General features: G+C 39.2%; 8 protein-coding genes, 2 non-coding genes and 1 pseudogene across 10 annotated transcripts; 7 read left to right on the top strand and 4 right to left on the bottom strand.

Annotated features, from left to right (window-relative positions):
• Positions 1 to 7093: 7093 nt before the first annotated feature.
• LOC116249185 (repetitive proline-rich cell wall protein 2) lies at positions 7094 to 10053 on the top strand. Its single transcript, XM_031622365.2, has 2 exons — positions 7094 to 7366; positions 8631 to 10053. Exons 1-2 carry the CDS (start codon positions 7213 to 7215, stop codon positions 9794 to 9796), a joined length of 1320 nt encoding a protein of 439 aa, XP_031478225.1. The 5' UTR covers positions 7094 to 7212; the 3' UTR covers positions 9797 to 10053.
• A 5060-nt stretch (positions 10054 to 15113) lies between these two features.
• LOC116248788 (uncharacterized) lies at positions 15114 to 28141 on the bottom strand. Its single transcript, XM_050075967.1, has 13 exons — positions 27916 to 28141; positions 25763 to 25850; positions 25476 to 25662; positions 25262 to 25352; positions 24022 to 24057; positions 23822 to 23920; positions 21383 to 21513; positions 21127 to 21175; positions 19875 to 19964; positions 19743 to 19796; positions 16965 to 17030; positions 15584 to 15681; positions 15114 to 15501 (listed from the first exon to the last, which is right to left on the bottom strand). The coding sequence occupies exons 1-13, from the start codon at positions 28018 to 28020 to the stop codon at positions 15435 to 15437; spliced, it is 1161 nt and encodes a 386-aa protein (XP_049931924.1). The 5' UTR covers positions 28021 to 28141; the 3' UTR covers positions 15114 to 15434.
• Positions 28142 to 29152: 1011 nt separating this feature from the next.
• Positions 29153 to 32262, top strand: LOC116248787 (pentatricopeptide repeat-containing protein At2g13420, mitochondrial-like). Its single transcript, XM_031621761.2, has 2 exons — positions 29153 to 31320; positions 31534 to 32262. The coding sequence occupies exon 1, from the start codon at positions 29247 to 29249 to the stop codon at positions 30996 to 30998; it is 1752 nt and encodes a 583-aa protein (XP_031477621.1). The 5' UTR covers positions 29153 to 29246; the 3' UTR covers positions 30999 to 31320; positions 31534 to 32262.
• Positions 32263 to 36392: 4130 nt separating this feature from the next.
• Positions 36393 to 37254, bottom strand: LOC116248789 (peptidyl-prolyl cis-trans isomerase). Its single transcript, XM_031621763.2, has one exon. The coding sequence runs from the start codon at positions 37187 to 37189 to the stop codon at positions 36671 to 36673; it is 519 nt and encodes a 172-aa protein (XP_031477623.1). The 5' UTR covers positions 37190 to 37254; the 3' UTR covers positions 36393 to 36670.
• A 7634-nt stretch (positions 37255 to 44888) lies between these two features.
• On the top strand, positions 44889 to 48156 carry LOC116248266 (eukaryotic translation initiation factor 4B3). Its single transcript, XM_031620955.2, has 2 exons — positions 44889 to 46127; positions 47838 to 48156. Exons 1-2 carry the CDS (start codon positions 44956 to 44958, stop codon positions 47905 to 47907), a joined length of 1242 nt encoding a protein of 413 aa, XP_031476815.1. The 5' UTR covers positions 44889 to 44955; the 3' UTR covers positions 47908 to 48156.
• Positions 48157 to 52235: 4079 nt separating this feature from the next.
• Positions 52236 to 53303, bottom strand: LOC116248267 (uncharacterized). The gene has a single exon (XM_031620956.1). It carries the CDS (start codon positions 53274 to 53276, stop codon positions 52398 to 52400), a length of 879 nt encoding a protein of 292 aa, XP_031476816.1. The 5' UTR covers positions 53277 to 53303; the 3' UTR covers positions 52236 to 52397.
• A 2275-nt stretch (positions 53304 to 55578) lies between these two features.
• Positions 55579 to 57730, bottom strand: LOC116248339 (uncharacterized). Its single transcript, XM_031621078.2, has 3 exons — positions 57459 to 57730; positions 56925 to 57291; positions 55579 to 56154 (listed from the first exon to the last, which is right to left on the bottom strand). The coding sequence occupies exons 1-3, from the start codon at positions 57607 to 57609 to the stop codon at positions 55803 to 55805; spliced, it is 870 nt and encodes a 289-aa protein (XP_031476938.1). The 5' UTR covers positions 57610 to 57730; the 3' UTR covers positions 55579 to 55802.
• A 4284-nt stretch (positions 57731 to 62014) lies between these two features.
• Positions 62015 to 62133, top strand: LOC116249411 (U2 spliceosomal RNA; annotated as a pseudogene).
• Positions 62134 to 62772: 639 nt separating this feature from the next.
• On the top strand, positions 62773 to 62890 carry LOC116249414 (U5 spliceosomal RNA). The gene has a single exon (XR_004171180.1). It is a non-coding gene; the product is annotated as a U5 spliceosomal RNA (small nuclear RNA).
• Positions 62891 to 65259: 2369 nt separating this feature from the next.
• On the top strand, positions 65260 to 65460 carry LOC116249407 (U2 spliceosomal RNA). Its single transcript, XR_004171176.1, has one exon. It is a non-coding gene; the product is annotated as a U2 spliceosomal RNA (small nuclear RNA).
• A 758-nt stretch (positions 65461 to 66218) lies between these two features.
• Positions 66219 to 69746, top strand: LOC116247566 (monocopper oxidase-like protein SKS1). Its single transcript, XM_031619740.2, has 8 exons — positions 66219 to 66270; positions 66400 to 66585; positions 66705 to 66814; positions 67087 to 67360; positions 67428 to 67533; positions 67997 to 68348; positions 68681 to 69046; positions 69445 to 69746. Exons 2-8 carry the CDS (start codon positions 66442 to 66444, stop codon positions 69737 to 69739), a joined length of 1647 nt encoding a protein of 548 aa, XP_031475600.1. The 5' UTR covers positions 66219 to 66270; positions 66400 to 66441; the 3' UTR covers positions 69740 to 69746.
• Positions 69747 to 70152: the final 406 nt, after the last annotated feature.

Below are 70152 nucleotides of genomic sequence, written 5' to 3'. Positions count from 1 at the left end.
TGTGCATGTAGAATTGTAGGTCCAGTGTTTTATTATTTTGTGTTTTAACTGCAACAACTTGACTCATTTTCGAGCTGATTTTGGATTCTCACTTTGATCAGAGACAAAGCCAAAAAATTTTGATGAAAAAAGCTGAATTAAAGTTTTTAAACTGATTTGAATCAAAATATTATTTTTTAAAATTTTTATATATGACAAGTAAATTTTTTTTAAAATTTTATATGTAATTTTTTTTGTTGACGAATCCCAACCCAACCCTAATAACTTTAGTAATGACCGAAAAAATTAGATAACCTATCTCTCAACATACCTATTATTAAAACCCATGTATTAGTTCATAAGATCCAATTATGAAAACAAGAATTGTGTATTCATTTTGAAGAATAGATTTAACTGTAACCCGAGTAAAGCATTTTTAAGATTTTGCAGGCATTATGATCGAGCTGTGACATGAACTTGCCCTCCTTTACTGAAAATTTTAAAAATATAAAGCCTTTTATGAATACAACCATAGACAAACATTATGAACAGCGGAGCTCCATGTGCATGTGCAGCGTTCAAGTCTCGTTTTTAAATGCCTTCTGACACAGAAGTGACAATACACAACCATATTCTACGAACCGGATCCTATAATATATAGGAATAGTTTTTCTTTCATGGGCCACATTTTTTTTTATATATCTTTTACTTTTTTTTTTTAATAAGGCCGGACTTTTTGTATAACTCGAAGTAAACTTCCATTAAGCGGAACAGATGAAAAAGTAATTTAAATTTAGAAATATTGAAATGAAATTGCAGTTAAGGTTTCTTTCTTTTCAAGTTATATATCGACAGTTCGCTCCAGGTTTTTATTTGACTCCTATTAAAATTGACGGCAAATGATTTTTTTTAAATGAAGTTACAGGCAAAACCTAGGCCTGAAATTGAAAATTTTCCTCATATATATCTATTGAAAGAGTCATGTTGCTTTTTCAATTTTTTCTCTCAATATGGATCAAAATTTGCAACCAAACACTTGAAAAATTCTTTAGAGCGAGAGAGAGAGAGAGAGAGAGATACTAAAACACACTGATAAGCGATAAAAACCATAACAATTAAAAATAAATTTTTAAACTGTTTTTTTTTAATCCAACTTTATGGATATGATCTGAAGGATGATTTTTTGAAGAACATATATTAATCATTTTTACTTTAATAATGCTTATTTAATGATAAAAAAGATGAATGGCTCTTTTAGCATCAAAATTGTGATAGTAGAAAAATAAAAAATTTTTACAATAATTTGAACTAAGGATGGTTTATATGAAATAGGTGTTTATGAACACAATAGGATGTTTATATTTTATTTAAAATAACTTTCAAAACAAATTTAAATGTTTTGGTTTTTGTGTCTTACCCAAGCGGTCTATATAGTGACTTTAGTTATTATAAATATTTTTGTCATATAATATTAGTTTATATCTTTTTATCTTTGTTTTTTTGTCAACCATTTATCACAATAGCTCCAACAGTCTTTTTGTTGAGTATATATATATATATATATATATATATATATATATATATATATATATATATATATATATATATATATATATATATATATATATATATATATATATATATATATATATATATATATATATATATATATATATATATATATATATATATATATATATAGACATTTACATTTTGGTAAAGAAGGAGAGAAAGACATTTTGGTAATTTGTTAAAAAAAAGTCTTTTATAGTTTTTTTACTTTTTTTTTTAAATATGAACTAAAAATATTTTAATGGTTAACTATATTGATGCACGAAAATTAGTGCTTAAGCTTGCCCCTAGCAACCCTGAAGGTAGCCAAATCTAGAACACACCACTTGTGTTCAATCCCTTGCAACACAACACATTGTCCTTTCAAATTCATATTATTTTACAGTTTTGCCTTTGAAGAGGGTGCTTTTTCTTTTCCTTCTAGGGTCATTAAAGTAATTTCAAACACCCAAACATTGACTAAGCTTCCATATAGACTTGAGCCATGTTGCATTTGAGTGGGACAGATAACCAAGCTGGTTATATGAGCAGTGGCGATGGAATGACCAGATTACCCTGAAAAGTGAAAAAGATGGAATTCCTTTTTTTTTTTTTTTAAATGGCTAAAATGGATACCATTTCTCGTTGGTGGCAGGAGGAGATACCTCAAAAGGCCGAAGCCATGCATGAACTTTCTATCTAAATTGAAAGCAGAGTTTACTACCATTTGCAGACCAGACGAGTAGCACCCATGAAAATTGAATCGATGAATTAACTTCCGCTGGCCCATCAGCTTGACTAGCTATACTAAGTCGGTCGGGGTTCCTATTTCTGTGTTGAAAGTCCCAATGTCACAAAAAACTTTAACAAAAGGTCAGTCAAAGAAAACAGGAAAACGCAAAAAAAACACACACACAAAACCATTTTTTTAGTTCTATTCACATTTTAATTATCAGATTTTATTTCCATATTTGTCACTTTAGGATCTTTCTTTTTTAAACTTTTTCAAAACTTACCAGATTTTCTAAAGAAAATTAACTCTATCGTATCATATCCTAAAAAAACCTCACCCTTTAATACCCAAAAAGGATATTTATAACAATGGTGGCGACTGTAGATCTTTTTCAAGACATGTACACCATCTTTTAGAGAGAGAAAAAGAGATCGGAGAGTTAATGTCTGCAAGTTCGGTTGTAACATGATAGCCATTATTTCTGTGTGGCAGGAAGAAGATGCAGTGAGGCTGTAAGAGGGACCCCAAGTCCTTGGGAGGAGGTGGAACGTACACACATGAGTCTGTGTAAAGCTCCCCCTCAACTATCTGTCTGCAATAACTGAGGGAGAAAGGCAGCGCCCTCCTACCGCCATTGCCTTAATATCAGTAGAGGTGGGTAGCTAGCAACACCACCCAATCTCTCTGCCTTTTAAACCCAACACCCCCTCAAGATCTTTCCATCTCACATTTCTGTCCTCTCTCTCTCTCTCTATATATATATATATATATATATATATATATAGAGAGAGAGAGAGAGAAAGAGAGATGACAGAAATGTGACTCTAGCTATCCATTGTCACTCAGCCATTCAATCAGAGCCATCAATGTAAAGCAGATGGATGAGTGAGAAAAGAAACACGGAAAAAAAGTGTAGACTAATACTAGATGATGAAAACCGTCCATGATAGTTGATCGCATGTTTTTGGTTAAATGACTAGGTGACTCTAACTTATGAAAATTGAATAGTGAGTAATATATTTCAAAGTCATATAACTATCTAACCAGGATTGTCCGATCAATCATGATGAACATATATAGTTGTTGGATAGTTAAAACTTCAAAATTTGATACTAAAAAACTATACATCACCACTAAAGTTACCATAAACCTTGCTAGTAAGCTCATAAGCTGTTGCTAATGCCAATGTCTATAATTTGAAAGTTTGATACTAAAAAACAATCAACCGTCACTAAAGCCACGATAAACCAATGCTAGCTAGATCATAAACTGTCGCTAATAGTAACAGTTCTTTAGTACCAAATCTTTAAATTTAGTTTTCTAACCGTGTATGTATATATATATATATATATATATATATATATATATATATATATATATATATAACTAAATCTTTTAGGGAAATGAAAAAAACTAAGAAGAAGTTTCTCACCTTGGTTCTTCTGCAACGCATGAAGACAACAAGTGGCAGAAAGTGGACGGCTTGTGGGTTGCAAAGTAGACCAAATCTGCAGCTCTTTGGCGCACAGCTCCGGTCATTTATTAGTTTATTTATGATAACAACTGCATTGACGGCTTTTTATCATCCTCCAACTGAGCATCCTATTGACAAAAAATAGGACCGCAAGTGGAACGTTTGTGACCTCACATTGGAGTCCTCCACTTTGAGGGCACTATAATTTTATCTCATTTATTCATCACCATTATTGGGACATATACCTTCAGCGAATGAACTTGCATGCTTGTTAAATTTTCATACGTATATGTATGTATCCGTAGTGTGTATATATATATATATATATATATAATGAAATTCATCTGCTATCTTGAGATTTCCTTCCATGCGCCGTGGAGTGAGATATGATACTCCTTTGTGGGTACCCAGACAAGTACTGATGTTTTTATGATTGATATGGAATAACGGAGGAGCAGTGTTGCACCTATTGAATGAACTTGGTGTGAATGTGAGAATACAATGACTATTTATTTCCCAGCTATTTCTCTGCAGCAGTTTTCATGGAAGTCCATTTTTTCAGAATTTGTTTTTTGTTGAATAAATCTGGAGTGTTCAAAAACAAGAAAATTATATTAAGAAACAATATGGTTTCAGTAAAGTAAATTAATCATACATATATTATAAACATATATAGCAGTCTTGTAAAGAATATCTTGATATATCTGGATTTTTTTTAAGGTTGGGGATATTGGTAGCTGTGTTTTCAAATGAATCTACCCAAAGTTTAAAACAAATTCATAAAAATATACCAAAACTAAGTGTCTATGAATCTTTCTCAATTTTTAGGGCAGATTCATGGAGCACTTAAGGTCTGTAGAGACTTTAAACATTTTCGAAAATAATCATGGATCCAATATTTTTTCAGCAATGAAATCAAAATCTTGAAAAACTTCCATTAACTTCTAAAAATCCACATGAAAAGGTGCTTTCTAACCAACCATGTCATTTATATTTTAACAGTTATTCCAGGTACCCAGATCCAAGGCCATTTGGATCTTGAGACTCTGAGCAGTCAGCCTGTTAATGGATGCCAACTCTCAAGGGTTGGTACCCAACAGCACAAGCTTCTAGAATTGGACTTTTCTTGAAGAGTAACAGGCACTCCATAAATTTGAGGAAATGGGTGTTCCCTCTATAAAGAGGATCCAAAATCCAGTGCCTCTTAAGAGGACAAGAGACCTAAATTTGGGGGTGGCATTAAGTGCTAGCTTGTGACTGTCCCTGTTGGACAGTCTTAGTGTTGGTCCCACCCAAAAGGCAAAATTAAGGGCAATCACAGACCCAATATCTTCTTTGTCTCTCTTTTACTACTTCATTATTATTATTATTATTATTATTATTATTATTATTATTATTATTTATTATTACTGTTGTTGCTGTTATTGTTCATTGACACTATTGCTTTTTTGACTTTTTTTTTTTTTGGTCTTGTGGCCTTGGATCTGAGATCCAAGGTCATGTAAGATCATTGAGAATTTTAAATCCTTTTTAAGGTCGGAGAAAAAAAAATCCAAACTCAAATATGAGGTTTTGTTCATAAATTGAGGATCTCAAATCATTTTTTTCATGTATTAGTAAAATTAGGTGTTTGCTTACATTGTGAGTTTTACATAACAGAGATCTTTCATCAGCATCTGAGATGTGAAACTATCAAATGTACAATAGATTTGCATCATGTGGTATGAGAGCAAGGGAGCAGATTAAAGGGACTGATCCTATTATATTGCTTATATCAAACTCATAATAGAAATTCAAGAATTATATATATATATATATATATATATATATATATATATATATATATATATATATATATATATATATAGAGAGAGAGAGAGAGAGAGAGAGAGAGAGAGAGAATTAATAGCTAAGGACAAGACCCCATTTCCAACCGGAATAGCTAGGTAAGATATAAATTATAATATATCTAATCATTCAATCAAGAAACTTGGGGTTGCCTCTGTAAATTATTATTTTTTAGATAATAAATGGAAATTTATGTGTGGCAGGTGAGCTTGAAGATTGGAGGCAGAGAGGCACGAAAAGATAAGTGAGTGGCTCTTGTTGAGGGGCATTTAATGAAGGCAAGTTTATGAAGCAAAGCAATGGAATTGCAAGATTAATCTACCAAGGAGAAACTGCATGAGGATACAAAATTACCAAAATAACCTAACTTGACCGGAGCTACGAGATATATAACCCATTTCTAGTGCAATCTGGACTACTATTTCTTTTTTACCTCGTTAAATTAAAAGTATTTATCGGCACTAAATAACAGGTATACATAAATAAATACATCTAACTTTCAAAATCGACAAATAAAACACAGGTGTATGTTTCTTTGTTTGTGTGTGTGTGTGTGTTTTAAGCTTGGCATGAGCTCAGGATCCTATGGTTATAGTGCATGGTGTTCGCGTGTTCGGGGGTTGAAGAATCTGCATTTGTTCGACTCCATGGCGAGGCATCGAGTTACCTTTTCCCATTTTGTCCTCATATGGGGTTCCTTTTTTAATATTTTAAAGGTATTTATGTCATTTTGGTAGCCCGAACAGATGGTTGAAACATTCGCTAACAAATAAACACGTCGAACTTTCAAAGTCGACGAAAGGGTACCACAATATTTCTGTTTTGTCTGTGTGTGTGCGAGAAGCTTGGCCCAACTTGAGCCCAGAACTTGATCAACCAATGCATGAAACAGACCAAACCAACGTGGTTATGGTGCATGGTAGGCGGGTTCTGGGGTCGAACACTCTGCACTTGTTCGATCCGACTGAGGCGAAACATCACCTTGCCGCAAGAAAGTTACATGAGTCGGGCGCACCATGCACAGTAAAGGAGAGAAGCATAGTTTAGTAATTTATTGAAAAGAAATGTTCACCACAGTTTTTTTTACTTTTTTTCATTTCCAATTTGGTTTTTACAAAAAAGTTTTTTTAAGTATAAATTAAAAGTATTTTAATCATTAACCATATTGATACACTAAAAATAGTGTACCAATATCTTTTTTTCTCTTTTTTATGATAGGCTTCTTTTTATAAGGGCATTTTTGTCATTTTGATAGCCCGAACACGCAGGGGTCAAACACGTAACTAGCTTATGGTTGGAGTCATGGAGGTGTTAGGTGAGACTGGGAGAGAAGTTTTGGGGAGGTTTTAGTAAGAGGTAAGCTCAGAGATGAGTAATACTCGGTTGGGAGATCAAAGAATGCCGGTGGGTGATGAAAGGAAGGCATTATCTTTTGGGGAAATGGACCCCAACCGATGCATGTGATTGCCATAAGATTGGTGTCGGCACAGCCAAAGCCCAACCCCTTTCCTCCTCTTTAAATCTCTTCCTATCAACGCCACGCCAATCCATGTACAGGAGGGCAAGCTCTTAGTCCCTCTTCCTCCTCCTGCTTCTCCTCTCCCCTTCTTGTTCTTGCTCGTCTGCCATGAGAGTAGGACCATTTCTACTAGGATGGCTGCTCGCCATCCTAGTGAGTTCGGCCCATTGTTCTCAACAAGTCGCGCCCGCGATCGTCGTCGGGCTCGCCGAGTGCTCAGACTGCTTGGAGAACAAGATACAGCCGGCTCATGCATTCACAGGTTGTGCATGCTTCCCTTGAACTAATGGAGTCTTGTAGAACATCTCCCTTCTTGTTAGTTTTTCTCGTGTTGGTACTCTCGTTTGGGTGTTAGAGAGTAAAATGTGACCAAGTTCATGAACTCTAGTAGCAAGATATGTTGGAGTTCATGAACTTGCTCTTCCTACTTCATGAGTACTCTTCTTCTACCAGCTTCCAAGATGGGCTTCAATTGTTAATGCCTAGTGGACGACGGCTCTTCAATTCTTGCTGGTCCCATTGGGTACATTTTGATGCAGAATGAACTACAGTGGAAACTTGAGCGTACTGAGACTGAGATTTACTACAGGACTGGACCACCGTGAACTCAGTCGCGTCTCTGTGGCTCATGAGCCTATGGTTCCATCTTTTATTGTTTTGTCAGGGATGTCCAATTGCTAACAGTCTGGTTCTGTATTGAGTTTCTGTTTGCATCTTAATTTCAGCTACTACATCTTTTTCATACGTAAAGTATTTTTTCATGAAGAGGTCATTTTTCACATCATTATGATTTATGAAGTACTTTTCTGAAATTCAAGTTCAAATGTACAATGCACCATGTAATGGGTAGCTGCATTTCTTGATTTTGGTTTCACTTCCTCATGTTGAGTTTCCAGTTTTTCTCTTTTTTGGATTTTTTAAGCTTCGAGTTCGTGCAGTCTACGATGCGTGGGCGTGCACACACGTACACGCACATTTTTCGGCCATGATGTGAGTTTTAAAAAGCGTTTTTTGTCATTTTTAGTATGTTTTATCACTGTTACTGATCTAGATCTCCGGATGGTTGGTGGGTGGTTGCTGACAAGTGATAATGAAGGATTTGGTAGACAATCATATGCATGTTTGTCTTTTCTAATTCCATGAAAAAATGAAGTATCGCCTGGTTGAACTTCACTATATCTGATTGGCTGAGGTATGCTGAACCAGATAAATGACGTTCATCATGGAAATGAGCGGCCCAGATTTGAGGAAAGTGATGAAGAAGGGACGAACTGAAAACAAGACGCACCCGGATTTTTTTGAAAGTTTTCAACTACAGAAGATTAACTTTTCGAAATCTCTCACAATTGGTTAATAGAATTGCATTTCCAAGGATCTTTTCATATTTTTGTTTTTAAGGGCAGATCTACCTAGAAGAACTTCACTTAACAATCTGTGCTTCTGCTGCCATGGAGTTTCTTCATGTTCTCTAAGCAGCAACATCATTTACAGAGATTTTCACGGCAACTGATCCTTTTCTCTAACAGGTCTTACCGTGAACATCGACTGTAAGAACGAGAAGGGAGAGCTAAGCACCAGAGCGCAGGGCCACTTCGACAAGGACGGCAAGTTCACCGTCGACCTCCCAAAGGAGCTCCTGAAGCCAAAAGGCTCAAGCCTGAACCAGGAGTGCTTCGCTCGCATCCAGGGCGCTGACAACAAGCCATGCCCTTCAGCAGCCAGCCCAGAGTCCCACAAGCTCATCTACAAGGCGCTTGAGAATGGCAAGCACACCTTCATCACTAAGGGCAACCTTGCCTTCTCCCCACTCATCTGCACATCTGCCACCTTCTGGTGCATGCACCCTTGGTTCAAGAACCACCCATGGTGCCAATCCCCCTGGTTCAACAAGCCCCCATTGCCTCAGTTCCCACCCTTCCCCACCTTCCCTCCCAAAACCTACTTCCCTTTTCCTCCTAAGGTCTACTACCCTCCACCAACTGAAACTCCTCCTACCCCTCCTGTCTATGAGACTCCCCCAACTCCAACTCCTGTCTACACGCCCCCAACTCCAACTCCTGTCTACAAGCCCCCAACTCCTGTCTACAAGCCTCCAACTCCAGTATACAAGCCCCCAACTCCTGTTTACAAGCCTCCCACTCCAGTATACAAGCCCCCAACTCCAGTATACAAGCCCCCAACTCCTGTTTACAAACCTCCCACTCCAGTATACAAGCCCCCAACTCCAGTATACAAGCCCCCAACACCTGTTTACAAGCCCCCAACTCCTGTTTACAAGCCTCCTACTCCAGTATATAAGCCCCCAACTCCTGTTTACAAGCCTCCTACTCCTGTCTACAAGCCTCCTACTCCTGTCTACAAGCCTCCTGTTTACAAGCCTCCTGTTCACAAGCCTCCTGTTTACAAGCCCCCAACTCCTGTTTACAAGCCTCCCACTCCAGTGTACAAGCCACCTGTGTATGTGAAGCCCCCTACTCCAGTTTACAAGCCACCAACATACAAGAAGCCATGCCCTCCTGTCTTCAACAAGCCATTCCCACCCATCCCTCACTTCCCTCCCAAGATCATCATCCCACCTCCTGTGTATGGGACACCTGTGCCAATCATCCCACACTTCCCACCAAAGCCTTGGTATCCACCATATCATGGCTCCCACCCAATGCCACCCTATTCAGAGGAGAAACATCAGTGAGCAAGCGCTAGCATTTACTGGGTCTGTTTATTTAGTGAGTAATTTTCATGGGTGTTGAGTGTTTTGGTTTGCTTCTTTATTGATTGTCATTATAAAGTCCATATATAGCTCGCTCTATGTGCTGTGTGAGTGCAATTTCCAGAGGCATTTCAAACTGCTGCTTCTGCTGCCAATTTGTAATTCCTTTGTTTCAATGTGTTCCATCAATGATCCCTTGTATCATTTGAAGTTAAATATGGAAATAAGCAATTTGCGTCCCTCTCTCTCTCTGTCTTTCTCTTTCTCTCTCAGATAGTTAATCAATTAAGCCAACTCCAAGCAGTTACAAGTGGACACTAGGCAACCACAGATGAACCAAACATTGAAAAATTATTTGCTCTTCAAACAACTAAGGAGAGGTTTTGGTATATATTACAGGGTTTTCCATTTGATGTGCCTGTAATGTTCTACTTGCTGTTAATAATCACATTAACTGAACTAGCTGGTCAGTACTACCAAGCTTGCAGGAACAAATGGTAAGAGGGGAATGTAGGGATCGTTTGGCAGTAGAAACAAAAACACTGTTTTATGTATATGCACAAAGATTGTGGCATATTCACTAACCAATATAATAATCTCACATAATTTTTTAGGCCAACACCAATATAATAATCTCACCTAATTTTTGAGGCCAACACATGCAATAGTATATTACTGTTTCCATTACCAAACAACCCCTTACAAGGTATATGTTGAACACTCTTTCGACCAAGTTCCAATTCCTTGCCAATTATGTTTCTTGAGCTCTTCTTCGGCCCTTTTAAAGCTTGATGGTTGAAACTCTCCCTTGTCTAGGACAATTTTAAAAATTCAAAAACCATGACACAAGATTTTTTAAATAGCTTTCTGACCCCTCTTAGTCTTGCCAGGAATTTTTGGTTTAGGGGCAGTAAATATAAAACCTTCACACCTTAACGGAGCAATTCTATATACAAATGAGCATATTTTTTAAACATTAATAAGAAAAGAAAGAGATTTTGTGAGGCTCGTGTGGGCAATTGCCCTCACCCGCTAATATGTAGCTCCCCCACTGGTTTAGAAACAATCTGGGTGCTAATTATGGAGGTGGGCGTCACATCCTTGGATCTGCACCCAGCAAGGACCTTCTAAAGGACCAGGCCATTAATATTTTCTACGATGGCGACCCAATTGCTCATTAAGTCATATACCTGGCAGCGCAAAGATGATAGGTATTGTCATTATAGTCTACAGTCATGAAAACCGATTCGATTCTGTGGCCGATCCGACATGTTAAATTTATCTTTAAGAAAGTTTATTTTAAATTATATATATATATATATATATATATATATATATACATTCATGATTCTGAAAAATAGTGTTTAAATATCTTTTCGCTGATTCAGTGGCCCCACTAATTCGATTCACAACCTACTTTTATAATTCTCAACATAACCATTTAGCCGATTCTTCCAAGCAAAAAATTTGGAGTGAGAAGGTCGCCTTGAAAAACAGTTGGTCTTTGGCTCTTTGCAATGCAACCACCATTATTTTTTTTATAATGAAAACATAAATATGGGAAAATGTACTAATTCTAATATTAATAATGACAAAGTAAAGTAAATATTATCTTGGTGAACTTCTGATCAAAGCAATTAACTAGAATCAAAACTACTTTTCTAATCCTTTAATAACGATAAATTTCAGATCTAACAAATCATTTGTAGGTTCAAAGGAAGAATCCAGGTCCAGGTCTAGAGGGTGCTTGCTCATGAATGACCAACTCTATGCTGAAATTCTAAACAATGACTCTCACATTTGAGACATGAATTAAGGAAAAAGAATTGCCTCAATGTGTTTATTTAAGACTATTAGGTGGATCAACGATCTTTAATAAGTTATAACACCAGCCACCGAGACCAAGATTTGTACTTTACAACCAATTAAGCTTTTCTCCTTCTCTTTTTCTTTTGAAAAAGATGAAACAACTCTACCAATAAAGCTGCTTCTAGTGTTTATTATAATTGAAAAAAATTTTATATTTTTGTACCTCGGATGAGGAAGAGGAGTATTTCATCATCCTGCTTTGTTGAAACCTAAAGTCTCTACCCTTCCCCATCTCGATACCAGGTCTGCTTTCGGTACCTTGAAATGATGCGACTACTATACTTCAACTTATATATCAGTGTATTCTTTCTTTCATAGTATAAAAAGTTACATCACAAAAACTGAAAACAGAAACCAACAATTCTATCTGTTGCACCAACCTCCTCCTAGATGGATTCTATATTCTTAGACTCATTTAGCTCTGTCGGTACGATGGTTACGTAAGGGATCGTCCGCCTTCGTCCAAGAACAACTTTCAAAGATGCAGCGCGTAAGATGAGCCGCAAGATTAGAACTACTTTAATAACTTTTTATAATATGTGGTGACAGACAGACGACGACAATCTTAAGATGAATAATAACAATAAGATTACCATATCGCGTCCGGCAGGTCATTTCAAAGTTGAAGACTATAATTCTTTAATGTTATTTTTTTTTCTTGCATTCAATTGCGTGGTACGGCGACTCCGTTTTTTAACTTGAAGTTTTCTTTTTAGGTGAAGTGCGCATCTAGAAGAAGTAAGACGTCAGTGTTTTATGCGTTTGACTATGTGTGGAGATGCGATGGATAGTAATCGTATTCGCAAATAGAGCTATCGAGATATCAAAGATTTATAATGAATTCTGAATAAATTGTCTTGGGTGTAGAGCAGGTGGTAAATGGAAAACTGTGCAAAGTTTTTATCGTATGCCACCTTTCATCTTGATGTTTTTAGTGGTCTCCATTTTTAACTTTTTTTTTCCGTTAGTAAGAGAAAAAAAAAAAGTTAAGAATAGAAAAAAAATGTGAAAATATAGAAGGAATATATCATGAGCAAAGCTTCTCCCCATTTTTTTTTCTTTGCTCCTGAGACATTGATTATTGTTTTGAGATTTGGGTGAGAACAGAAAATTTGTCAACTAAGCATCCATTATTTGCAGTTCAGAAAACTAGCGTCCACAAGAATCAAACTGAAGACCAGCTGTTCAATGTTCTGTCACGCTATACCCTTGAGGCAAAAAAGTGAAAATATAAAGCATATAATACTAAAAAAAACAATACCTTAACAAAATCTAGGTAATAATATGGTATCCTTGAAGATATTATCTTGCCCACATTTGCATTATCTAGAGAATTTTTGCTTTTGTGTAGTCCTCCTAAATGTAACGTTAAATAGCCAAACACATTTTAAGAATTAATATCGCTTGACTATAACGGTGACCAACAGGGGTCAGTGTCTGGTCGACCACTCCGATCAGCTAGACTATATAAGGCAATCAAAAAAGAAATAAAAATATACAAAATAAACTAAAATCGACTAATAATATGTTATCCGGAAGATATTACCTTGCCCACATTCGCATTATCTAAAGAACCTTTACTTTTGATGTAGTCCTTCCAAAGATAACGTTAAATAGGCAAATATATTTGAAGAATTAATATCGCTTGACCATAATTGTGACCAACAAGGGTCAGTGTCTTTGAGTTGGAAACGGGCCCTTCCTCGCCATGAGCGTGTCGCTTTCCTCAATAAATGCCCCAGATCTAATTTTATCAATAATTCACCTAACACCTTGATGAGGGAGATTTGTTTATGGCTACCCATTTGAGGCCATCACCATAAAGTATCAAGTGTTAGTTGAGAAAAAGAAGTGCTTGATTTATGGAACATATAATGGAGCATGGTAAGATGGGAAGTTGAAGTTATTGCTTCTAGGAATGCAAGTATAACCCCAAGAACTAGTTTATTTTTGAACGCTTAAAGCCAAAGATAGGGATTAAAGGTGCGGATGAACAATAAATGCCTTTAAGGTAGCAATAAATATGGTAAAAGAAAGTGTGTTTGGGTGCACCCGTCTTCATAGTTTAAATGTTATTTTACCTCCAAATTGGCGTTTAAGGCAAGTAAACACAATTTAATGACATTTCAAAAGGGCGTCACAGACTTTAACCCCTAGGTTTCTCATAGAATTGGATGACCATGTGCTTACACTAAAAACAGCTATGGATCAAACTGTCTACTAGTCTGTCTTGAATCAACTTTAGTCTGTCTTGAATCAACTTCCAGTGCCTCCAGGGTGTAGCATAACTGGTCAGGTTGACGGGTCGGTAAACAGTCAGTCGTGAGTTTGATTCTCATAGACATTATTCTTCTGAACTGCAAATGATAGGTGTCATATTTCCTATCTAAATCTTGTCGTGAGTTCGATTCCCATAAGCATTATTCTTCTGAACTGCAAATGATAAGTGTCCTATTTCCTGTCTAAATCCTGATGAAGACTTAAACCAAAAAAGGGCGGTTCATCCTCTCTTCAAATCGCCAAATCAAATCAACTTCTTGAGTTTTAGGTTTAAGATCAAGTCGGTGTCCGGTAAGTACCTGATCAACTGAAGTATGTTTTTAACGACAGACCACATCCCTGAAAATCTGCTGAGAGTATGGCAATGAAACATTTGATTACTATCATCTAAAGTGGTTGTTGTGTTCGATTTTCTCAGGATCTTTGCCTTGAATAATGGGACAACCTCTGGGTCCACATCCTCATGCTTCACGGCCACGGTCTTCTCAAGCCTCGCTAAATTCACTTGAACCGGCATCCATTTTTAATTAAAGAATGATGATACGTTAGAGCCTAGGCTTAGGCCACCATCATTTATATGCTTATTTTACGTTGTCGTTGTTATTTGATAATTATTCCTTGTCTTTTCCCACTTTTGAACAATTTTTTTTTATTTTAATTCATGATTTTTTAACGAACATTCTCAAATCTATAAAGTCTAATGCTGGTTCCATATATTTTTACTTGAAAACAAATGAACATTTTTGTAAGGCGTTATGACACCCAAGACCACCTCATGAGTGTTTGGATAATAAGAAAAAAAAAAGGATTTGCTAAAAATTGTTTTTGGCAAAACCATTTTTCAAATGGGAGTGAATACCGAATAACCCGGAAACCCCGAGGTTATTCACAAAAAAAAATATGTTTTGGTTCTATCATCCAGACACAAAACAGTTTTCGAAAACTGATTAAGAAAACATTTTTTTAAACAACAAATCCTCATAAAACCTTTTTTTTTGAAGTGCCATCCAAACACTTACCACATTATGCCAAGACAAGCATCCAGCAATTGAATTCTTGACCTATACAGGATTTCCTTCGTTCCAATTAGTCGGCAAATGAACACACACATGAAGAAGAAGAGGACTTCCAAGGGGATGAGGGGGCCATATAAAAGAGTAAAAGCCTTTAGGTTTGCCAAGGTGGCTGAGCCAGTCGTTCATGGATGATATCAAGACATTGATTGAATATCAGCTAGAACGGGAAACCGAAGTGCCAGTATAAAAAAGGGAACACAGATAGCAGATGCGGTTCAACAAACAATTTTCTAATCAAACCCCTAACCCAGATCCAGCTGCATCTGAAAAAGCTACAGCAGCAGAAGATTGATCGGTGAATGTTCGACAAAATATACACAACACTTAGTGAAGTACACACTTGAGAAAGCAGCAACCTGAGGACAACTCCAGCTTTACATTTTCAAGGTTCATACCTATTGCTGTTGAAGTGAATCGTTGCAGTATGTTTTAAAGTTGAGGCATTCTTCCGTCATGAATTCACTGCAATACACGCAAGAGTTCTTGACGTACTGTTTGAAGACATAGGAGGGATAAATTTCATGAGCAAGGAGCAAGAACTTACAATATACGCTCAACCATCTGCGACGGATCCCATCTGGGACTCCAGGGATAGTCAGTCAAATGAGGCGAGGTCACCGGAGCACCTTGTGAGTCAAAATGCTACAGACAATACAGAAATGAACAAATTATCAGTATTCTTAGCACCACAGCTTCACTTCAAACAGATGCCAAATCAACTAGAACGTGATAATGCCAAAGGCTTCCAACGGACCAATTCTAAGTGCACTAGAAACCAAATGGATTAATGATGCCATTTTTCTGGCATCACTTGGGGTAAACAAACCAGCCAGCACAATGCAAAGTACCGGGTTGCATCACTAGCAGGTAGAAGTGTCAACAATGATTCTACAACTATGAATTTTTCTTCGGTTATAGAAGAGATGTGTTACATGTCAAATCAACCACTGCTAAGTGGAAGGACAGAAACATATACCAAGTGGCAGAAAATCACAATATGGAGGTGAAAATGCACAAATTATTTCGCTTTAGATCTGAACGATAATTTTATATGCTGTTCTCATGAATGATAATTTTATATGCTGTTCTCATCTCCTTTCCATACTCTAATCTTCGTCTTAACCCCACCCCCAAAAATTAAATCACATTAGGGCTGGGTGGTGGTGTCCATAGCAAGGAAAAGTTTCTAGGAACTTTTTCATGTGTACAGTTATCCAAAGAATATATTCAGACTTATTTGGGGGCACGGAAAAAGGAAATACCGGAAGGCTTTATAAAAGAGAAATAATTTCAGGAAAATGAATCTGTTTTCATAGATGGAGATAAAATCCTCCTAGAAAGTACACCTGAATTTTTCTCATGAGAAGCCCCTTAATGAGGAGAGAAATAGACCTACAATTCAGAGTGCTAGAATTGGTGGTTGTGGCTGTGCTATACATATACACACAGGCATGCACGCATGCACACACACAATCATAGAATACAAAGGAATGAGCAAAGTAGTGTTATCTAAAAACCTTTCTCTGTTGGGATTGGCAAGCATGTAACTGCTTAGAAGTCATACTACCATAGGTCCTTACCCAGTTTTCAATTAGGCTGAGCATGACCCTTAAAATGAGGCAATAACATGAGCAAGCATAAGCACTAATATGTCCCAATGAGGCCTTCATACTCTTATAAATTTAAGAAGACCTACTTGAGGAAAAAAGGAAGCAATGGATGATGTTCAGAACCATATATTCTTTTGACATGTTGAAGTAGAACATACATACATATACATACATATATATATATATATATATATATATATATTATATATATATATATATATATATTATATATATATATATATATATCGTGTGTGTGTGTGTGTGTGTGAGAGAGAGAGAGAGAGAGAAAGAGAGAAAGAGAGAGAGAGAGAGAACCTGACAACTTTGCAAGACTAACACAGGTTGCTGCTTAGGGAACTGGCATGCAAGGTAAAAATAGACCTAAACCACATAACAAACATAAGGTGCCTAAAACAATCAGGTGATACAAATTAATAACGTAACCTATACAAAATAGAATTATAAGAGAAGGCAGAGTAATCCGTCACAACGTTCTATGGACTTCATCTTTTATTACAACCAAAAAATATCATTCATGCATGCCATTTATATCAACGAGGATCACATGAATATGAATTAGACACTATAACAAATGCACAACATGAAGCGTAATTTATTTAAAAGATGTTCTAAAATAGTACTACGTAGCACGATCCACACTGACAGCAGGCGCCTACTGGCTACAGATTTTTTTTTTCTTTTGTTCACAAAACACACCAAACTTACTATTAAAGATGGATGATGGATACTGAGGTACAACGACATAGTTATAACCTTTCGCAATGGCGTAAAAGTAAAACAGGGTTCCTATTTTCTCCCAAAAAAATTCTCCGAAAATTTCTTGTCAGCCATGTTGGCATACCCTCAAAAAAATTGCCATTATGTTGATATGGCATCATTCAGAAAAAAGGTATTTTTTTTTCTTCTTAAAATTTTTCAACAGCATGGTGATCTTTTTATTGCTTTTATTGAAATGGTATCATTCACAAAGATGTTAAGCTTCATTTTTAAATTTGAACACCATTGCATTACTGCTAATGTAAGAATGAAAATGGAAAAAAAATATTTATTTCTTTTTTTTTTTAACCTTCTTTTCAGGTATAAAAGTTATCGCTTTCTCTTTCTCTCTCTCTCCTCATCAGTTTCGCCTTATATTTTAACTATACTTCCTCTTTTTGCCTTTGAATTTTGTTTTATCCTAGATTTATGTTGCAGAGTTCAGAGGTCAACTTGCTTCAGAAACAAAGATGGCTGCATAATTTACTTCTGAAACAAAAGAACATTGTGTACTTAATTTACTATACAAACTTTTTTCTGGTTGTTTCTTTTCCTTCATATGCTTTCTCTTCAATCTTTTAATGTGAAATTCTGGAGCATCTTTCGCTGGTCGCATATGCATGCTTATTGAAAAATGAAAAAGGATTGAGAACTTTGCAAGACAACTTTGTTTGCCATTTCTCTTTAGACGCTGGACAAGCCAAATTGGATGAGAGGGCGACCAAATTAATGGTTGCTTTTTCTTCCCCCAAACTTGGTTTTACCATTATATCTCTGCATAGTTCCAAGTTTAATCTTCTGTTGACAGTAGTTCTGAAAATGACATATACAAAGGACTTTTTCAATTGTTTTTAATATGACTCTTTGCAAAAAAAGAGTTGCAGTCTTTTTAGTTGTCAATTAGAAGTATAAGAAGAACTTTTTTTTTTCAAGTGAATTAAATTGTTCATTAGTCTTTCGTCATGTTAAGAGAAGTCAAACCCTTTTCACTTGTTCACGTTAATGAATTGTTTCATTAGTGAGCATGATGTGCTTGTCGCTATCAATGGTACAACCTCGAAATCAGATTACTTAACCTGTCCGAATGGCAGTCATTCACCTAGTACATATCCATTCATCTAATACCCTATATGCTTTGCTTCTTCATGCCTATGAAATTACCTCTCTTTCCCATCCTAAGGAAACATGTGTTTGCCCTTGGTCAAGACCATAAGAGCCTCACAGACCTTATGCATGACAAAGCGTGCACACAAGCCAAGTTCCAAATGAGCTGGTTCTGTTCAAACTCACGTCAATTAAGAATCAATGAGGTTGATGTCAGGTCAAGCTGGGCTTCCAAGCTTAAGCTTGACACCAGCTCAGCTATTCCAAACTAAAGAAAATTTAAAAAAAATAACACCAGTTACTCCAAATGAGATGGTGTTGTTCAAACTCACGTCAATTAAGAATCACTGAGGTTGATGTCAGGTCAAGCTGGGCTTCCAAGCTTAAGCTTGAGAAGACACCAGCTCAGCCATTCCAAACTAAAGAAAATGTAAAAAATAACACTAGTTACACCAGCTCAGCTATTCCAAACCATTACAGGAAGATTGAACTCTTGACCTCCCTCACAAAGAAAAGGACGCCACCATTTAACTAACACTAGTTACTTCAGGTACAAAGTAAAAAATAATAGACAAATATTGCAAATGCACGTGAGCCTAAACGTGCTTAATCAAGCTCCAAGGAGGTTGCTTCAGCTTGGTTTGTCTACCAACCAAGTTTGACCTATAGCCTTGGGCTTAACTAGTTTATTTTACTAGTTGAGTTCCAGGCAAGAATAATAGGTGAGTTGAGTTGAGAGTTACTCAACTCCTTATGCACCCCGAGAAGAACTCAAGGTCTGCAGGCCAGTTTATGCTGAACGACCAAGCTAAGATTAGATTAAACATTATACCAGTGGCAGGGTCCAGTTCACTCTCAGACAAGACAAGCCCGAGTAGAGTAGGGTTTCCATCCATATGATGCACACGGAAGTGTTCTATAATTCTGGTCTCAGACATCTGGGAATAGAATCTAGCAACCAACTTGCTCCAACCAAGGTGGACTTTTAAAGCTTAAATAAGAGCATTTTTCTGATCAGCTATCAGGGATCTTTTATAAACCACCTTAGAGACAAGATGTAGACCTTAGAGACACGATGTAGACAGATTTACCTATCCAGTTTCAACAAAATGAAGCTTTGAGCTAGTAAATTAGATCTTTAAACAGACACAGCCAAGATATTATCACCCATGATAGAATAGCACCAAAGGAAAGTAATAGACTCCAGCATACCAGAAAGGTAAAAGAACCAGAAACCGAAAGAACTGTGGCTCTCCTGCAGAACACCTGAAGATTGCAGCAATCAGTCAATAAATTGCAATCATTGTATATCATGAACTCTTACATAAATCCAACATAACATACCGGATCAGCCTCCAATGGCCTACCAAATAAAGGAGCCAAAGCTTCAATGAAGCGCCTCCTTGCACCAATTGATGTCACGGCCTCCACAACCTGAATAGTTAACTAATTTTAGAAAAACAAAATGAAGGGAAAACAACAATATAATAAAATACCATCTAAAGTCACAGCAGGAGGCTCAACTGTCAATAGATGCTAGGCCACATGGAGTTTTTAAAAATTAACCCTTTGATCAAAAGACCACCAGGAGGACCAACCTTTCATAAAATGATCACATTTAGAAGTAATTCTATGCAAAGGGTGTTGACGGTTTGTTCTCCAAAGTAGTATTTGTATGTTCTGCAACTATTGCACGTGGATTCAGATTCAGGTGCATGTGTGGCATTTCTAAAAATCTTGGGTGCAAGCATGGCAAGGGAGTGTATATACAGATATATAACATATACACACCCTACTCTTTGGCACTCCTGAAAAGCTGTGCCTTTTTTCTTTTTATTGAACAGAAAAGGAGGCTTTCCTTTTTTATCAACTTAGCAAACAAAAAGTACTGGTTTAGGTGCTACCCTACTTGGCTCCTTCTCGGTTGGACAATAAATGGAAGAAGGAAGAGTAGACACACCACTGTCTTTCTTGAAATCTCCTGTCTCACTTGAACATTCCACGGCTTCAACAAAGAGTGTGCAAGTATGCGTGTGTGTATATACCTATGTAGATAGATAACAATGTTTTGTAATTTGCAAAAAAAGCTTGTTTTTGAAAAGTTATAGCAAATATTTGTTGCACTAACACTAAAGACAGTATTTAAACAGATCAGGCTATAATGACGAAATACTAACACAATGAAAAATTGAAATCAGCCGGCTGCTGGATGTTACCAGATGGCTAAATATTTAAACTAGCTGTTAAAAAGCACCACAAACTGTCACTAGAACACCATAAACCGTGGCTATATCATAAAACTGTTGGTAATGCTCCTGTGGTTAGGTGCCTTTAACAATAATTTTTAAGTAGTGGCATCTGGCAACATTCAGCAGCTAGCTGATTTCAATTCCTCCTAACACAGCTATTTAAGAAGCAAAAACTAATTGACTTTTCTAATTGGTGAAAGTGAAACCAATGAGCTTATGCCATTGCACTCAGTAATGTTCAAATAAAACTTAGTAAGAACTCAAAAATTACAACAATCCATTAAAGGAACTTCAGCATTATAAAGTAGTAACATTGGCAGCATGAATAAGCAGAGTGGATAATTGACCTGCATCTTTAGATTATCTTCTAATGCAGGAAGATATTCAGCCATACACCTTCAGGAACAATAAAAAAAGTAAGAAAACCAGACAGAGAGAAAGCCTTCATGATAAACGAAATTTATGAGCAGATGTCCTTTGGTTGCACATGCATTGACTATTTATTCATAAATGTATGCCTACTGAGAAGATCATAATTGTAAGTACATTTTGCTTGACTTGGACTTGTATATGCAAGTGAAATGCAATCATTTGCAAGCTTACATGCCATCTAGCCAAACTGGAAGCTTGACATCTTCAACGGACAACAATGCCTTCAGCTCTGGTGAGGAGACCAATTTCACACGTGGAGCAGAAGGAGCTGAAACATACTTTTGACTAACTGGAAATATCACCTGCAGTTACCAAAGTTCAAGAAACCAATGTTGCATTAATTTTTAGGAAGTCCTAATGCCATACAAACCTGACAACATTTAGCAGCAAAGAAATCTCTCAGTTAACGTCTTTTAAAGAACACCTAGAGATATGATCTATGCTCAACAAGCACTAAACAGTACATAAAACAAGTCTGGATATTCACTAACATATGCCAGGTCTCCCTAGTATGACAAAAAAAATTCCCTCAAGGACCTTGCCTTTAAGATCTCAAATGCCAAATAAGTTGCCCATTGCAATTCATCTGTGACAAGTGGTGTAAGTTGGATATTGTTTTAATTGAATGTTAGACTAAATATTGCGGCATGATAAACTCTTCCTCTGCACTTGTAGACATTCTCTGGAGATAGTATCAAATATGAGCTGCATACAAAAGAATCATAAAAGACTTAACTGTGTTGCAGAAACTATGAGAACCCACTCCCATGTGATTTTCTTTTATATTATTAATATACAGAAAGAAAAACAGTAAGAGAAGTTTTTTAGAAAATAAAATAAACCAAAAAAAGAAAATAAATGTGAAAACTGCTGAATGTTAATTTTGTGAACAGTAATAAAAAAGCATCCTCCCCAAAAAAAGAATCCAGATATTGTAAAAGTATCAGGGTAATATTACAACGTTGAACGTTCAAGACTATGTCCTTATCAGGTAGATCAGAAAGGGAAACAATATCACAACACTTCCAAAATAGGTAATATGATTCTCATGATTCTAATGCAGTTACAATCAAACATATGGATGTTTCATCATATTCAGTGACACAAACATGACCGCAAGAATTAGCAACGTACTGCATTATTAGCAATATTGGCAGCAGTGGTTCTTCAAATGCTACAGTCAACTGAACGAATTTCTCATTGTATACAGTATCATCAAACATGACAGAACTCGTGGCTGTATTCTAATTTAGATTTGCCAATTGGAAAATTTCAGATATTACATAGATTTTTTATCACCCCTCTTTCCCATTTCAGGAAGTATCTTGATATTCAATTATGTCTTTGAAGTTTGATGTCAAATATGCAATTGTCAATTTAAAAATTACAAAAGAAAAAACTGGTCTCTGCTCAGCTGAGTCATAGTGAAAGACAGTGAATGGAATATGATTGATGACTTACTTTCAGCATATGTTAGAATAAATTACCTGCTTTTGCAATCAAGAGTTATGGGCAGGTACAGTTGGTGTCTTTGGGAATCTATTTTAACTAGAGTTTTAACTTTTAATTAACTGAGAAAAGGGGTGAGTTGGGAGAGTTATGACAGAACAATGGAATCTGAAATTAGTGGGACCATTCCAACTACAAGTAGGTGGGTTGGCACATGAAGCCACACAGCAAGACACGCCCGAAGTTCATATTGGATATAATTTTCTGACCATCGGTGAGCAGATTTCCAGTATAAATGATTTAATGTATATTTTTGACTTGCATATTTTATCGGTAGATGGATTATTATATTAAATATTTACAGCTGATTTTAGCATAACCTGTTTTATTGCGTAATAGTGAATCGCTACGCTTATTATTAGGACGACTGCACTGTTAAATGATTATAGCAGTTCATGTGTGTTTACTTGATGGTCGTATCAGAATTTTAAAGTAAGGTATTAAATAAAGATTTAATATGAAAGAATTTTATCTGTACATTAGAGCACATCATGTTACATCACATTATATTTGACTGTTGAGAATGAGAAGTTCAGATATTCAATTAGATTCTTAATAGTTTAGTTAAAGATTTAATTGAGCATGTGTCACAAGAATTATTAATAATAAAATTTCCAAAATCTCTATCGTGACTGGCCGCGACATGTCTTTCCTCTACTCAACTGCATAAAATATACCAATAGGGCAAGGCAGAAAGCTAAACAGGTGAAATATCATATAGTGGCCAAGAATAAGAAACTAAACAATATATGTTTAAAGAACAGGCCTAGCAGTTTCAGTTGTAAAATAGTCAACAAGCCCAAAATTAATACTATGTTAAAAGCTAAAAAGTCAATAGCATTTGGAGGTTACAACCTCAAAAACCAAAGATGAAAGTCCTTTAGAATGCTAATCATGACATTTCCTAAGCATGACATGGAAAAACAACAAATGCAGCAAATTCCAAAAACAAACAGCTATTACAAATGAAAAGACAGAGCCTTCAAAATATAGAAAGTTCACAAGCTTTGATCTAAGGACAAACACCAAATTTACATACACAAATCTACAGTTTCTCGAATCATTTACTTGCTGTCTAATTCTGTGAAAGTGTGAGTTTACCTGCAAATGTATCTTTTGTTGATGCTTCCAAGGACACCCATTCACAAGTTTGTTCAAATCTATATCCAGTAAAGGGACTGCAAACTTCACTTCATCAGGCTACACTAGAAGAGCAATGAAGCATAGAAGACAACAGAGTTAATGAAAGAAAACAAAATCACTCAGTACAATATTTCCATTTGCATATGTAGAGTGCTTACCCTACCATTGCCAGAAACTATTGACATCTCAAGACCCTGTGAATGACAAGCAAAATAAAAAATACAGTTGTTACATACTTATCGAGAAGTGTTGTTTAATGAAGTAGAGTGCAAGCTTTTGCAGACGTAATATATGCTTCTAAATCAGAAACACGTAATGAGGTCCATATTCAAGAAAAAAGTTTCATTCAATAGTTGTTCTGTTAAACAAAAGAAAATATCGAAGTGATTTATTAGCATATACAAACTTCTACTGGAACCACCTTGGCAGATGTTTGGCGTCATATCTAGACACCCAATTTCCACCCCAACCTCAGTAGCCACTTTAACATAATAAATCTTCCAATTCAAGTTGTACTTAACAGAAACAGCATGCATATAAATGTAAACTTACAAACTATTTTCAATTTTTAAGGTGTATTTAGATGACCGACTCATGCCATAACATTTTCACACAGCACACTTTTGGAACCATTGTTCATTGAACACTGCAATGCACCTTGGCCAATAGAATAGAAGGTTTCAGTAATAAGAATTTGCATGCCCATGAAGCCACTTTCCTCCCACATTCAAGGCTATCCAAAGTTTTTATGAAATGTCATCAGCTCCATATTTATATTTTTGAATTCTTCATTGCTTCCCTTCTTCCAAATTTGATATGATAAATGCAGAAAGGAGACCATTTTAAATGTTCAGCTCAACATCCAGGGAAATTGAGAACTAAAGTACTGTTTGCTTTACATATCACATTGGGATTTTGTACTTCATTCTGTCAGATACTAAATAACTAAGAAATATAAGCATATCTGCAAACTATCTCTTACAATTTCAAATTTTTTTGATATTATATGTGCTTCATTAATACTTTCACTCACTTGCACTATCAGAACTAGCAAAAGTGGTAATTCAGACAACTCTGATCCACTCGAGTCAAACATCTATAGTAGTTTCTGCCACACTGAAAATGTTTATTGATTGGATGAGAAAAGTGTCATCTTGCTCAGCAAATTATGAACTTCAGTAACCCATTCTCTCCAACCACATATCTCAGACAAAAAGCAATTGGATCATCAAGCCCTATGCAAATACTAATCACTGAGGGAAAAAGTAAGCATCAGTATCCATGCCGGCCTTGTTTCCTGGACATGTATGCACTGAAACATCCATCCTTCATCATTCAAACTCCCAAATAAGGTTCTAGAAAACAGACACAGACCCGCAAGATTTCTGAATGGTTTACCTCCCTAGACAGAATAGTACTAATTTCAAACTTTATTCTTGCATCATCCAGCTCTCCTATGCGCTTCTTCTGGTAGCGCATGTACATGTTCCTACAGTCATGAAAATATTAGTGCTATCTTCAAAATTTCAATAAAATGTTGTGCTGTAAATTGTAATTTGTGAAGAGCTAATGACAAGAATAAACTGGAATCAACTCTACGCCAAAATACAACCTCAGCTCATAGACAAGAGATAAAAGTTTTGTTGGATCATTGATGTTCCAGTCATGTAGACTACTCTTTGCCTTCTCAATCTCTTGCTGTCCAGAAACTAACTCAAGAGGATGAAAGTCTTCCGCTTCTAAAGGAAATATAACATCAGGTGCTGCCATCGGATACTGTGCATTGTATATTATATCCCCTAACATGCATTGTCATCAATATTCATATACAACAGCAAGCACATGATGCACATATAGAGAAAGAGACAGAGAGAGAGAGAGAGAGAGAGCATAACTCACATTTGACATAATCTAAGCAATATGGAACCAGTAAAGTAAACCGATCTGAATAGCGAGGATATTTACAACCAGACCATATTTGATGAACCTACAAGCAAAAACCAATTTCTTAGTTGACACATTATCGCTTCATCCTTCCAAAATATTCAATAGATAGAAAAGAAATATGGTATCAGATACATGTAAGAAATAACAGCAAATTATGAAAGTGCTATGTCAATGTATTCATCAAAAAGAGTATCAAGAGTGAGAATGAAAGAAGACTTTAACTTCTTGTGGAAATCAAGCTGAGGCAACCACCCTTTTGAAGTTCGAATTTGAACACCAAAAACCCCCCATTGATACCACAGACTAGTCATACAGATACAGCTATATCATTCAGGCTTCAACTCCCTTGTGGTGCACATTTCAAAAAACTTGCCACTTACTAAATTCACTAATCACTGTCAATCTTTGTATGACATGCATCAAGATGCACTTACGATAAGACCTCTGTCAGTCAGTCTAACATGCTCCTTAACTAATGACCTGTGCCACCCTGAAGCCATTCCTCCACTTCCTCTACTTCTCCAACACCCCACCCCACCACCACCCAACACCCCCACAACCCTTCCCTCCCCACAAAACACGCAATCAAAACAACAGGGGAAAACCAGTATCCTGAATCAAGCATGAAGAAAGTAAGAAAAAACCATCTATTTTTCCATATCTGCTCCTTCTCCTATGATACTTATTAAAAGCCAATAGCTCATGACATGAATAGCTCTGCCTGCACCTGATCCTGAAGTTAAAAGTATTTCCACTACTGACTACACCATCAATCTCCCATAGGAGTAGGAGTACACGGGACCTCCTATAATGTCAGTTTTACTCTCTCGGCCTTCATTAGTTTTAAATGTAATTGATTCAGTTGGACTGCTCCTACCCAGCTTCAATGCACCTACCTAACCCCTCATAAGTGACAGAATAAAGCAAAAACACTTGGTATGTTAATAATGAAGACCTTTCAATTGGATGTAACATGCTGTGATATCTTCAAATATGCATGAAGAATTTAGAACATGAAGATACCAATTAGCTTAATGGAAAATTCAACATTTCACGAGAAATGTGCAAGTTTATTAACCAGATTACAGTATGAACGGCCCTACATTCCGTTTCATTAGGCCATCAGCTGACCTCTTCTGTAGTTTAACATGTTTGCCATGTCAATCGTTCTGAACCTATCTGTTATCATTTGGGATGCATGGCATGTCCTTTATCCTCCGTTTATCCACCCTACGAGAATTTCATGCTGATCTTCCCTTGAGTGCAACAACTACGATGGCACTTCATCCTTATTTTCCATATCTGGACCTCCAAGCTTGACTATAGTTTTGATTTGCCATGGTGCACGTAACATCAAATCAATCACTTGGCACAGTCATGTCCTTCCACCATTATGCCCGATAAGGATCGTAATTTGTTGTCTATAGACTCCAAACGTGCAAATCAGACATGACCCAAGCTATCTAAGAGTATGAAGCTCATCTAAGAACCCTGCGTCCTCAAACTTTCATTGAAGACCTACGAAATCACAACTTAAAAATCCATTTCAAGTCATAAGTTAAAAGCTGTCATGTAGCTGGTGAAGGGCATTGACGTGGTGAACACAACAGGGAAAACATTTAAATGGGCTGTCAATGTCAGAAGTAATGATTCAATTTGCACCATCGGAAAAGGTTGTCATGTGGTCATTTGCTTCTAAAATATAAGACCCCAGGAAATACAAACAGCTTTTTGGAAATGGGATTTTCTCCCCACATCATAAAGTTAAAATGAAGGGAATCACGATCCATCATCCTGGTTTCATACGCAAAAGTTGAAGACAACTCGATTAACAAAGCCAACGGGCACATGGAGACCGCATAAGACAGACATCTATTTCAGCGTTGAACGGCAAACTCTTTGTGACCAACCTCCAATTCTTTAAGCAAAGAATCGCGAGAGGACATACAATTTGCGCCATAAAAGACGTAACCCGCTCTTTCAGATGACACCAATAATTTAGCAAGAAAAAGATTTCATGGTCAAGAACCAAGAATCCACCAATCTTCTCTTCGCCGGATGGACAAATTGAATCAAAACGATAGAGAATCTCCAAATCGACATACCTTGAAGGGAAGAGGGGAGTAGGTAAGGAGGTAATTGAGCTGGGCAGCTATAAGTGGAGGAAGCGACGCGAAACCGCCGCCGGATATTTCTGCTCTCACCGCCATCCAGTTCTTTCCGACACTCGCTCAGAGAATGAACGCCGACGGAATGGCTGCGCGTTCGCCTGTGTCTGCGGGACAAACGAGACCGCGGACTTCGAAGTCCGTCCGTCCAAGTCCAAGGACAGTTGGCTTGAACGGGCAGGACACTCTTTATATTATTTTCCATACTTTTGCAGCCTAATCGGGTCCGAAATTGGTTGGTTAAGGCTCGTTTCATATTCATATAACTAGCAAATAATTGATTTAACAGCCGCATATTTAAGATTATCCTTATGTCTCAAATATGTCGATCTTAAGTAAGAAGAGAAAAAAGCTACTGATGTCATCCAAATCCACAATGTAATTTTTGCATCTTTCAAGTACGAAAATTCAAATTTTGTTACGTACTAATACTTTAAAACCTTAGATTTAAGACTTTAACATCTGAAATCACCTTGGATCTAAGATCTTTGGTAATATAATGTCCCTTTGAAGAATCTGGCCTCATGGTATACCAACTTAGCGGCTTCTTGTTTTACTTTGACGGAAACTGATTTATGAGGATTTTATTAATCTGCATACGAACACCATCCATCCCTGAACATGAACTGTTTTCTAGACTAGCATGTAACAGTTGAAATAATATGTTTTATTTAAAACATAATTTATAATAGTGTACCAAATGTTATTGAATGGCTAAAAATAAAAAAAAGTTCATCACCAAACACACTTTGAATAGTTGTTAAAGCACCATAAACTGTTGTTGCATCACAAACCATCCCTAACGCTCATATAACAGTTATTTCCTAGTAACAGATTTTAAATTTTTAACCATCCGATACATGGCAGCATGTAACTCATCCACACAAATTTGTGTGTGCATTTAGTATAAAAAACTTTAACTTACTAAATAAAAGTGTATATTACTGAAAAACACTTATTAAAAACAAAAATCTCTCTTTCTCTCTCTCTTTTTCTCAATTCATGAAAACCATGCTATTGGTTAGACAATCTGGTCTAAAATGATCAGATCACTGCTAAAAATCTTACATGTAGCCAATTTATTTTGGACCCTATCTAGCTGGGTTGCAGTTGTTACTGAAACGTACACTGCCAAAGGAACTTGTTTACAGGAACTGACCCAACTCCTACAGCGGGTTATTTGGTTCAATTCCCAGCACGCTGCTCCAAGGCCAGTTCAGCCTACCACCTCCCACGCTCTCTCTCCGCGGCGAAACTGCGCGCCATTGATGTGGAGAACTGTAGCTCTGAACTTCGGTCGAAGAACAAATGGAGTGCCCGGGACCCCCTTCTTCCGCCGCCACGCTTGTAACGCAGCCGCGGTAATACCCACCTCGTCTTTCCCCTTTTTGCTTCATTGTGATGCACTAGGTCGTGTCCCTTCTCCCTCTTCCTCATCCTCTGTGGATTCTTACGGGTTGGATTCCTCTTTTTTCCATCAATCACGTGGCTTTTGCTCCGGTTTACCGAGTCCAAATGAGTTGTCCGAGGCGCTAGGCCTTGCACAAGATGGGGACTCTCCCTCCTTCACAAAATCCGTGAAATTTTCAAGGGACGTGGAGTTGGTGTCTCGGATTTTGATCGAACACCATAACCCATATCACACAATGGAAGCTTCTCTGCAGTTGAATGGGATTCAGTTGTCCCCATCTCTGGTCCACCAAGTTCTGCAGAGGCTTAAGAATGTCTCGAAAATTGCTCTTGGATTCTTTTCTTGGGCCAGAGAGCAAGCAAGTTATCGCCATGATGTTGAATGTTACAATCTCATGATTGATATTCTAGGCAAGGTTCATCAATTCGATGTAATTTGGCAATTGATCATGGAGATGGATCAAGAGCAAATCCGGCCTGCGCATACGACATTCTACATCCTCATAAGGAGACATATAGCAGCGGGTTTCACCCGCCAGGCAATTAGAGCTTTTGATGATATGGTGGGGTTTATTGAGCGAGAGCATAATTCTGATGATTTCGTGTTCCTTTTGGATACACTATGCAAGTACGGACATGTTAAGGTAGCCACAGAAATTTTCAATAAGAGGAAGTCTCAGTTCACCCCGGATGCTAAAATGTACACGGTCTTGGTTTATGGATGGTCCAAGTTTAACAAGCAAGATATGGCGAAGAAATTCTTCGATGAAATGATTGATCGCGGTATTGAACCTAATGTAGTAACCTACAATGTTCTTCTCAATGGGATTTGTCGACGGGCAAGATTGCATCCTGATCCGCGCTTTGATCAGACAATAGAGGAGGCTGAGAAGCTGCTCAAGGAGATGAAGCTAAGAGAAATTGAGCCTGATGCGACTAGTTACTCTATTGTTCTTCATGTTTACAGCCGTGCTCATAAGCCAAACCTCTCGTTATTGAAATTGAGGGAGATGAAGGAGAGAGGGATCAGTCCAACAATTGCTACATATACTTCCGTTATTAAGTGTTTGTGCTCATCTGGCAGAATTGCTGATGCGGAAGAGTTACTGGATGAGATGACTGCAAATGGAGTATGTCCAACCGCTGAAACATACAATTGTTTTTTTAAGGAATATAGAGGGAGGAACGATGCTGACAGTGCATTGAAACTGTACAGAAAAGTGGAGGATTCTATGTCTTTGGGCTTGCTAAGCATCCATACTTACAATATATTGATTGGAATGTTCTCCAAGTTAAATAAAATGGAGATAGTCGATGAATTGTGGACTAGCATGTTGGAGGGTGGCATTGGGCCGGATTTAGACTCTTACACATGCTTAATCCATAATTTATGTGAAAGAAAAAAGTGGAGAGAAGCATGCCACTTTTTTGTTCAGATGATAGAGAAGGGTTTTCTTCCACAGAAGCGTACATTTGAGACACTTTACCGTGGACTTATACAGTCAGATATGCTAAGGACTTGGAGAAGATTAAAGAAAAGGCTTGATGAGGAGTCAGTTAAATTTAGTTCCGAGTACGAAAGGTACCATTTTAAGCCATACAGGAGATAATGGAATACAAGAGCATCCTGATGGCTTTTATGTTGCTGTAATGGAGTAGATGTTGAAACAGACATGGTTTGCTTCATGAGCTAGTCGATGGTTTTTTCCTTTGCAGTCTCTTTGGCCACCATCGTTAGAAATTCATCCGTAGATGGCCTTCTTTTTTATTTTGAACTTGAAGAAAAAAAAAAGTACAAGAAAGAGCTCAAATATGATGGCCTATTACTTTCAAGAAAAGCGATGTCCAAATTGATCTCACTGAATCGAGCTCTTTAATCAGTACAATTTGCCATGAAGATCAGAGACTAGATGGCACATCTTCATCGAAGAGGTATAGAAGGATCATGTTATTTCTGTTATCTTGATATCTTCCCCTTTCTCTCATGCTTGTGCAGAAGTTTTTCACTTCACACCCAATATATTAGTTTTTTATTAGATCCATTATTATATAGATGTATAAGAATCGTTTGTGTCACTCCTGCTAAATGGTTCCTGGTCTGTATTTATTTTCACTTGATTCACTAGGTAGTGTTAATGGTTGCAGGCATAGTTGTTGTTGGTGGCATGTCATCATCAAGGGAGAGGCAACCTAGTTACTTGTCAGTTAAATCTTGGTGTTTGGGCACTTTATGATCAAGCAAGGCAATTGGAGAAAATTATGTTCTTGTACTAATGATTTTCAAGTTTCCATGATCCAAGGAACTGGATTATCCTACCCCTAAGCGCAGCTGTCTACGAAGCTTTGCTCTCCCCCCTAGGTTTTGTAGTACTCGGCTCGTCGCTACTTTGATTCATAGCAAGGATTTCCAGAAGAAGATGCCATTCATTTGATGTTCTATAGAAAGGAAGATCGAAAATTTTTTTATAGCAATTATATGGTGATGTTTTACTTGAGCAGCTTAAACAAGAGAAAATTCTCACCCCTAAGTTGGTTTCTGTGTTTGAGAAATGTAGAGAAAACAGCAAGCCTCTTTGCAAGCTGGATCAGCTAAAGTTCCCATTGGCTTTCTAGCTCAGAAGAAAATGGATAAATACGAAACCAAATGGTTACTTATATAAGACATACAATATGGTGGATGTAATGTCGTATGCTTTTGAATTTCTTAGAGGGATGCATTAATGTTTCATGTAAGCTTGTTCTGTTGAATGAGATGCATCTGAAATGCTGCACTGTATCTCGATGTGCACTCGGGATTCTTGTGCCATACTTGAATTTTTTGTAGATTGTGGCCTATAGTTTTTTACCCGGACTTGTTGTTCAGTGTGATTGATACATTTGTTGTATGGCAGCATCTTATAATATACCATTCTCCAAATGTTGGAAAAGTAAAAGAGGGAGCTTGTTGCTACTACTCTCACATTTCTCTGAACCACTGATTTGTCCATTGAAGATAACATGCTGGATCTCATAAAACATGTATCATGTTCATTCAAGTGGTGGACTCACTTTTGATTTACAAGTTTCTTGCATTTACTGTAGGATCTAGATGGAAACTGTTGCACTACATTGATCTTATTGTATATGGGCTTTTGAAGACGTACTATATCCTTACGTTCCATATGGATCGACTAGAATACTGGAGCACTAGCAATATTTGTGATTTATTTTCGACCGTACTGTGCTAGATAACAACAATCATGTGGATATTACAAGGGCAGGAACCATAGCAAGAAGTTACACCTGTGGCAGAAAAATGAGTTATTGTCTAAGATTCTTTTGCACAGGTCAGTCAAGTCTGTTATTTGTGCTGTAGTTAATAGTCTAGGTCATTGTGCCAAGTCCAATGTGGAGTTTTGAGATTCAGAAGTTGGTGCTGTTTGAAATTCTATTCAATCTGCCAAGTGATAGCCTGCCTTATGCTTAAGTAGGAGGACACATGCTTCTTACAAGGGTTTGAATTCAAGAATGTGTTAACGTTTACAAGCTTATAGCATCTATGATTTTTTTTCTTTCCGGTTTCTACTTATGTAGATAATGGAATATTGTGTTTTTTAATCTATGCCACATGGATTCATCTCTTCAAAGACATCCGATAAAATTGGAACGATACAGATAAGACGCATGGATTCACCAAAACAGTTGTGACACCCAAGTTAATGACTCGAGTGCGTGTGTGGCTTCAGTTCAGCAACCTAGAATTTTCCTTTTCCTTTGGGATCATGCTTGGAATTCACGCTGATCTGGTTAAATTCATTGCGCTCTTGGTAGCCTGGAAAATAACTGTTCATAGCCATTTTGATTGTGTAAACCAAGTCGCTATTCTGTTGAACAACTTTCGCCATCATTTTTAAGGTAAACTTACACCAATTTCGTTTTTCCCAACTGGATTTTTCTCCCTAACTTGCTTGTCCCTCCACCTGTCTCCTGCAAGTTACTTTTCACTGAGGATGATGACTTGTTTCTTCTGCTTAGAACTCTACCTTATATCTTCTCCATTAAATTGAAGACTTTCTGTTATTATTATTCAGCAGAATGGTGGCAGGTTCCGCTCGAAGTTTATTGGCCATTATCGGATTGAAATGGTGATTGTTCGGGTTCTTTACTAATGTTCAACTACTCCAATTTAAATGTTATAATCTGACTTTTGAATGGTTCTCTGGCATCTGAACTGCTCACTGTACATTACATATCAAAATAATGTCCGCACTCAAGAATGGCCACAAGGTTGGCCTTTACAAGTATGAGGCCAAGTGCGTCAGGTACTCAGGGTCTACCTTAAGCAGGTTTAGATACTACTGATACTACTGTTGTTTCAATTCAAGTACAACAATTTCCTTAACAATACCATGAAGCTATTGAGCCAGCAGCAGAGGCAGAAGGTTTGGTCATAAATTTTTACTTGAGGAGCACTAAGAGATGCAAGTGTATGTGCTTATAAGGTTGTAGCCTTCCAAAGAAGGTCTGGCAAGAAGCCAAGCTTAGGACCCCTTCTGCTTGCACAAAGATGGGTACTCATGCCACTGCAACCAGTGACCAGCCACTAGCCTGAGCAGTGAGCAGGTGCACCAAACCCCTCAGGGCTGTACATGCTCATAGGTTTTTTGCAAGGGTAGGAGCATGTACCTTCCTGTCGCTTTGATTTGTCCAATTGATTTGTCAAAAGGGGCATAGTGTATCTGGTTGGGTGCGTGAAGCACCGCATTGCGGGGGGCAGGGGGTGGGTGGGTGTGTTACAGGGTCTTTTTCGGGCAGTAGGTTATGAACCTCTCACTCACCTAGAACTGGGTCTGATTTTTTGTTTAAATTTTGTAAATATGAACCATTTGCATCCTTAAACATGGATGTCCTTACAGATTTTATGTGAATGAGTACAAGGTAGAAAAATTGCACTCTTTTTTTAGAGGTTTATCTTACCTGCTACTAGGGCCATTGGTCCAATCATCAAAAGGAAAAAAACAAGAAGCAATGTGGGCAGGTGGGTGGTTTGTGTGACAGTCAAATTCAGATATGTTGACTGAGAAGGCAATTAGATCTTATAAGAAGAAAAAAATATCCAACTACCATTGACACATGGAACATGAGAACATAATAGACGTACATCTAATCTACTAATTTTGCATTGACATCTTCAAATCCAAGGGGTACATTGGATTGTTTCAGAGTTCATACCAGTTTGAAAATCAGCTCTATTAATTACACTCTGCTTGTCTTTTCTTGAACTTTGATAATGAACAAATCCACTTTGGGAAAAAAGTGGAGATCCAATCGGGGGTGAATGTTTTTGCCTTGTTGCCCACATGGAAACAGTACGGATTTGGGTCAGATCCAGCCTTTAACAGATTCGTCCAATCGAATTCTATGTAGTCGGATCCGGACTTAAGTTCAGACTTCAGAAGAAAAACAAATTCAATTTCAACCAACATAAGATTTGGCATCTATACGTAATTGGGTCATATTTTTGTTGGATTGAAATTGCAAACTTGTCCAGATCCACTTCTAATTTATTTCGGATCTGGATTTTAGATCATTTAGGTTTGGATCCATTCGATCCAAATCCAGTGATTTAACCGTTCATGCGGGGCGGGTTCTGCGCTGGACTTGTCTTTCTGAGCGACCTTGATCCACGCCCCGCTAGCCGCTTCTTGAACCCTTATTTTTAAAAAGTAAAAAATAGAAGAGAGAAGAGATAAGGACAACCGCACGATTCCCGAGCAGCGCCGATCTCATCAAGATGCACCATGCCGCCGCCCGGAGACGATCTTCACCGTCCGTGGTTCACATGGACGGTCTAGATGCGCTTGTGGGAAAGTCACGGGAAACCCGGAAAAGGTTGCGGCTCAGCGTCCGGATTCGGGGCACACAACAATAATTGTGGTCCGAATCTCTCTTTCTCGTCGGCCGCCCTTTTCTTTTAACTTTTTTTATTCATAAAAAAAAAATGGCAAGTAGCACGAAGAACAGTGACCTAGCGGACTTTCTCCTTTTACGGGCTTCAGATCGTGTCAGAAAAAATGCAAATAAAAAGTCAATTTTACAAGTTCCACTGTGATATATCAATGATCCAATGGAGATAGAGATAGAGAAACGATGTATGGAGACACAGAGAGATGGTGAGATCCAGAGTTTCTTGGAACACGGCGTCAACAATGCCGTCTCCGGGACGCAGAAATGTCGAAATTGCATCGAAAATGACAAGAAATGTGCATTGAAACCGTATGCAAATTTTTGTAGGATACAGAAAAGGTAAGGACGATCGAACTCGCATTATATAATATGTTACCTTTTCTGATCTTTTAGGTTTTTAGAAATGCAAAAAATACTTTCACTCGTTGAATTTCATTAATTAGATTTCAAGAGATAAAACCATGATCAGCGCATACCTTTTTCCGGTCGGAAGAGATTTCAGACTCCGCTTGCAGTACATTTTTCAATTTGAAACTGATCGTGCTGTGGTCAAATACAAAGTTTGTCGTCACATTACTCTGTTGTCACTGAGAGATTCGGCGAGTCGCGGTAGATGAGCCTGATGAGTTTGCAGATATCAGAAAAGGTTAGATCCTGAAATTCCATTCGTTTTCATCCGCAACTATTTCGGAATTTGAAAAAAGAAAAATGTCCAGTTCTGACCCCGTGGACAGAAAAAGAAATCCGAGGCCGTTTGCAACAGGATAAGATTTGATCCCGATGGCGCGCCGGAAGCGCCAAATTATCGAGAAATATGAAACAAAAAGTTGTCATCGACTAGTGAATTTATACCGACAAATTTTTCGATTACTTTTATTGGGCCCAATTGATTTATCCCCTTTTCTGGATATCTTCTTTTCCGAACATGTTATTTGATATTTCGAATTTCGAAGAACTGAAAGGACCCAGTCCTTAAGGTAGATAAAGTACCCCGTTTTCCCCCAGATTTTGTGATAATCCGTGATATTCTCGAAAATCGGGAAAAGGATTCACGAATATCACAAGAAACCCTAATATTATTTCAGTGGTGAAATTAAAATCTACACTGAAAGCTCCTGCCACCGTGACCAGTGGCTGACCCACAAGGAAGATCCACCAGAAGAGAGGGAAAAGACGCTACACTTCGTTCGAGAAGCCCCCATGAACCATAAGAAACGACAAATAAAGCAAAAACCCTAGAGAGATCTCAGAAGGAAAGGGAAGATGAAGTAGAAAATGGAGAGAAGAGACGGGAAGAAGGAAAAAGCTAGGGTTCCGACGGAGCGAGAGATCCCGCTCACAGCTGGCCGCAGTCGGCGACAACGACGGGCTTCGAGGTCCGGCCCGAGGAAGAGCCGACCTTCTCTATCGCGCGGACGACGTCCATTCCCTCCACGACCTGGCCGAACACGACGTGCTTTCCGTCCAGCCACTCGGTCTTGACGGTGCAGATGAAGAACTGAGATCCGTTGGTTCCGGGGCCGGCGTTGGCCATGGAGAGGATGCCGGGGCCGGTGTGCTTCTTGATGAAGTTCTCGTCAGCGAACTTGGAGCCGTAAATCGACTCGCCGCCGGTGCCGTTCCCGGCGGTGAAGTCGCCTCCCTGGCACATGAAGTTGGGGATCACGCGGTGGAAGCTGGACCCCTTGTAGTGGAGGGGCTTGCCGGAGCGGCCGACGCCCTTCTCGCCCGTACAGAGCGCGCGGAAGTTCTCGGCCGTCCGCGGCGTCACGTCGGCGAAAAGCTCCATCACGATCCGGCCGGCGGGGGCTCCGCCGACGGTCATGTCGAAGAAAACACGAGGGTTACCGGCCATGTTTTTCGCAGAGGGTTCTCGGTTTCCGGGCTACGGCTTTTTTCCGATGATCTGTGCGGGAATCCGACGGGGAGCTTATATAACGATGGCCGTGAGGTTGATATCTCGCTTCGTTCAACCGGGACCGTCGATTTGATTCCACGTGGCAGGATCGGAAATAGCCTAGGTTTCCGGGCGTGGACCGTGCTGAGTGGTTCGCTTAACCAGGGTTTGAAATTGACCGGAGGGTTAGGTTAAGCTAACCGCAGGCCGCTTCTCGGCTTGGAATATTCTCTCGAAGAGTTATTCGCGGAACGAGGGCAAAAAGATGCCGCTCTGTGACCATAATAGGACGGATTGGGCGTTTGACTTGGGAAACCAAGGTCGGGGAATATGAGCAATTCACTGGTGGTAGTTCTGTCATTTGGAAATGGACATGGCACCGTTTTAGCGGTAGCAACTGCTGGCCTTGGTGGATTGGTAGCAGCGTTGCTTCGTGATATGACGATAGAACCCTTGGGATTGTGTTGGGTCAAGGAAAGGGATATTTACGTTACTTAGGGACGAGGATGAGGGTAGGTGGCGAAAATGGTCGGTCTGCTTTTATGAGGGGGCAGAGGACGGCCGGTTTTCAGCCATTTATTACTAGTTCATGTCAGGATAATAAAATAGATAGAATTGAAACCGTGTGAATCATACGAAGATATTTATTTCTCGGTACGGGATTAATTACCAAGAACCCCTTTTCCAGTTTCCAATTTTCAGGACATAATTTCCGGAAGGATTTTCTGGAATTTTTTCATAGGCGATATTTTTTTGTTTGACAGTCAGCAACATCCGCTAAAATATATAGTTTTATCAGAAAAATGAAGAATGTTAGGTCTTATTTTTGTGATTATGAACGAATCGCACAAACACTAGGAATAGAGTCGCAATAAAAATAATAAGATATTCATATTTCGTATATTTAAAAAAAAAAGATAATATAACTTTACCTTATTTATATTGGAGCAATCTATACACGTTAAGAGGGCGTCTTATGCTACCCTTATAACCTTATTTACACATTTCCCGGCAGTCCGGCCGGCCGGCCGGCCGGCGGAGAAATGTACAAGTAGGGGAATGTGACATAAGATGGCTTCTCCTTTCATACCGGATTCATGTAGTGGTAATGGTAAAATCAAAGCTTTTATTTCAATATGTGTTACTTGTACCATGTTGTTTAATATCAAATTTCATTGACCCAAATAGAATACCATAATGCTCAAGTCGCGCTCATTTCTTTATACTCAAAATTGGGTTATGCACTAGACGAGGCAAGCCAATTTTTTTACACTCAAAATGAGGTTCTGCACTTGGTGAGGCTCCCAGCTAGGGGCAGAGCCACGGAAGGGCATGCATGGGACCTCGTAAATTTTAAAAAAATTTATTTATCTTATATAAAATTTTTAAAAAATGATATTTTAGCTCCTATCAAAATTAAACTTTAATTCAGCCTTCTTATATCATGTGATATCAAAGCCAATGGGGAGCCACACGTGGGCCTTTGCGGGCAACTTTTGACACGGTCTTATAGGTTCTACACTAATAATGAGGCTGAGGCTGGACCTAGGTCCAGCCCTATAAGATGCTCTGCTGGACCCAAGTGTGTGATCCGCAGCTTCGGTTCGATTATGAGTAGGTCATGAGTCTCTTGACCATGCTTTTGGCATCTCATGGGATAGTTCACCACTCCTTCCTTAAGTTATCACTTGGAGGCGTTTGATGTCATATTATTTCGAATTAAAAATTTCATAATCAAATTTCCATCTTTCATTCCAATTCCAATTTTCCTTGATAGTATGAAATTTTGATTTTCAGTTAAAAATAACTTGTTTGATGAAAAGTGAATTAAAATTCTATAAATCATAAATTAAGGTTTTTTTCATGTTTTGTGCCCCAAAGAAAGATGAAAAAATTTCAAAATTTTTGAATAATAATTTCACCCCTAATGTGAAACCATATGCTACAATTTTGGCTACGGAATGAGATTATAATTCTATAATCAAATTCTTTGTTTGATAATGCAGTTCTCATTTTTAAACGCCCCCTTAGTTACAAGGTTAGAGCCAGAATTTTTGTCTTTGGAGGGCTGCACAATTAAGAAACTAATTGTCATGGGGGCTAATGTATTTTTTTTTTAATTCTTACACTGGCCATTGTCACAAGTTACTATAGTTTTTCAAAATTATTACAGGGGCTAAAATAAAAAAAATTAAATATATAGCAGGTGATTTTTAAATTTTCAAAATCGTCAGCTGGAAGGGGGTCGAGGTGGACACGGCCTTTGCCAGCCCTCGAATTGTCCCAATGAGCCTCATCCTCATCTTTGGTACTTTCGATTTTTAAGTTCCTTGTCTTTTATTTTAATCGGCTCTTGAAAGACATATTTCATATTATCAACAATGACTCAATTGTTGGAGGGGGCTACAGACATGGCAGCTGAAGCACGGCAGGTCAAAAGCAAGTCATGTACCTTGATGAATAAAAGGTTGGCTGGAGGTTTCGGCCTTATTCTGGGTTGTAGGAAGCTCCGCTCAACCATAACAATGAAGCAATTGTGAATGGCTTTTTGAAATATGGAAAGTAGATTGATTCCAATTATTAAACTACCTATCACTATTGTAGTTTGTTTGTTTTATATCTTGAGTTCATACTCTTATTTTAATTTTTATTTTATTATGTATTGGTGCTTTCCGACGGAAAAGAATTTAGAAACTTACCACAGGTTGATTTTTTTCCTCCTTTTCTCTTGTAGAGCATTAATGAGGGAAAGGTAAAACAAAATTATGTTGGCTGATCTAATGATAGATTGCGAAAGATGTAATCTTCCGTTACGGACTGAAAAAAAAAAAAAACTGTTTTCTTTGGTTTCCATACGAAAAAAGGTATGACAAAAGATGCTAAATAGAAGTCAGCTATTGATTTATGTCATCAAAAGATCCTAGCTTAAGATAGGTTCAACTGTTCATCTCCTAGAATTCAATTCAGTGGATATATATATATATATATATATATATATATATAGAGAGAGAGAGAGAGAGAGAGAGTTCATGGGTCCAGCCGCTCCACTCAAGTATTTGTTGTCTCTCATGTTCCCGATCAAAGATTTTCATCAAATTTTTTTTTACCATCCATTCCTATAGTTGGTTTGTATAAGGAAAAAAAAGTTATATATATATATATATATATATATATATTTTTTTTTTTTTTTTCTTCTTAATCAACCAATAAAATACAGAATTGACTACCCTTCTCATCAATTTCTTTTCCTTAACCTCCATCTAAATGGGCCATAAAGTCTGATACAATATTAAAATCAACAACGGATCCAGAAATTCTATGCTGAATAATTTTAGATTCTTAGGAACATTAATTCCAACAATTTTAAATTCTTAGGGAGGCTAACCTATACAAGCTAGAAAATTGTTGAGGGAATTAATACAAAAGATCAAGAAATTTTGCGGCTGGCGTGAACAAATGCCTGCAGCAGTCCACATGTGGCTCTGCTATTGACTGCAAGATAGGATCAATGATGCTAAAATTCTATAAGATTTTCCAGAAGTTATTCAGATCCGAGCAGTTAAATATTGATCTTTACATTGGAAAACCTATGGTCTTAGTACTTATGCAATGGAAGATTATCATCTGTTCTGTTTCTTTCTTTATCGCTAGATTCAAATTGTATCGAGTCGGTCTGGTGAGTTTAAATGACATGTTTATGTGGCTTCATATCGTACTTGGATATGATGTCTAAATTATTACAATTGGTTGGATGAACTACAGGGCATTGACATGAGTCGGGTGTTGGCACCTTATATAGCTAGGTCTGAGTCCAACATGTGATAAATAAAAACTTTTACAAAAGTTTATATAGGCTGAGGTGGGCAATTGCCCACACCAGCCCCATGGTAGCTCCGCTATTGATATGAAGCTATCAAACAGCGTTGATCTCAAATCTGATTTCTCACCTCTCAAACAAGTAAGCTTGGGCATCAGGTCGGCCTGGCCTGACCTGATAATGGGTCGGGCCAGGCCTGCCCGACATCCAAAACCCATGCTCGGGCCTTGCACGACTCGGAAAACCCGAGCTTGAGCTTGGCCCGATTAAATTTAAAAATATATTTTAAAATAAACAATTATATAAATATAATTAATCATAATAAATATGTACATAAATTAATAAAAAATTTTAAAAACTCATTGTCAGGCTCACCCGAGCATATCAGGCCGACCCGAGCTCTCGGGCCGACCCGAGCTGGTCTGATAATTCCTTTTTTTTCGAGCCAGGGCCCAAGTTGGACCTGGTACCAAGTATCCAGCAGTGCTCCGATCCGGCTTACAAACAAGTACTAAAAAACCCCTCTTTCCCTTCCATCTTTGTGGGGTAAGACAACTTGAACGTGGAGAGGGACGATGGATTTCTACGTTTCAAAGACAAAGGAATCAAATATCATATTAAAACGCATGTATCCAAGTTCTAAATAGAAGTACTCTAATAGTTGCTTTTGATTTTTTTTTATTAAAAATGTAAGTGATCCAAGCGCACTCAAGAAAAATATTTCAAGATCCACTTGAAATATTTGCGTGATTCTTAAGCTTGTCTCGTGGCCGGACAATGCCAGGAACCTTAGAAATTGAAGCCGTCGTCGGAATTATTATAATTTTATTTTTCATTTCTTAATTCTCAAGAATTTCCACACCGCGTTTTTCTCCATTTTATTCCAAATTTTATTTTATTTATTTCTTGGAGAAACTACTTTTATGACCATAAGCTTAAAACTCTCCAAGCATTTTGCCTGACAAAAAAGTTAGGAATAATGGGTCTTATTTAATTATTGGAATTGATGCGTACTTTTCCATTTAGAACTTTTGAACTGTAGTTCATGGAGAGTTGACTTTAATATAAATTTCATACTACCATATCGTCATTTAACTACCAATTTCCATACCATATATATATATAATGAAATATAAATGAGCCCCTGAAATTTCCATACCATTCAACATAAAACATGTTTTAATTCAAAGTTATTTTTAAGAAAAAAACTTATTTTTAAACTATCAAAAATTTAGTGCCATAAGAACCGCTTATCTTTTTATTATTAGAAAAACATGTTAAACTCAAAAAAATGACTTAACTTAGTGTATGATTCTCATTAAAACATTATTAATATCATATCTACATGGTTAAATTAGATAAAAAAATATTTTAGCAATCAATTTTTAATGTTTTGGTTTTTGCTCCCAATTTAGTGATATGAGTTTTGTATAGTTGGTTGGACTGACAAACATATCTATCACAGGTCATGAGTTCCATTTTTGAGGGCGCGTCATTCCCTTTAAGCCTTAGGATAAGGTATAACACCAAAATGAAGGTACGTTGTCCTGCAGTTAGGCCTTTGACACAACCTTGGACTTACCAGTAGGGATGTACAACGAGCAAGCCCAGCTCACGCTCTGCCAGCACGAACTCGACTAGATTCACATAGACTTGCTCAACCGAGTTTGAGCTCCAGCTCGATTCGCTTAAGTTTGTGTCCCTTAATATATATTTTAAGTTTAAAATCTTCACATTTTTATTTAAGCCATTTTGAATTACTAAAATAAGTATTAGTGTTAAACAAGCCTATTCGAGTCGAGTTCATCCAACCCGAACTCTACTTATTTACAAACTTGAGTTATCAGTTACGCTCAAACTCGACTTATTTAACTTCAAGTTCGAGTTGACTCGACTCGTTGAACATTCGACTCTCATCCCTCTGCCTTGGGCACCATCTTTTATTGGAAACCTGTATTATAAGCGTAAAAGACATTTTCTTTCAAACATACATTCTTGTGGTGATCTTATAATAACATTATGTTTTATCATTGAAAACATTATCATGGCCATGTCTAACTTTCAATCAACAACCATACAATTTATTTTTCTTGAAACAAAACATGCATGCTACGAACATGGGACTTAAGACATGTTATTTTTCAGATATTCATGTGTTCATATTGAATACAAATAAAAAAAAAGGTCATATTTGAATCCTAATTTGAAATCCGATTTTATAATCTGAACCAATCTAAATCCGAATTCAAAATTTTAACAAGAATTTTACTATTTGATACATGATATTTATTTAAAACTAAATTTGATATGAATTTAAATCTAATCACATATTTATGTATCTCTGAATCCAAATCTAAATCTGATCGAATGTTATTTTTAAAATCAGCATCCAATCCGATTTGGTAGCTGAATATTGAATTTTCTTTTTCTATACATCTGATTTTTTTTCCGAAATAATTCAATTGAATAGCAGTACATTGACATCTCATGCATTTTGTGTCCGAACAACGCCCACCGGTGACCTCATAGCACTTGGAAACCTTTGACATAAGACCGATATTTATAACGAAGCCGTTTTGACCAATTGTGAACTGAAACTCTAATCAATTCCGCATTAAGAATGCATATTCAATACCAATGAGGGAAAGGCGTCAAACCCATTTGAGAAGAGACGGTGGTCAATAAATCAATGTTCAAAGTTGGTCCATTCTCAAAATCTGACCCCAAATGGTCATAGCATACTCGTGTTTGATAGCCGCAGACATAACATTCTACAAGACATTTTGTTTCAAACCCATCACATCCTAATGCCCAATTTCAGTATTCCAAGTTAAAAGGCACAAAATGTAACGCCTTAAATGTTTAGTCTCGTATTGAAGATTATAAAGAATCTTCAAGGGTTTATAAAAAGGGTCATTACCATAATAGATTGTCATGGTTTTCAATCTTTTTTAAGATTAAAGCCGAAACTGCTAGGAGGTGGGTCGGGATCCGCCAGACCAGGGGCTCGAGTCTAAGAGTGGGTTGGGTTGTTATATAAAAGAATCGAGTATGAGCTAACAGGCGACCAATCACTGTTTTGTGCTGTACTGTAAGTGAAGGATCACTGATGCACAAGTTAAAGAAACGCACCAAAACAAGCCCTATACTTTAAGGAATCAAAAGTTGGTTGAAAGCTTTAGGTGTTAGTCAAATCTTCCTCATAAAAGTCAACAAATAATGACTGTGCATCCAAGAGAATTTGTCTCGAGACAATCTGTAACAGCAGATTGAGATTGGGGACAGCTGGGATCAAGGATAAAAGAAGTGGCAACTGGAGACAGCTAAGTAGGTTGAAACTTCTGTTCCCAATTAAATCCATTACCAGCAACTATAACCAAACCTTCTTACCTTCCCAACCGCAACTGAGACCAAAACATAATATCTCTATCTCTATCTCTATCTCTATCTCTATCTTTCAATTCCTTGTTCTTCATCACATAGTATTTCATGTATCAAGTTATTTGTTATTCCTTTTCATAATCAGCAACTTTCTATAAACATATATTTATCATTTACTTAAGGAAATTTTGTTGATAAACTCAAGCCATGGAAAGAAAGGGATAAAATTTATAAGCTGAGATAAGGACCAACCTGGGATAAGCTTTAGAGAGAGAAAATCCGGAGTCGGGGCCAGATTTTCCAACCTGGATCCAGCTCTGATTACGAAGGGGCAACAGAAGAGCCCACTTCGGATCCGGATCCGTTTCGCAACCACAAATATGGATCCAGTGGGACTCTCTGGGGGAGTCCTGAGGGGTTTCTCTACCTATAAAAGGGTAGGGGAAAATGAGGGCTGGAAGAAAATTACAAGGCGAGAGGCAAGAGAACCCGGAGAAGAAGGCTAAGAGAGAGAGAGAGAGAGAGAATGGCGACGACGACGGCATCTGTGTGGGCGAAGCCAGGGGCGTGGGCGCTCGAGGCGGAGGAGAGCGAGGCGCTCGAGCAGATGCAGCAGGAGCAGCGGCGACAGGAGGAGGCGGCGGCGGCGGTCGCAGCCGACGAGGCGGCGCTTGCCGACTTCCCTTCGCTCTCCATGGCCGCGGCCACCAAGACCTCCCGGAAGAAGAAGGGGCAGACCTTGTCCCTCTCCGAGTTCAACACCGGCAAGGCCGTCACACATGGCGCGGGGAGGTCGCGCGGGTCGGAATCCGTGGGCCTCACCCCCGATGAGCTTCTCATGCTTCCCACCGGTCCTCGCCAGCGCTCCCCGGAGGAGCTCGAGCGCAGCAGGCTTGGTGGGGGGTTCAGATCTTATGGCCGGGAAGGGTTCTCCCGCGATGGTGGCGCTGGAGGAGACCGAGGATACGGTAACGGGGCTGGTCGCGGCGGTGGTGGTATTGGTGGTGGTGCTGGCGGTGCGAGGGAGTTCACTCCTTCTCGTGCAGATGAGATCGACGACTGGGGCGCCGGGAAAAAGCCGCTGCCGGAACGCAGGGAAAGGGGTTTCTTCGAGTCGCAATCGAAGGCTGACGAATCGGATAATTGGAGCTCTAACAAGAGCAGATCTGCGTCTTCCGGCGGTGGGTTTGGTGGCTACAGGGAGAGAGAGGGACGCTCTCGACCAGGGTTCGAGATGTTTGGCGGAGCGGCAGGGTCCAATTCATGGGGGCGGAAGGCGGAAGATAGCAACGGAGGGGCTGCCTCCGACTCGTGGGGCCGGAAGACGGAGGATAGCAACGTTTCAAGCATGGGCTATGGCGGCCGGCCTCGCCTCGTCCTACAGCCGAGGACGCTGCCATTGGATGGGAAGTCAGATCAACCAGCGCAGGTTTCAGGAGTACAGAGGACGAAGGGCTCGAACCCGTTTGGCGCGGCAAGGCCGAGGGAGGAGGTCCTGGCGGAGAAGGGGCAGGATTGGAAGAAGATCGACGAGAAGCTTGAGGCGGGGAAGATTAAGGACGTAGATTCGCCACCGCGGTTGGAGCGGAACGATGGTTCTTTCGGTAGGAAAGATTTCGGGAATGGCAAGGTGAGTTCCCATGACGACAGGACCGTTAGGAGTTGGAGGAAGCCTGATTCTACCGATAGCCCTGGAAGGTAAGCAAGTTTCTCTTGTGGTTCATTTTCGTTTCGCTTTCCGTGCTTGTGTTGAATTGTAGATGTTGGCTTTTTGGTTATAATTTATCTGCTTCTGAAATACCCAATTCTTGAAAATCTGATTGTCAATCTAAAATCTGTGCCGGTTGCAGGTCAGATATGTTGTTATTACATGTGTAGCGTTTAGGCGTAAGATCGGTTGAAGCTGGACCTTCGATTCGATTTTTGTTGGGGCTAATAATTGCTTCCTTTGTTAAACGAACTGTTGAGTTTGTGTCTCTCAAATTACAGTAATTTTGCTTGAAAATACGATTTTCATTTTCTTTTTTATGGATATGACTAGTACAAAGCTTTTGAAATTTATTCGTTGATAGGTACAAACTGTTTATTCCAAGACGATTCGTAGTGTCTATGGTGTTGAGGAATGAAGCCAGTTGGATGTCTTCTACTGATTAAATGTCCTCGAAGTGAGGACATATTGCTTTCGTTGCTTTTGTGGAGCACCATCTGCCTTTGTTGATCGTTAGTGAGCTAGGAGGTGTAGCAAGCATTCCTACATACATTGATGTTCTTCGCTATGGCAATCCTTTGCGAATACGAGGCTGTTCGCTTGCATTTAAACTATATTTGATATTTTTTGGTTTCAGGCTTCTCTGGCCTTTTTTTGTTTTTTATTTACTGTGGTTTGTCAGCAAATGATATTTCATATTATCAAAGCTAGGGCCTAAATGATGGCGCATCACACGATTGATCCTTGGTTTTTTGAATTTTAATCATGCGCCAACATGAGGTGCTCATGATATGATAACTAGGTGGATTTTCTGTTATCTTCCAAAGTTCCAACACTACACAAATCTTGTGATATTGCATTTATTGGTTTTATCATATTCATCATTTCCCTAGTATTGCGCAACTTTGCCTGATATTTACAATCTTTAATTGGTTTGCTCATGAGCTTATATTCCCTAGCTTTCTAGGTATTGGTCTGTTCCTTATCGTTAGGTGAAATATGTGATCTTTTTGTGTAGAGAATAATAAAAATATAAAATATCTCCTTATGTTGGATTTTTAATTGTTTTGAGTTCAATGAGCCTTTGGATCAGTTATCCAGTCTTGTTCGGGGTAAAAACCTGTGCAACATCAAGTTCCCTTTTGTAGATATTTCTGCAAGTGATTGTGCAAATTAGTTATATGCTGACCTATCGATTTTGCTATAAGCATGACTGCTTTTACTTGCATCATTCAGAAAAATAAAGATGCAGAACTTAGTAGGACAAAACCTTCAAGCCAATCTTGTCATTGGAAAAGTTAGTTTTTTGCTTCCATGCCTGTTGTGTGTGGTCGGGGTTTTGGGCGCTGCCTACAAAGAAAAGATGCTCCAAGGAGGCTTTCCAAGTACTTTCCTCGGTAGCTTCCTGTATAGCCGATTCTCTCCTTTTTGGAGGATATTTTCCTGTCTGGTGCAGTGTTATTGTTTTTGCTTTACTGTCATCTACTCCCGAGCACCTTGCAGGAAGCCAGATGACATTTGATTTCCTGTTATCAGCAAGTATCTCTGAAACACAGTGATTTCTTAGAGGAACATTTGTAATTTTGATCTCGAACACCGAATACCTAGCTTAACTTGGTAGGATCATCATTGAGTTGATGGCAGTCATACATGTGTTTTTTTTCTTCTAAACCTTCTGGTGATTTTCTATAAAATTGTAGGGTTGGAAAGGCTGAAGATGGGGAGAAAGCCGAAAGCATTGGTGAGGTCGAAGGAGCTCCAAGCAACTGAGGAAAGCAACGTTCACTTCAGATGGTATCAATCATGAAGTGCAACTAAAGCTTCTGCGGGATCTCTACAGTTGATTCTGATGAGAAATTTGTTCTTTGACATTCACATGTTACTTTTTATCTTGGGATTTTTTCGTTTGTCCTCACGGGTTGCTTGGAGGACGCAAAGACCGAGTCAGTTTTGGTAGCTAGTCATTCTACTGTTTCCGGATACTTGTATGAACAAATGAAATATATATTTTTTCTTTTTTGTGGGTTTTGTTAGTCTTTCAACTGCTTCGCCGCAAGAAATTCTTTTCTTTGTTGGCCAATGAGAATGTCTGTACTGTTCATGTGCTTGTCCCAGAACGCTTTAAACGATTTAAAATTGTCATCCATGTGATGAATTGATTTCCTCTTCATGGGGACCTGCGAGTTGAAATTGTTCTGAAACATCAGTCTCTGTTGGGCATCCGAGTAAGTGATGATGAAACTAGTGAGGAGTCATTGCTTGTTTGAAACTCTGTTGCGTGTGGAGATCTGCGCGGCTGGGAATACCTGGAAATGTTTTATCTTGTTACCCGAATTTTATTTATGTATTGTAGCTTTGAGCGACGGTTTAATCATGCCAATCTTGTTGTTTCCAAGACGCGTTAGGCGGTTTCATGAAGAGTCGTGTTCTTCTCGGCAGCCGCATTCGTGCTGCATCGAAAGGTCGCGACCTGTGGCAACTTTTATCGCGTAACGAAGATGTCCTTTGCACTAGAATCATCGTTGTATAGTAAGTTTCTTTCTTTTTCTTTCTTCTTTATTGAAACGAGTAGGAAAGGCATGGGCCCCCAGCTTTGGAGGCATCTTGAAGCCACCTCTCCAATTTTAATCCCAACTTTGTTTCTTATAAGCGAGGGAAGTGTGTAACGATCTTACTGTCTGGTACCATTGCAGTTTTGGATCTTAAAGGAAAAGAAGGGGAGTTTTAGCTCTTGGTGAAATGGTAAGATAACCCTCTGGTTCACTCGAAGAAAGACATCAGATATTGGATTGGAACATAAAGATAAGAAAAAGAAGGAGAAGAAGGTGAGCTTCACCTCTTGTCTGAATAGTAAGATTACCCTTTCTCTCACAAGAAGAAAGGCACCAGATATTGTTATGGTTTTGCAAATTGATCGCCCCAAGCCGTCGTGTGTGGGGTTGAGTGAACAATGCTTGTTTGATTCAAGGCCACTCAGGCGGTAGATACTGGAACCAACGGTGACCACCAATTGTTTTGGTTCGCCGAGGGCCCACGGTTCCTTCCACCACCTCCACTGAAATAGAATAAAACTATGGCGTGCAGGGTTCAATGTACAACTAAAATCCTGGGCCGCCCATATCCAATCCACCCTCCACCAGCCTTTGCCTTTCTGCCAAAAGCTGGCTGAAGATGGCCCCTGGTTTTGATTCGAACCCCAATTAGCCTAATGGCTCTTGACAAGGCAGATTCCACCAGTTGCGGCATCAAAAAGGGACCATCTTGAGGCATCAAAATTCCATATGACAATCTTACAACAACCTTCCTTCTCTCTCTCTCTCTCTCTCTCTCTCTCACACACACACACACACACACACACACAAACACGCGCGTGGTTGGATCACAGTACATTCTTGCGTCTAAGACTTAAAATATTGCAGAAGTCTGCTCCTACATAAGAAAAGGCTCCTGACAACTAATTCTTCATGCTAACCATGACTAGCTGAAGCTTTGTAGTTTGTAATCGGTAGGCTGTTTCTGTTCACCCTGAATCAACCTTGTGCTGTGCACCATTGAATTTGAAAAATTCAGCAAGATTCGACCCGCACAAGAGAAAATAAATTTAGTAAAAGGGAAATCTCAAACACCCAGAGGAAAATAGGACTAAATGCAACTTTCCAAGTATTATCCACACAACCATCGAACAACTTCCGAAGATACCACCCACATCAGATCGCCAAAAAAGGCAACGAGCTTGACATTGCATCAAGAAACCGCTCCCTCAATTATAATTAGAAAGCATTCCGTCTATGGGAAGATGCTGCGCCCCAAGATTTAACCTTTTCTGTCGTTTGGTGGGCGTGTCTTGACCACTGTTAACCTTGGATGAATTTCAGGGTGCTATTCTTTTTTGGCCTCTTCACTTAACTTCTTCTCTCTACTGTTAAAACTTTCGGCATTGAAATTGACTCATCGAAGGCACGATTTCGATTCATGGGGAGTGCTCAAAACTATTCAAGCTTATCACTGCTTCATGGCTTTGAAAGGGATTCTCTCCCCGATTCACGCAGGGCCCCTGGTTCGAGTCCTGCCCCTTTAGGAAGACCAGTCACCTGAGGGTTACCTCCTTCCACAGACACAGACACTTGAATCAGATTTCAGATGTCCATTTTCTTTTTCTTCACTGACTATCAAGTTTTAGTGGAGCATAACAATCTTAATTTAATGAAGAAACAGGAACCAAAGATGGCATTTTCTCGAGTTGAAGCGCCGACAGAGTGAGGAGGCTGAAACTTGTCTTTAGAGCCTTCTACTTGACGACACCCTTCACATTTTTCTCAAATCGATCTGCTCGCCACCAAAGGTGGCAAAAAACATATGTTGTTGATACAAAGCCAGAGCTTCGAAGCAGAAATTGTTTTAGAATGAGGAAAGCAGGACTTCTAATAACTATGTGCTAGACTGAGGTCATCCAAAAGAGGAAATCAAAACTATATACGGCAGTATTGGCTGACCTGAACCGGCTTATTTTCTATTGTTTTAAATACTCAAAATAACCAAAAACAAATTTAAAAGTAGTTAAAAAAAAGAAAAGAAAATTAGCAAGATTGTATCGACTAGTCTTGTTTGATCAAGGGGCCAATGAAATGCATATTCACGGATACAGGCTGATGATGCACATACATTGTGACATGGACAACTGATTCCTTTCCAGGGAATCTGTAGTTTATGGAGGAGTTAGGTTCACATGGTAATCTGAATCATAGTAACAGAAAACATGTTTTTTTTTTTTAAAAAAAAAACACGATAAATTAAATGACCGTTTAACACTTAAAAAAATGCGTTTTTTTGAAAAAAAATGTTATGCATTTTTTTTCGTTTTTTTTTTCACTTTTTTCATTTTTTTCAGTTTTTTTAATGCCAAAGAGTTTTTTTTTTCACTTTTAGTTTTTTATTTGCTGCAAATCTACTTCTCTTGTGATATTTGTGTTATTATTTCTCACTTATTTTATTTTTCTCTCATTTTTAGTTTTTAAAATTTTTTAAAAATTTACCGTATTTTTCTGTTTTTTTTTAAGCTCGTCGTATTATTATCTGAGAATTGCAAAACTTTATTGTGACTATAATTTGAATAGATTTGGTTGATTTTGATACAGTGAAAAAAAAAAAACCCAAACCATATTATAGACGTTTATTCCCCGGCTAATCTTCCTGGATTATCTTGTTTTTTCCTAGTCTATTCGGGTTCTGCTATCTCCCAGTCTATTCTGCTTAACTGTAAATTTTTCTATAGATTTAGAATGAGGAGGTATGAGAAAAAATTGGTTAGTTAGACGCTCTTGATGCATGATAATGTTTGTTGATTTGCAGAAGCCATGGGGCGAAATAGTTCTGATCACCGAGTTGTTTTTCTTTCATAAAAAATGAGAAACTACCATATGTGGTTTATTCGATGGATATATGCAAACTGATATAGCTTGAATGGAACATATATAGGCCCTCCAGAGCATCTGATGCGGTAAGTAGTGTTTGATGCTCATTGATATTGATGACACCGGCTTTGATGCAGTAAAGGAGAAATAGAGAGGACAGAAGAACATGTTAACTTACATGGTTTTTCGAAGTAAATTCACATGATTTCATAGAAGTGCCTGTATCCACAGCGAGGGAAAATCCTTGCTGTCTTCATACTCGCATGTAGTATACATGATAAAGACATGCCATGCATAAAGATACACAGACAAGTCATCCCATATTTGACAGGGCTTTGATATATTGTGTGCCTCACTTTTGAAAATCTTCTGATCTCCTCCATGGTCGTTCTGATCCCTTTTGGTATCTCTGGGAGCTGGACTGTGTTCTTCAGCAACTGCTTAATCTAATGAGGGCTGAATAAGGTTAGTGACAATAGGGCTATTCTCTTCCTCTTCTCTCTCTCTCTCTCTCTCTCTCTCTCTCCGTTTTTTCTCTAACTTACACCAATTTGTCACAAAAATCAAGAGCCCAAACAGTGAAAAAGGATTCGAACATATAACATAATATTAAAACTTATTCTGAATCATAAAATGCACAATCGTGCTTACATGCCAGAGATCTACGACTCCCACAAACGTGTGAAAATATATATTCATTAAGGATTAGTTATTGAGAGCTTCTAATCATTAAGTAGTAGGCTAAAGAAGATCCACGGCCGCCTCAAACTGCAGAAGTTTCAACTTATGACAGTTGCAGAAAGAAGCCAACATAAATGAAGGAAAAAAAGGCAGATCTTTCCGACCAAACTAAGAAATATCAAAACCATAAACACTCAAAACAAGCACAAACAAACCTATCAGAAGAAAAACAGGAGATGGAACTTCACGCGTTGAGCCGCTACCAAATAGAGGATTGTGTATTAACGGTATTCCATTACCAAAAGGCTGTTGGTTTGTAGAAGAGAATGGCTGATTCACTGAGGAATATGGCTGGTTCAGGGGCTGCTGGTTGTATGGCTGGTTGAATGCAGGCTGTGGGTCATTAGAAGGTAGAGGAGAGGCATATGGGGTGTAACTGGAAGTGCTGCATCTGTGACTATTGGACTGGTAATCACTTGCCTTCCAGGCCACTTGATCACCTTCGTCTCTGATCTGCAAGTCTCCATTATCAAGCATCATGAGAGTCTGCAGCTTCACCCCATCAGCGTTAGTATCCCAAACTGACCTGCCCCCATCATAAATCTCAAGGCCAAAGTCGGAGAAAACCAGGTAGCATCGGTTCGTGGTGCTAACAGGGGCGCACTCTGACTCCCACAGGATCTGACCTGAGCCAACAATCTGGATGTAACAGTAGTCATGGCCATAAGACTGAGAGTCGGCCGCCGTTTGCCGGACGAACAGCCCTCCGTACCTTCCGGACGGCGACGCGACGAACTGCTGGGAGATTCCACTGCTGCCACCATTGTCTGAAGATGATAGGCTTGAGATGAGCTGCTCTCTTCGGGTTCTGTCAATTATACTTGAAAGGGCACTTGCAAGTGTTGAAGATAAGAAGAAAACAACGAGGCAAACAGTAGCAAATCTGATCATAGACCGTGCCCGTCTTCTCCTCTTAAGGGTCGCCATGAAACCAAGAGTTGAAGCAGGAGATTGACAATGAAGGAAGCCGCTGGGTTTCTTGGACATGTCAGATCTGCCCACGCAGAAGACGGAAGGAGGTTGAAATTGTTGTTGTCTCTTAGAAAATTACGCGCATTACATATATAAGAATGACTATTGATCGTAGCAATCTGATTTGGTGCAACTTCTGCATGGTGAATGGAGCAGAAACACTGATAATGGATGCTGATGTGAAATTCTTTGATCAAAGTTGACTTGCTTTGTTCGTGACGGCGCGGTTCTTGGCACTTGACTCGGACATAATGGCTGTGGCTCAGCTTGGTTGGACTTGGCTTACCTTTGAGTTAGCCGAGTTTCTACTGTTGATCAACTCGGACCGTTGTTGAAGTTTGAACAACTCGGATTATGAGAGTGTGGCTCGAAGAAATTTCTTTGCCATCTTCTTCCTCCTTAAAGTTTCTTCATTTTATAATGAAGCCAGACAAGGTTGGTCAACCATTGCTTTAGGCTCACCCACCGCAACAAACTGCGCCATGAGATGTGACTAATACTCTTATAAACTACCCATCTGCAGAATGCAAGTGGATGTAGTCATTCTTAATCCACTCATGTATTATAAGGTCTTGGTCTTACATGCTGACATATTGGATTAATCATCTCTAGAAATATAAAACAACCATTTTTCTTTTCATTTTATATGCGAGTGGAGTGGGTCCAATTGTATCCAAATTTACTACGGGTTGTAGTCTGGATCTAAGCTCCAATCCTGTTGTGGTTTTGGATCAGAATGAATGCTACATTTAGAATTCCGCACTTAAAATGAGAAGTAGCGGGTTGGTTGGAGCGTCGTGCTGATGACGCACATTCAATTTGATTTTCATGGGTGCTATTTTTATAAACTTTAAGAGATAGCATACACAACACTCGAGTTAAAAAATGTACTGTAAAACCACCGAAATGTCTAAACAAAGGTGTGAGGGTGGTTTTGCTTCTCGTGGACAGCCAAAATTCAAGATATATAATAAAGTGTGGGTATATAAATATAAATATAAAAATAGCGGACACACCATTCCTGTCAATTGGTTTTGTAATTAAGCTTCAATCCTTTTTCTTGTTTGAAAAGCTCCAAAGCGAGACTATGCCAAGAGATGCATTTCAAACAGAGAAATATTTATATTCTTTCAACTTGAAGTTCTTTGAGTCCCAACATTTGGTTAGGTAGGGCTGTCACGTCCGTTCTGCTCCTCTTGAATATTCATGATTGCCGAATCAGTTGAATGAGCAAACTGCAGCACATTTGGATATTCAATTAAAAAAGCAAACGATTCGTAGGACACAATTTCTTATAAATATATGCCAAACACGAAGAAGTTGAACGAAAAAGAAGATATTTGCCAATCACTAACATGGGTTGATGAGATAAAGTACTGTTTTAGTTAATACATTTATGTTTTAGAATAGTTTTCTTTTTGATTAGTTTGTATTGGCCTGATCTTAGGGATACTAAGTAAATATTATTAATTCATATTTTTCATGTTTGATTATATCTAAGTCCGCTATTTTTTATTGATATTGAAACTACTGGGATGCTTTTTTATTTATTCGTTGTGCACATTATGTAATATGTATACGTATATTCATTTTAATGTTAAATGTTTGTAATAAATCTGTAGTGCTTAAAGAAATGGAAATGCATTGACAAAATTGGGCGACAAGGTCTGCCACTTGAGGGCTGGTGTGGGCATTTGCCACACCAGTCCATCAAATTTTTTTTATTTACATGTTGATGCCTCCAATAATTTTTTCATTGGTGCCTCATAATGTTTAAAATTCTTTCTAGCCCCTCAGCAAAAAAAAATTTCTTTCTGCATGTTTAATTTTGTTTGCAACATAAGATCATTTGAGTATAGAAAATAGAAAAACATATCCAAGTGACTAAATGTAATTGGGTTTGAATATTGGTAAAGGTCGGACGATTATTGGATTTGGTAAGACGAGATCTGTTCCATATCTGAAGCCGATTACATACTTATCGTATGTGAATCTTCTTAGTAGGAGATGTAATCACTTGAAAAATTCGTATCAAATCCAATATGGAATTGCAACCGAACTATTGATATCAGTGCAAAATATTATTAATCTAACTATAATTTTGAACAAATATTTTATGTTATGCTTGAGACCTTCCAAACTATTATTCCAGTAATTAATTTCAAAGAGTCTTAAGTAGTGCAAGTATCCCTGATTACTTAGTGCCATAAACTGGACATACATAAAGGAGGTGGTGTTTGTGGTTGGATTATATCTTGTTGAATTTGAAAGAGTAACATAAGGATGCACATTTTATATTTGCTTAATTGCTTCTCAGTCTAGTAAGATATCCCTAGTTCCATGTATATAAGAAACCTTATTATAAATCTCTCATACAATAATCCAGACCAAGAAGGTGGCCACATATAAGAGAAAAATAGAAAAACTCTAGTGCCATAGCAAATCTTATTAATAACTCATTATGTTCGAACCTCTCGTACAATGATCCGGACCAACATTATATAGTATAGCTCAGCTTCTAATGTGGGTGGGTGAGGTCCATCAGTGGCAGGCAGCCAAGCGGCAGGTGACGTTGCGGGAGCCAGCGTTGGCCCTGCTGAACCTCAGCGCCTGCCGGATGGCTTGCCTGGGCGTGCCCTGCAGCGCCTGGTTCATGTCCCACAGGACCCTGAGCGTGGGGTACTCGAACTGGATGCTGTTGTAAGAGTTGAGAAGGGCAGTGGTGGCTTCCCTGAGCAGGGTCCTGTACAGCTCGCCCCTACCCAGCAGCCCTTGCCCGAGCGTCATGTCTGTCCCGTACTTTTGAGCTGCAGCCAGGCCGAAGGCGAGGGCCACCTTCGTCTGGGGTCCGACCACCCTCCAGTTGCACCTGTTCCCAGGCATCAGCCAGAACCTACAAAACAAATTTAGATGATGGAACAAATTTAGATGATGGACCTTCTACACATCTTCTCTCCGACCACTTACACTATCACCTTTTGAGGCTTACCAGCTTGATTTGCATGTCATTCCTTTATATTAAAAAACGAAAGTTGGAGAAGGAGAAACGTGAATGCCCAAGAGCGTAGAACAAACACAAACACATTATCGAAGCATCAGTTTGATTTTTATGGGTGCTACTCGTTAAATATTTAACACAAAAGTTGACTAACATAACACTTAGCCATGTCAACATATCTGATTTGAATCGGATATCCAATTGAACCGATTAGAAAAAATCGGATGTGAAACAAAATTTAATATCCGATTAAGAAATTGGATCGTATTCAGATTTAATAAATGACATCATATCAGATTCAGAATATCTGATCGGATTCAAATACAGATTCAGTGTTTTTAGATGAATATCATGTATCTGATGTTGAGAATTGGCAAAATCTAGTTCAAAATTTGGATTCGGATATAAAGATAAAAATCAGATTCAAATCAGATTTAGATTGTAAAATTGGATATGACTTTTTTTTATTTAAATTTGAATCTGAATTCAATTCAAATATGTGAATATCCAAAAAAAAGAGGATATGATTAATGATATGATATATTCCCCTCACATCCCTAATGACACTCCAGTTATAAACAGTTTAGTGTTAAAAATCCAAAACTACAACAATGGCTTTGCTTTTTTTTTTTTCACCCCAAAAGAAGAGGAGAAGAGGGGCATACCGGGAAGGGCAAGCTGACGGCTGAAGGAACGGCAGTGGCGGGATGGCAGGAAAGACGGGGTGGGCGGGCCGGGGATTGAGGGACTTGGGGCAGAAGGACATGGGCCGAGCGGGCTGTAGGAGCAAAGAGTCGACGGTGTAGAAGGAGACGCCGAACATGCTGACGGAGGGCGACAGACTTCTGGCAGGGCCGGCCGACGCTGTGCACCAATTGCCTTGAGGGCTCCCCACCACCCGAGCGAAGCACCGCCTCATGTCAGGGCTGCCCTTCAACCTCATGGAGTAGGCGCCGACCAAGTTACTGGTCTCTTGCATCAGCACCTTCTCCGCTCCCCCTTGATCAGCACAAACCAACGCCACATTCACCCCTGCAAATGAAGACGCAGCTCATCAGGGAAGAAGAGCCATCAACAATCAACAAGCATCATTTACTCATCTGATCAGGCATCGAAGTTTGGTCTCTAATTGAAAAGAATGAAGTTGGTGATCAAGGAAGTTGTTGAACCATGAATGTGCTAAATCGGTGCTTACTCACCATTAAGAGGGTAGTCGAAGAGGCTCCAACGACCATCCTTACATTGGTCGCAGAAAACGCTGCCGGACACTACCACGTCTGCTTGTGTGCCCTCCACAGCTATGGACATAAGAAGCACAGCGAGCAAGAGGGAGTTGCAGAGACTACCCATCTGTGTGTGTGTGTGTGAGAGAGAGAGAGAGGTCGTTCTTGCTTTCTGTTCGATTGGGTGAAGGCTAAAAAGAGAATTGGAAATGTAAATAATGACTTGGAGAAGAGGAAGAGGGTGGTTGGACGATGAACGGGTGCTTTCAATTTAATGTGTTTCCTTGAATTTGAAGCTCGGCCTTTGTAGATAGTTGAATTAATACAGCATGGCCGAGGATCAGAAATGTGTGGCTCATTTAATGCGTGTGGTGGGGAGACTTGAGTGCACCGAAATATTCTTGGTTCCTGTGTAGTTCCATGGCGGTTCTCCTTTCAGTCTAAACTCGGGCTTGCTTCTTCTGTGTTTTTTAATCTCAACGGCGACGACTCAAATAACTAGGGGCGATCTAAAAAAACGAGTGTGTGCGTGGAGCACGGAGGACAAGGATCAACTGGGTATGTGAACACGTTGTTTGACTCCTATGGGGAAGAAGCTGGACTTCATTAATACATGATTTTGCAGGTAGGAATTCAATGGTTATCACCTAACCATGCAGTAACGTCAATATGCAGTAACTGCTTGTCAGACTGCCCCTGCATTAGAACTTGGTCAATGGGTACTGGTAGTGCAATCGATCGGTTTAGGTTGAGTCGTTTATTGTAGTGAAGTCTTGAATTTGAATCCTGGAAAGAGTGCTATTTTGATGGTATTTATGGGTGTTAATCTTGAAATTAGGAGTGTCATTATAAGGTCAAGTGGATTGGTTATGTCCTGTCCTCTTCATCCTTCTTTCTTGAGTCTCTCTCTCTATTTCTTTCTCTCATGTGCTAATTGTAACTGGTTTGTAGCCAGGAGCGGAACCAGGATTTTTTTTAAGGGCGAGTTGACAGTCCAACCTTTGGATTTGAGTAGGGCTAAATTGAATTCAAATCTAAAAAATACATAGCGTAATTAAAAAATTATATTTTTTTTAAATAACTTTTTTTTTATTGGCCAAGGTGGGGCCATGGCCTAGGCGGCCCCTCCTCCCTCCGCCCCTGTGTATAGCGTAAGTGGTTGAACATGAGGCGCATGGACAACATGGTGTTGAGAGTGTTAGGGCCAAGGGCAAAGTTAACACTGCTTTTAGCACGGTCATCTTTTTTTTTTTTCTTCTCTTTCTCTCTCAACCCATACACAAGCCTGCACAACCACATGCAAAGAATGGTTGGGAAGTTTGTGCCTCTTGATCAATAAATTGCTCTTACAGTCCCACGGAAGAAGCGCAATTCGTAGACGGCAGTATGGAAGTGATGTGCCAACTGAAGGATCTCCATTTGTATAAGGTGAAAGCTGTGTAGCTAGTAAAATCTCACTCTCTTGGATTTGAGACCAGTTACATCTTCCTTTGTTTCTCACAGCGATGCTAAGAACTCACCGAGATGATAAAAAATCTAAGAAAATGTTTTAGCTAAAAACCTGCCTTGTTTGGAGATTGGCTGCATCCATCTTTGGTTCTCATTAAGATGCCGACTTGCAGCTCAGCTTGAAATAATTAAACATCTCAGTGATTTGCAAAGCATCCATATGAATTTCCATAGGATGCCCACAGAGATGCCTAATTACAGTTCCAATTGAAATAATTAAACATCCCAGTAAATTAGTAAAGAATCTACACAAAACTCAATAGGAGCAGATGATGTCTGTAACGACTCCACCCACTCTCAAAGAAAGAGTGCTTTTGAAACTTCATAAACCCTTATATCAAGCTCAAAGAAAGAGTGCTTTTGAAACTTCATAAACCCTCATATCATAGCTTCTTTTGGCGTCGGTGATTAAACGAGTAACAATGACAAGAGACTATAAACACGCTATTCTTTTGAATTTTCCTGCAGGTTTAAGCATGACTTCATTAAGCTTAAGGGGATATTATCTTCCCTCAATCTAGTTCCCGACTATGTCCCATAGAAAAGGTGATGATCGATGGCTCCTCACTTTGACGTAAGCTTTGCTGAAATCCTATATTATATAAATATATAAACAAAGCTTTAGCTTTTATTGCCTCTGAGCTCACCTCTGTCTTTGCGCAATGACGATAATGTCTCAAGCATAAAACTTTCTGTTTGACTTAAATTTTATTATTCTGATCACCACCCTCCCGTAGCCTAATTGATGGTATTTAAGGACAGTAATAGTATGTTATTGTTGCAGAACAATTACAATTGATAATGTCTCAAGCCTAAAACTTTCTGTTTGACTTAATTTTTATTATTCTGATCACCAGCCTCCCGTAGCCTAACTGATATACTATTGCTTTCAAATCAAAGTCAAAACACACACACACACATATATATATATATATATATGAAAAAGACACAAGCACGGGGCTCATAAGGGGCCACTTGCTAACATTTACTGTTAATAGTATGTTGTTGTTGCAAAACAACCACAGTTGATTTGATTTTTTTGGACATTGTGTTGTTTTCTTTGCTCCAGCTAGCAGTACATCAGAAAGGGTATGTGAAAGTTCCTATAACCATACCACCGAGAAAAAAACTTTTGGCTTGAATAGCTCGCGTTTGCAAAATTAGACAAGCAAACACCTCCCACTTGTTAAGAGATTAAAATTAGAAAAGAAATATCTTGTGGCCTAGACAAAAGCTTCAAACGTTTAATATCATTTAAGTATAGATTGCATTAGGATCTTAACGGGGTTGGCACAATGGGATTGGGCAGTGGATCAAACCCGGCTCTCCCGAAGTATCGTCATGCATTGTGTGTTTTTAGAGGAGGGCCTGAGTTTACGCGGTGGACAACAGAAAAAACTTTTTTATACCAATTCCTACACAAGTGTATTTTTGTTTTTATTATGGTTTTGTACTTCATTGAAGGCATTTTAGCCTTTTAAAGCATCCACATCTTCATTTGTATTGGGGGCCTCAGCAACAAGCTCTGCACAACAGGAGTCTTGTCTAATCCCATTTTGCTTATGAAATTCAAAATATGGGAACTGATCGCTACCCAAATCAGAGACAGAGACCATCAAAATTTCAAGTAAATTAAAAGAGAAAGTACCTTTTGAAGTTCAGAAATCAAAGGAAAAAAAAAAACCTGCCTTCCAATTCACAAGGAAACCAAAGAAACCTAGAGATTGAGGGTGATTGAGATGTCTGAGTTTGGTGCCTGTACATTTAGATCCCAAAAGAAGAGGAAGACCACCACCACAAATGCAATCAGTTACGCCTGTTCCCCACCGCCGTCGACCATCGGATCCCGGCGGATGAGGCACGTCAACGAGGAGGTGCCCCGCTCGAAAGCAGCAGCCACAAGTCCAGGCACTTCTTGTGAAACAGATGCCGGCACACCGGCAGCACCCTGATCGTCTCTCCCTCTAAGACAGTCCTCGCCGGCCGGCACGCTCCCGGCGCAGCTGCCAAGCTGGACCACCCTCGTCGGAATGAAGCTGAGGTCGAGGGCCTTGCGTCTCTGCCGCAGGGGCCACGCCTCCAGTGCCTACTGCAGGGCCCAGCCGCTCAGGCAGTTGAGCACAGAACTGAGGAGGAGGAAGGCGATCATGGAGATCAGCGCTGTTACGAGGCTTATGGCGAATGACTGGGATGTTCCGTCATGATGATGGAGAGAGGCGAAAGGAAGAAGCACATTCGGTGGTGGCGGCCCTGGTGGGGAAGGAGATGGCGGATACATTTGCTTCAAAAGCCTCCTGTTCGGAGTTGGAACCTGAGGTGGTGCTGCATTCATGAATCTTCCTCCTTCCTCTACTTGGGTTTCTTGTTCTGATACCAAAATACAGAGAAACAGAGAGTTCATTATCCCATCTCTTATCTGAAATATGCAGTGTTTACCAGTTTCTTTGAATCCAACATTGGAACTATAGCAGATCAACTTTATGTGCTTGGCTACATTTGGATCCTATGAGATAAAGAGTTCAACCTGGACCTCAGTCTCCTGGACGACCCTAGATTTTAAGCGTACTTTGGATCGGGTTTCTAGTGTACTGAATTTGAGTCCAGTCCAACGTTTTTAACTATTTTTGCAGTAACGGATCCAATTCATTTGCAAATCCTCCTCGACCCGAAACCTGGTCCTGCTTTGGTTTATACAAAGGAAATCAAATATCAAATCTTCTGGAAGCATTGAAATGAGTTTTTGGGCTTTGGTTTATACAAAGGAAATCAAAATATCAATCTTCTGGAAGCATTTAAATGAGTTTTTGGCCATCGTTGGCACAAACGGGCTTAGATCTGGTGAGATAGTCGGATCCTTTTTTGGTAACAGATCCAATTTCGGCCCGACTCATATGTGTTCGGCTGTCCCACAGCCGAATCCCCTATGCTTTCTCTTTCTACTTTTAGTCCTGTATCGATCGAAAGAAAGGAGTCGAGGGTGATCGGCGGTCTATAAAATGGGACCAACTGCAACCGTGGATCTCATACCTTTCTCGGCCTTTTGGCTAAGATCAAGTGTAGTATCTGTTCTTATCAGTTTAATATCTGATACGTGGTCCATGTGACCACACGATATTAATTTAACCTGGATGCCATATTTTTTTGACTAATTTAATCTTTAGTCATGCCATATTTTTTTGACTAATTTAATCTTTAGTCATGCTGATAGTTTGAGATTTTATTAAGAAAACTTGGTTCCAAAAATATTAAGTATTAGGCTTTGTAAGGGTATGGCTTGGACCTGGATTTCGAGTAGCCTTACTCAACAGTATGAGGCTTTATACGTGAAACCCGCTGGTTAAGCATCTACTCGACGGTATACATGTGATGTGAACCCTGCCTGGCAAGAACTGAGAAAACAGAATCCGGGTCCAATTTGTTCAAGTCCATCGCTTTGGAGCATAGAGATCGACATTTTTAACTGGTTTTCAACTTTGGTTCGGATTTGGACTCCCACTTCCACAAATCAAGTCCAGATCCCAACATGAATTCCAAGCTTTCAGAGAGCCCGATTTTGGCTTTTGATTATTTGGTGTCGTGGACCCGAACTGGTTGACGGTTCGGGCGCATTAAAGAACTCAAAAACCAATCACGGACGGACCTCCGTTTTTTTCCTGTGGCGAGAAGTCGATCCTTCAAAAAATGCAAGTGCAACATTTAGTCCTGTATCGATGAACCGGAAGAAATTGGTGGCCCACAGTCGCCTATATAAGAAGGAGGGGGGCCTCGTTTAGTCTCACGCAGCCGCGTGGTGAGCGCAGAGCGAACTATTCTTTCGCCTTTTACTAAAGAATACCGTGTGCTCTCCACTACAAGCGGCATACGCCAATTTTTGGAGGGATTTTTCCTGTGTGGGAAAATCCCTTACAACACTCAACGAAAGTTTTCTTTGCCAATTTTCCTCACTAAAAAGTAAGTTTGTTGTCTGAAGTTGGGTATAGAATCATTAATTTTTTAACTCGAAGATTATCATTGATCCGATGTTAATATTGTCGGATTTACTTATGTATAAGTGGTTCCAAGTCAATCTTCCAGTTATGATGCAAGAATAAAAACGATTATAATTAGATTTTGATTAAGGCATTTCAGTTCTGCGTTCAAATTCAGACCCAAATCCAACCCGACGAGAGATCCAGCTAAACAAGAATCTTTATGCAGGTTTGAAATTCTCACATTTTTAGCTTTCTGTTTCCAAGAATAACACCCGACTTTCGAGTTTGAATACCAACTCCATTAAGTCAATCTGATTGAAGTTGTGAACCATAGATCTAATTTTCTTCTCTTGGTTGAGAGCTGCTTCTTCTATGCATGGATTGAAGCTCGCGTTGCATATCAACTAGTGCATCGGTTCCCCTTGTTAACGCAAGGAGCGTGTGGTGCTCCGGCCACTCACTCATGAAATTGGCTGCCTACCAACCACTTGTCCGAGCAAATGTACCAAAACCTTTCCGATCCAATTCATTTAGAGGAGTGATATTCAAGAATCTCCAATATCATCCAAGTTCTTACTCTTTTCTTTTTCGATCAAATTTTAGATCACAGAGATGGATTCAGCACATTCCATTAAATTAGTGAAACGTGATCTGCTACCAAAACTTTTTCATAAATTTTAGACGAAGGACAAAAATCTATTTTATTTAAAATAATAAGCGATGTATCGGTATCAAATATACAATTCAACAGTTAAAATCGATGGTATTAAAAAAAGGTGCAGATGATTCTTGTAAACCCTACCATTTTCTAATCTAAAATATGTATTTTTTGTTGATTATATCTATATATATATATTTATATATATAGCATTATTGTTCCTGTCTATCCGTTAATATGGTTGCTTTGATCGTGAAATTCATAGTTGCAGCAGCTGATCTATTATAAAATTCAAGTGAAATGTTTTTAATCAATGAACACTTGCCTATCTGTCTCTCATTCGGGTGGTGAGATTTCCTCAAAGCATCGATAAGGTTATATACATGATTAGATATAGGGCATGAATATATTTGTAAAAATAACTTTATTTTAGTTTACAACAAATTGCTACTGAACATCTTGTTATGCATCATGCAATGAATATTTGCATTAAGGTCTTCCAAAAAACTTTCTAGTTTGTTAGATACGCTACGAATATAGGGATGGAAATGTTTCTGAATTTCTATGTTAACACGGCAAGTTTTCTTTTTTGTTTCACATGTTTCCTAGTGGAATATGTTGCCCGAAACAAAAATGTTGGTCTGGATGTGAATAAAATGGAAAGAAAGCTGCATAAATAACTTTCAGATGGTACGCTTTCTAGATGTAAATGGGAAGATGTCACGAGAGATTAATGAGCATGGTTACTAAACATTTTTCTTTGGGTGATTAGGTATTAGATAGTTAGACACTTCCACTTGCATGATCTGGGTGAGCAAAAGGGAACCTCACTGCCCGGATGAGATGCCGAAGCCCTCCCTCATTCCTCCTACCATCAGGGGTCCCGAGCTGCATCTGGACTTCGGTGAACCTACGGTTATTCTTTTCGATTTCCTGCCAAATTTTGCAGTAGAGAAGAGTAGCGCCCAATAAAAATCAAACTTATAACCAACTTACATGATCAATACCAAAGATTGATTGACTTAGCTGCGATACAAATTCACGGTGCATGCATTTTTATATGTACTATGAGGATAGAAATGAGCAGTTTAAAGAACAAAGACAAACACCAACCGCATGGTTTTGATCCAAGTTTTTCTCTTTCCTTTTTCTTGATAGGAAAGGAGAAATTCGGTCCTGAACCCTCCAGGAAGCTTCGCGTTGCAAGTGGCGTGCATCTGGTTTGAGGATTCTGCCAGTTTCTACTGCACTGAATTTGGGTCCAATCCAACTTTTGGCACATTTTAAAGTATTGGATCCAATCCAATTACCGTTTAAGTTCGACCCGATCTTCACTTGGATCTACACAAAGGAGATCAAAATATCGAATTTTCTATAAAAATTGACAGGAAGAACTTCAATGAAATTTTTGGCCATCGTTGGCACAAATGGGCTTGGATCTAGTGAGATAGTCGGATCCTTTTTTCGTAACGGATCCACTTTCGGCCCGACTTAAATGTGTCTGCTGTCCCACAGTTGGCACATGATAGAGAATCCCCTTTGCTTTCTCATTCTACTTTTAGTCCTGTATCGATCGAAAGAAAGGAGTCGAGGGTGATCGGCGGCCTATAAAATGAGACCAACTACAGCTGTGAAACTCATACCTTTCTCGGCCTTTTGGCTAAGATCAAGTGTAGTATCTGTTCTTATCAGTTTAATATCTGATACGTGGTCCATGTGACCACACGATATTAAATTAATTTCTTGTGGGGGAGGTTGGCCACCACCAGTAGCTTGCTATTGGGGCCTCCTCTTGCGTCGCCCTTGCGTTGCACTACCGCTAGGGCCTGGCGCACCCCTACCAATGTCTTAACTCTAAATTTTTGCGTACCGATCTCAAGTTCGCTTTCTTATCTCAAATGGGGCCAAGTCGGCTTGTCCAACCGATTCGGTCTGGTTCATAATTGTATTATGTCAAATAATTCATCACAATCCCCACCTTTGGTCTGAACTGAAATTTGAAGATGTCACATGAAAATTTTTATAAATGTTTGTGTTCTAATTTTTTTTTTCAAAAATGTCTGCAATATTTTTTTCTTAATAAACCTCCGATTCATCAGTTTTTTTTAAGAACCAACTAATAGATTTGGAATCCTAGTTTGAGTTATGTCTCATTGCAGAGCAATTCTTCTCACAGATCAGATTTGTAGGTTCAAATTCCATTCTTAACTAAATGTGGAGGGGTACAAATCGCATGGACTGGGACGGATCCACTAGTTACCTGACTGACTTGGTCGAATCTTTTTCTCAATCGGATTCAGATTCAGACTCGAGATCCGATCTCTGCATGTAATCGGGTCGGATCTTTTTTGCATCTGAAATTCAAATTCGTATGGAGCCACCTAACACCTAAACCGTGTACCGAGTCCAAGTCGGATTTGGACTTGGATCCATTTTTCTAGACTGAACCGGTTTAAGATCAGAAATTGGAACTTGCAGACCCGTTCACATCCCTGGATCTGTGTGGAGTATGGAGAGCGCCGCAAATTGAAGTGAAGTGCTTCTCCTTTCAAGCCCGCCCTCTCTGGTTCATTCCCGATCGACGTGAAGTAACTACCATCAAGCAAGAATCGTGCCTCTCCTTCTTGGAGACGGGTTTTTGTTGAGTAAGGTGGGTTAAAAACCTTCTGCTTTCTGTAAGTTTCTGTGAAAAAATCTCTTCCTTTCTTCTCGATTTTACAAAATAAACTCTCAGAACTCATTCTTATACCCATTTGTCCGAGTTCCGAAACCTTGAAAGGATTTGATTCCATTGACGGGCATTGAGATCAGGCGCCGGTTAATGGCTTCCCTTCGGCAGTCTGCGCCAGCATTGCTGTTGCTTTTGGGGTTCCTCACAGGCTCTGTGCTTGCGGACGACCCTTTGAGAACTTACGACTGGACCGTCTCCTACTCTCTTTTATCTCCTCTAGACCTCGAGAAGATGGTTTGTCCTCTTCTATTCTTCTAAAAGTCCTTTGTGATATTCTAAACTTACCTTCTTGCTTCTTCGTTTTATACTTTCTCTTCTTCCATGCAACTCATCTTGTTTGAAGTTTCCGGCAGGTTATAGTGATCAACGGTCAATTTCCAGGGCCACTATTGAGCGTGTCCACCAACGATGTTGCCTCTGTGACCGTTCGGAACAACCTCACAGAGCCCTTCCTGCTTACATGGTGAGTTTGTTTCTCCCTGTACTATTCTGAGATTCTATGTGACAATTTAGATATGAATTTGGGAACAAACCATTCAGTTTAAGATGGATATATAGGTTAGTTCTTCTTGGGAATAATCTAAGATGGTAGCATCGAATCCCCTGCATAACAGTTTCAAAGAAGTTCAGTTTTCTGTGGAAAAAATTTCCATCCAACGCAAGTATAAACTGTCTAATAATGGGAGTTCAATTCAGAGACTAAGAGAAAACAGCAATTACTTTGGACGTGTTTAGGAATGGAATACAGATGCGGAGGAACTCATGGCAAGATGGGGCGCAGGAGACGAACTGCGCTATCCCTGCAGGAGGAAGCTGGACCTACCATTTTCAGGTGAAGGACCAGATTGGGAGCTTCTTTTACTATCCGACGTTGCTGTTGCAGAAGGCTGCTGGGGGTTATGGCGCTATTCGAGTGAATAACCGCGGCGACGTCGTCAACCTCCCCTTGGGTTGCCCATGTGATGAATTCGACGTTCTTATCGGTGACTGGTACAATACAGACTACAGGGTCAGCTCTCCCTATCTCTGTCTCTGTCTCTGAGCTCCAAGTAACAGGAGAAGAAAACTTACCGCAGGAACTCAGACTACCACTCCAACTGGGCCTTCCACTATCTTATCAACCAGATGGGGTACTCATCAATGGCGTCGGACCCTATCAAACAAATTTCCTGTTTAAGCCAGGTAGATCTTTCTCCCCCACTTGTCGTTCATATGCCCAAGATTGGTTCCTCCTAAGCGCAGGATGCAGGCATGAATCATCTCAGTTCCTTACTTTTTTTTTCTCTAGCATTTCATCTTCCCACATTATTTTCCAAAATTTGAAATGGGTCTGAGCGCATGCCATCTGTTGATTAGAAATCCACTTACAACAAACAAGTATGCAAGTTTCTGAGGAATTTCATCGATCAATTTCTCATAGATATGAATGTTTGCAAGGCTCGTATATTTCCTCCAAAGAAGCATGATTCAAGAGTTTATACATCCTAGGTGGGGTAGGTAATGAACGGCCGCGTTAAAGGTTACCAATCCTTTTCCGCTTTCAAATTAATCAAGGAGTCAACAATCATCGTTAATTGCTTAGTGGTAGATGTTAAATCTTCTCCTTCTGATCTCTTTACAGTGAAAATATTATTCGTTGGCGCAGGAGCGGCATACAGATTGAGGATCTCAAATGTGGGGCTAAAAGCTTCCTTGAATTTTCGGATACAGAGCCACAGAATGCTGCTGGTGGAGACGGAGGGCTCCTACACCGTGCAGCGGCAGTACGAGAGCCTCGACGTTCACGTCGGGCAGTCTTACTCCGTCATCGTCAGGGCGGACCAACCCCTCGGCGCCTACTTCATGGTCGCCAGCACCCGGTTCCTCGACGACGAGGTCTGGGGCGTCGCCACCGTCCGTTACTCCGGCTTCTCCGGTGGCCCGTCCTCTGGCCATCCCCCGCCGGGACCCGACCCCCTCGATTACTTCTTCTCCATGCATCAAGCTCGCACCATCAGGTGAATTAGCCATAGCCATAGCCATGGGCATTCCTTTTCCTTTAAAAAGCATATTTCAATTTTCATATAAAGTCATTTGAGACAGGTGAATGTCTACTTTTTGTTTTTGCCGGAGAATTTGAAATGAAAACTGACAGCGCTTCCGCCATTATACTCGATGATCGTGTATGAGTGTGCCAACCCCTTTGGGGGAACAGACAACTTGTTCTTAAGTTTTGTACACCATGAAATCTAAACATTAGTTTGTAGGATCAAATATATGTAGATTATATTCTAATTTTCTGAATTGATTCAGAAAACTATTTGACTGTTGTGCGTGAACATGAATGCAGGTGGAATTTGAGTGCAGAGGCAGCGCGGCCAAATCCCCAGGGGTCCTTCCAATACGGGCTCATCAGGGAAACCCGATTCCTGTTACTCGAGAACGACCGGGCAAACCTCGACGGTCTCCCGCGCTACACCGTCAACGGCGTCTCCTTCCTCCACCCCGACACGCCACTGAAGCTCGCCGACTACTTCCAGATCGACGACGTCTTCTCGCCCGCGGCCATCCCGGACGTTCCGGACGGCCGGTCCCCGTCGTCCGGCACCTCCGTCATCGACGTGCCCTACCGCGGCTACGTCCACATCGTGTTCCAGAACTCAGAGGACGTGATCCAGAGTTGGCACATCGATGGTTACAACTTCTTCGTCGTGGGGTAATTAAGTGTTCTTAGTTCCTTTTTTTTTTTTTTTTTTTTGGGTGAGCACGTCTTGAAGGGGAAGGCTTGAAGGCCCTTCATTCTCCCTGCCTCCGAAGGTCTTTCGAGGGTTCTTCGAGGGTTCTGAGCTGTTCTGAGCTTCAAATATATCTTATAATGCTTACGAGAATCGAATTAGAGACATGTCGTTCGCATGCTCCTAACCGGATCAGTTATGCTATACCCGTTGAAGCCTTAGTTCGATATAAAGTGAGATTTCCATAAAATGGTGACTTTTCTCATGTTTTTCAAAGCTACATAAATCTAGAAAAAAGGAGATATTGTAAACCCATGTTCCAGATTATGATAAAAGATTGAGGAAGCCCATTAAGGGTTATGATCTGATCTGGGTGCAGGATGGACGTTGGGGCGTGGAACGAGAGCAAGAGGGACAGCTACAATATGGTGGACGCTGTGTCCAGGTCGACTGTCCAAGTGTACCCGCAAGGATGGACGGCCGTGATGACGGAGCTGGACAACCAGGGGATGTGGAACATCCGGTCCCAGATGGCGGACAGGCAGTTCTTGGGGCAGGAACTGTACCTGAGGGTGAACGGTACAAGGAAGGGCGCACCCACTGCGTCCGAGAGGGACGAGCTGCCCTTGCCGGGTAACGCCATTCTGTGTGGAAGGGCCATCGGCATGCTCTGACTTTCTCTCTCCCCTCTCTATACATATCTATAAAATTATTAGAATTGTCTTAATAATTATTTGTCAAACCCAAAAGAGAAGAATATATCTTAGTCCAAAGAAATTTTACTAGCTTAATCTAAGACCTAGCCTTCTAGTTTAAGACATATTTAGTATACTTTTGATTAATTTTCCTTTGATTCTTCATAAATTTAATATTTGGTTCACTTGCCTCCAGAGGCATAGTGCAACCAGGAGTCTGAGATTGGAATACCATCATTACTATTATATGCAAACAATAGCAAACATAACACTCGACTTGACGGATGTATTATAAAATCTTCGAAATAAGCCAAAACCTTGGAGCCAGGAAGGTTTGATAATTAAGGTTTTAATAAAAAAAGATGGTTTCTCTTAAGTGAACATTAAAAAAA

The sequence above is a fragment of the Nymphaea colorata genome, chromosome 2 (assembly GCF_008831285.2).
Source record: "Nymphaea colorata isolate Beijing-Zhang1983 chromosome 2, ASM883128v2, whole genome shotgun sequence".
Taxonomy (NCBI): domain Eukaryota; kingdom Viridiplantae; phylum Streptophyta; class Magnoliopsida; order Nymphaeales; family Nymphaeaceae; genus Nymphaea; species Nymphaea colorata.
Note: the sequence above shows the minus strand (reverse complement) of the source record. Positions and strands in the feature narration are given on the sequence as shown.

Bases quoted from the DNA above. Each gene is read 5' to 3' on its own strand.
- LOC116248789 (XM_031621763.2), bottom strand. From the start codon at position 37,189: ATGGCCGGTAACCCTCGTGTTTTCTTCGACATGACCGTCGGCGGAGCC.
- LOC116248267 (XM_031620956.1), bottom strand. From the start codon at position 53,276: ATGTCCAAGAAACCCAGCGGCTTCCTTCATTGTCAATCTCCTGCTTCA.
- LOC116248339 (XM_031621078.2), bottom strand. From the start codon at position 57,609: ATGGGTAGTCTCTGCAACTCCCTCTTGCTCGCTGTGCTTCTTATGTCC. The intron at 57,292-57,458 runs GTGAGTAAGCAC...CTTCATTTGCAG, and splicing joins CTTCGACTACCCTCTTAATG to GGGTGAATGTGGCGTTGGTT. The intron at 56,155-56,924 runs GTATGCCCCTCT...TTTGTTTTGTAG, and splicing joins CCGTCAGCTTGCCCTTCCCG to GTTCTGGCTGATGCCTGGGA.
- LOC116248266 (XM_031620955.2), top strand. From the start codon at position 44,956: ATGGCGACGACGACGGCATCTGTGTGGGCGAAGCCAGGGGCGTGGGCG. The intron at 46,128-47,837 runs GTAAGCAAGTTT...ATAAAATTGTAG, and splicing joins TCTACCGATAGCCCTGGAAG to GGTTGGAAAGGCTGAAGATG.
- LOC116248788 (XM_050075967.1), bottom strand. From the start codon at position 28,020: ATGGCGGTGAGAGCAGAAATATCCGGCGGCGGTTTCGCGTCGCTTCCT. The intron at 23,921-24,021 runs GTAAGCACTCTA...CTTCTAGTGTAG, and splicing joins TAGTTTCTGGCAATGGTAGG to CCTGATGAAGTGAAGTTTGC. The intron at 21,514-23,821 runs GTAAACTCACAC...TGGTAACTGCAG, and splicing joins AACAAAAGATACATTTGCAG to GTGATATTTCCAGTTAGTCA.
- LOC116249185 (XM_031622365.2), top strand. From the start codon at position 7,213: ATGAGAGTAGGACCATTTCTACTAGGATGGCTGCTCGCCATCCTAGTG. The intron at 7,367-8,630 runs GTTGTGCATGCT...TTTCTCTAACAG, and splicing joins GCCGGCTCATGCATTCACAG to GTCTTACCGTGAACATCGAC.
- LOC116248787 (XM_031621761.2), top strand. From the start codon at position 29,247: ATGTGGAGAACTGTAGCTCTGAACTTCGGTCGAAGAACAAATGGAGTG.
- LOC116247566 (XM_031619740.2), top strand. From the start codon at position 66,442: ATGGCTTCCCTTCGGCAGTCTGCGCCAGCATTGCTGTTGCTTTTGGGG. The intron at 67,534-67,996 runs GTAGATCTTTCT...TCGTTGGCGCAG, and splicing joins AAATTTCCTGTTTAAGCCAG to GAGCGGCATACAGATTGAGG. The intron at 69,047-69,444 runs GTAATTAAGTGT...ATCTGGGTGCAG, and splicing joins TACAACTTCTTCGTCGTGGG to GATGGACGTTGGGGCGTGGA.